This window comes from Pseudorasbora parva, chromosome 6 (genome assembly GCF_024679245.1).
Source record: "Pseudorasbora parva isolate DD20220531a chromosome 6, ASM2467924v1, whole genome shotgun sequence".
NCBI classification, from domain to species: Eukaryota; Metazoa; Chordata; class Actinopteri; order Cypriniformes; family Gobionidae; genus Pseudorasbora; species Pseudorasbora parva.
In genome coordinates this window covers 45,603,678-45,675,766 of record NC_090177.1, presented here as the reverse complement: position 1 = coordinate 45,675,766, position 72,089 = coordinate 45,603,678, and the positions used below count along the sequence as shown (strand labels likewise).

The 72,089-nt window shown below is 41.4% G+C and overlaps 1 protein-coding gene and 1 long non-coding RNA gene across 2 annotated transcripts; one reads left to right on the top strand and one right to left on the bottom strand.

Moving 5' to 3' along the window:
* Positions 1–12,575: 12,575 nt before the first annotated feature.
* Positions 12,576–17,748, bottom strand: LOC137079073 (uncharacterized). The gene is made up of 3 exons (XR_010905397.1): positions 17,375–17,748; positions 14,098–14,182; positions 12,576–12,735 (listed from the first exon to the last, which is right to left on the bottom strand). It is a non-coding gene; the product is annotated as an uncharacterized lncRNA (long non-coding RNA).
* A 211-nt stretch (positions 17,749–17,959) lies between these two features.
* slc6a1a (solute carrier family 6 member 1a) lies at positions 17,960–47,345 on the top strand. The gene is made up of 15 exons (XM_067447024.1): positions 17,960–18,152; positions 18,423–18,730; positions 18,835–18,966; positions 19,278–19,378; positions 19,490–19,599; positions 19,710–19,842; positions 20,070–20,204; positions 20,285–20,388; positions 20,708–20,832; positions 20,944–21,056; positions 21,741–21,872; positions 21,966–22,068; positions 40,083–40,183; positions 42,261–42,428; positions 45,179–47,345. The coding sequence occupies exons 2-15, from the start codon at positions 18,493–18,495 to the stop codon at positions 45,587–45,589; spliced, it is 2,106 nt and encodes a 701-aa protein (XP_067303125.1). The 5' UTR covers positions 17,960–18,152; positions 18,423–18,492; the 3' UTR covers positions 45,590–47,345.
* The last annotated feature ends 24,744 nt before the right edge of the window (positions 47,346–72,089 follow it).

Sequence of the window (72,089 nt, the reverse complement as noted above, 5' to 3'; positions counted from 1 at the left end):
GATAAAATGGTCTGATGCCAGGACACAAAATCAACTTGAACTTGAGTCATTAAATCCCTTTATCTCTCCTCAAGTGTAGAATCTGGTTGTGGAAATTGACAGCTGCTTAAATTTAATGAACAAATCAGCAGTGTTGTAGGTTCAAGTTTTTTTCTATTTTCGCTCTCTTTCTAAAATCAAACCTTTCTTTCTAAGGGCTCCTTAGAGGTTGCTATTCATACCTTCATCATGACTCAGCTGGACTACTGCAACTCCCTCTATTACAGCATTCCAAAGACCCAAATGTCCTGCCTACAAATAAAAATGCAACTAGATTTCTGAAGGGACATCAAAAATGTAATCATGTCATGCCCCTTCTGAGATCTCTACACTGGTTGCCTACTCATTATAGAATAGTGTATACAATCTTCCTGCTTGTTTATAAACCTTTTAAATGATCTAGCACCTTCTTATTTGACTCTACTCCACCACTACACCCCTGCGAGAGGACTAAGTCATGTCATCCTCATCGCGTCTCTGGCGCGATGACTCCGAACTTTCAAGTATTCATATTCTTGTGTAATCAACGCATCATCCTCAATAAACCCATCTCTTGCGTGATATCCAGAAATTTTGATTATTTCAATCCAATATGATTTCTGACCTGTAATGTTGCCAGAATAATAATCCTACACTGTGTGTTAATAGACCAGAGGAGAACTGGCACCCCGACTGAGTCTGGTTTCTCCAAGGTTTATTTTTCTCCATCATGCCCTGATGGAGTTTCGGTTCCTTTGGTCGCCTTTGGCTTGGCTTGCTCAGCTGGGGACACTAACATTATGATCCAAGTTATTCAACTAAATATACACATAAAATGAATTTATTTGGTCTTAATTAACTGCATAAACAATAATACTTATCTGCCAACATGGTCGCTTTATGATAATTGAAGTGAGCTGATAACATCACCGTTTTCTCCAGAACGACTGTACAGCCGAATCAAAATCTGTTGCATTTTTGTCCTGTTTAACACTGTGAAGCTGCTTTGAAACAATCGTTATCGTAAAAGCACTATATAAATAAAGTTGACTTGACTTGACTAAGGCCATGTCCACATGAAACCAGCCCTTTTAATGCGTTTTGGCCGTTCCTCACATGCAAACGCAGTATCCGGACCCTGAAACCCAACTTTTTTTAAATCTCCTGCCAGGGTGAAGATTTTTAGAAAATCTTGTTGTGGTGTTGTCGTGTGAACAGTGAAACTGCAGATTTTGGTATGTAACGTCAAAACCGGAACCGGCAATAACCTTTTTTCCAGGCTTCTTATTGGCCAACATGGCTTAAAGTTAGGGATATATTGCCACCAGTTGGTTTGTCATGTTTTTGAGAGCACTTTCATAGTGTGTTTTTGTGTTTTCATGTGGAAGCGATTATTTTATATATTTTTTAACGGTGGAAAAACTACGCCTCAGCTCGAACAGTGAATTCTGCCTTCAGATCCCCAGAACCCAACTAAATACAAGGGAAAAGTTGCTGGCCCCAACTCTTTGGAATAATCTTCCAAATCATCATCAGCAAACAGTGTGTGAGTATGATTCAGGCAGCATTACTGGTCAAAAATCAGATTGGGATCGGAAGTATTCAAATATTTAATCTAGTTCCTTTTGCTTAAAGATCTGATTCATCACGCCAGTATGGAGTTCATCTCCATAGGTCATAGGTCTTAATTTTAGCCATTATATCTATTCAGCATTACAGCAAAAACATTTGTTTAACATTTATTGGGCTTTAGAAAAATATAACAACTATTAATTTGAGTGAACTAATAAAGTGACTGGTTCAGACTTTAGCTTGCACAGTCAAAATGCACAAAATGCATTGCAGGTATTGTGAAGTTTTTAGAAGTCAATGGGGTTCAGGAAACATTTGACAATGAGGAGAATTGCACAGCTGCTGGACTTTTGCCTAGCTTTTTTATATACACATTGGAACAAGATAAATACCTTGCTGACATTACATCATCAAATATCCCACAAAATGCAAAGTACACTTCCAAACCGATCCAGAATGAAGTGATTGAAAATTTGGCACCCATGGTTCTGAATATGACATTGCTGATTCAGCTGCATTCTGCAAAAAGTGATATGGCACAAGGGATTGGTACAACATTGAAAATGTGTCTGTTGTAATTCGCTTTGTGTGCAGTGGTGTGCCTGAGGAACATCTCATTGGCTTTTTAGAACTCATTACTTATAGTTTATTGGAACAACGATTGGGCAGGCATATACCACTGCTTTAACCAACAGCTACACCTCTCAATCGTACATGCAATTCTAAGTAAACCTTGTACCAAAAGATTCTTTGACCCATATCTCAAGAGACTGTTGGAAAATCGACTTTAATTGAAGGATCTGTGTAGAGGCAATGTTCAAAGATTCAACCTTTTTGGGAAATTGTGTTGAAATATCTTGGAAGATGTTTAGGAGTGGAACTTCCATTTTCATCAAGGGTTTGTCTTTTAGGAGATAAATCTGAGATTCCTCAGATTAAAAATAAAGAGTTTTCGCTGGTTACTGTAGGGGTAGTCACGGCAGTACGACTGATACTTAGATTTTGGAAAGATATTCAATGTCCTTCACTTAAAATGTGGATTGAATCTATGATAGAGAATGTTTCATATGAAAAAATGTTAGCTGAAGTGAATGGAAATCATATGGATGTTGATATGTGGGAGAATTGTATTCAGATTATTACTTCATAAGGCATGGATCTAATATCAATCTCCCTTTGAAGTGTGACTTGCTTACCCTGTTGTGCATTTAAATGTCATTTCTATTATTATTTATTATAATTACTTTTATCCGTGTTGTTTTGTACACAATGTATTTATTTGTTTAACCTTGTACTGGTATGTTATATATATAAAAGGAAACCAATAAAAAAAACTTAATTTCCAAAGGATCTGTGTAGGGTTGCCAACTGTTCCATATAATACGCAATCGTCACGTATTTAAGCCATCAATGAAGCATTCCGTATGAAAGGCATACAGAGCTCAGTTTGTCCTGTATTTTCAGGCATATGTGCTAAATCAGTCATTCCTTTGAGATAAATCATTATGTCACGGTTCATGGATTCACCGGCTTATTTTGTATATGTGCGTTTGGTTGTGTTGGAGGCGTGGTCACTGATCCCTGCAATCATTCACCAGCTGCACCTCATCTCACCTGCCTATTCAATTGCCTCACCTGCAGTCTGTGTTTGTCGATTGTTGCAGTTGTCCCTGTGTGTTCCTCGTGTGCAGTCATCTTTCCTGTGTCCTGTGTCTGTGTGGATTCTTCCATCCTGGATTTCCCGTTGCCTGGTCTGTGCCCATTGCTTCCCTGTGTCACGTTGCTGCACCGTCTCCTAGAGCTTCCTGCATCTACCTGCCACGAACCACCAGAGACGGAACTTTTGCTGCCATTTACTGTCTTACCAGTATTAGTAATAAAGAGACCTTTTGTATTTTTGTATTTGTCTTCTCATTGCAGCTATGTACATTCACCACTGAGGAATCCAGAGTAGCATTGGATGCTCACTCTGGATTCCTCAGTGGTGAATGTACATAGCTCACCCTGCTCTCGGGACGCGCGGCTCTGTGGGGAACGGTGGTGTGGGAAAATAAAGATCCTTGCTGTTCCTCGTTCCTTACACAAAGAAATGAGACGGGACTTTGACCGCGCGGTTCGCGGGTCGCGAGGAGGCCCACAGGCTCGCGGATCTTCGTCAGAACAACCGATCCGTCTCAGACTATATGATCGACTTTCGGACCTTGGCGGCAGAGTGTAAGTGGGACATTTTCCTGCATGGGCTGGCTGACTGCGTGCAGAAGGAAATCTACACTCTAGAACCCCCCACTTGTCTCAATGCGCTGATAGACCTGGCTCTGCAGGTTGACGCGTGTTTACAACACAGAGACCGACGCTCTCAACCGGAACGGTTCGCTAAGAGCGCACGGTCAGCCCCACTGAGCCCATGCAGGTTGGTCGAGCTCGGCTTTCCCGGGAGGAGAGAGAGCGTCGCCGCGTAGAAGGGCTCTGTCTATACTGCGGTGGGATGGGGCATTTCCTCAACCGTTGTCCAGTAAAAGATCTAGCCCGACAGTAGTGCGGAGGATACTGTCGGGCGGTTCCAGGTTGGGGAAATCCCCATCCACCACTCTCCTCCTGGTAAGACTGCAATGGGCAGACAGGTACCACAGCTGCCAGGCGATGGTGGACAGTGGGGCGGAAGTTAACTTTTTAGACTGCTCGTTGGCTAAACAGCTTCAGCTCCCCACCAAGCCTTTCTGTCACCCCATCACTGTGCACGCGTTGAATGGACAAAGACTAGCTGCTATCATACACACCACTGAACTTCTCACACTGATCACATCTGGCAACCACACTGAGACACTTGACTTTTACATGACTGACTCACCCATGTTCCTGTTGTCCTCGGTCCTCCGAGGCTCGTTAAGCATAACCCCAGGGTTAACTGGGGTCGTAATTCTGTTTCTGCCTGGGACGATCAGTGCTATGCTTCTTGTCTTGTGTCTGCCCGTCCATCTGTGTCTAGTTCTGTATTACAGGATGAGTCGTTGGATCTGTCAAACGTGCCCACAGAGTATCTGGACCTGAAGGAAGTGTTCAGTAAGTCCAGGGCTGCTTCTCTACCTCCTCACCGTCCCTATGACTGTGCTATAAAGTTACAACCAGGTATGTCTTCGCCTAAGGGCAAATTATACTCACTATCTTCACCAGAGAGGGAGGCCATGGAGAAATACATTTCTGATTCTCTAGCTTCCGGGTTCATCCATCCTTTCTCTTCTCCAGCAGGGGCGGGGTTCTTTTTTGTGGGTAAGAAGGATGGATCTCTGCAACCTTGCATTAACTACCGAGGGCTGAATAACATCACGGTAAAGAATACTTATCCTTTGCCGCTGATATCTTCAGCCTTCGAGAGGTTACAGGGAGCATCCATCTTCACAAAATTGGACTTGCATTATGCATATCATTTGGTTCGCATCAGGAAGGGTGATTAATGGAAAACAGAATTTAATACTCTCAAAGGCCACTTTGAATACTTGGTCATGCCCTTCGGCCTCTCCAACTCGCCTGCTGTTTTCCAGGCACTCATCAATGACGTGCTGGGAGACATGGTAGATCAGTTCATATAGGTTACCCGGATGACATATTGATTTTTTCTTCGTCTCTCCAGCAACATGTCCAGCACGTCAGACGAGTGCTCCAGAGGTTGCTAGAGAATGGGCTTTTTGTTAAGGCGGAGAAATTCACGTTTCATGCACAGTCTGTTCCGTTTCTTGGGTATATCGTCTCATTCGAGGGAATGCGCATGGACCCCCACAAGGTTAAGGCTGTGATAGATTGGCCAAGCCCATATTCTCGTAATTTCCTGCAGAGGTTTCTGGGATTCGCCAATTTATATCGACGATTTATTTGCAACTTCAGCCAGCTAGCCACGCCTCTGACAGCCTTGACCTCCCCCAGAACTGCGTTCAGGTGGTCTAGTGTAGCCGAAGCTACATTTAGCAAACTGAAGAGCCGCTTTGATTAGGCTCCTATTCTCGTTGCCCCTGATCCATCACGTCAGTTCAGAGGTGAGGGTAGGAGCGGTTCTGTCCCTGCGTTCTTCCTCAGATGACAAGATGCACCCGTGCGTGTTTTATTCCCATCGTTTGTCGTCAGCCGAGCGTAATTACGACATTGGCAACAGAGAACTATTGGCAGTCAAACTAGCATTGGAAGAATAACGCCACTGGTTAAAGGGATGGATCACAATTCTTGTCTGGATGGATCACAAGAATTTTGAGTATATCAGATCCGCTAAAAGACTTTACTCTAGGCAGGCTCTTTTTTTCGGACGTTTTGACTTTTCACTCTCGTACCGCCCGGGCTCTAAGAACATCAAACCCGATGCTTTATCTTGTATTTTTGACCGATCCGAACGCCCGTCTACTCCTGAGTGCATTTTTCTGGAGAAACCTGGCCTTTTACATGGCCTTCCGATAGACGTGGTGTCCGACAAGTGGCGCCAATTTGTGTCAAAATTTTGGCGAGATTTTTGTAAATTACTGGGGGCGACGGTCAGTTTGTCCTCGGGTTTCCATCCCCAGAGCAATGGGCAAACCGAGCGAGCCAACCAGGACCTTGAGAGAATGTTACGATGTGTGGTGTCCAAGAATCCTTCTTCCTGGAGCCAACAGATCTCATGGGTTGAGTACGCTCATAACTCGTTGCCAGTGTCGTCTACGGGCCCCACTCCATTTGAAGGTAGTATAGGTTACCAGCCACCAAATTTTCATAGTCTGGAATCCGAGGTCGCGGTCCCCTCCGCTCACGCCTTTGTCGAGAGGTTTCATCACACATGGACCAGAGCCCGTGAGACTCTGCTCCAGGTGGGAGCGTGCACCAAGGCCCAAGCCGATCGCCACTGGTCTAAGCCTACTGTCTACATCGTAGGTCAAAAAGTGTGGCTTTCATCTAAGAATATTCCTTTGCGTTCCGTTTCCAATAAACTTGCTCCTAAATTCATTGGCCCGTTCCCTGTCACCAAAATCCTTAGTCTGGTGGCAGTCCACCTCAAACTACCTCCCGCGTACGGAATTCACCCCGTGTTCCATGTTTCTAAATTAAAACCGGTATTTCATGCCAAGATTAGTCAGGAGGTGCTCCTAGGGAAAGGGGTACTGTTACGGTTCATGGATTCACCGGCTCATTTGGTATATGTGTGTTTGGTTGTGTTGGAGGCGTGGTCACTGATCACTGCAATCATTCACCAGCTGCACCTCATCTCACCTGCCTATTTAATTGCCTCACCTGCAGTCTGTGTTTGTCGATCGCTGCAGTTGTCCCTGTGTGTTCCTCGTGTGCAGTCGTCTTCCCGGTGTCCTGTGTCTGTGTGGATTCTTCCGTACTGGATTCCCCTGGTCTGTGCCCATTGCTTCCCTGTGTCACGTTGCTGCACCGTCTCCTAGAGCTTCCTGCATCTACCTGCCATGAACCACCAGAGACGGAGCTTTTGCTGTCATTTACTGTCTTACTAGTATCAATAATAAAGAGACCTTTTGCATTCGCTATTTAATCCGCATCTGTCTTCATTCTCATTCCGCCGTGACATATTATGGTTCATGAGTCCACCATTCAGCCATGCAAAAATAGCATGTAGTCGATTTCCCTGAGGGAAGATGTGATTAAAAAAGGGAAGTTGTCTTTTACTATTGTAAGTTAATGCAGTTAAATAGAGAACCAAACATATTAGTAACGTGTAGCGTATTCAAACGTTTAATTGAAAAATATGCATTTTCATTTATTCATACATGGTTGCAACAACAACTTCAGTAGAAGCAAACACTCGTTTTCTGGGCCTGGTGTCTATAAAAGCTTTTCTTTGACTAACAAGGACGTTTTCAGCTCTAAACCTCAGAATTAATCATTCCTTTAAGACAAATAATTGTTTAATTTGCAGACATAGTCGTTCACTGAAGGCTTTAAAACCCATCAGAATCCTCTGCCAGTGCCGGCTGGTCTCTCCCGCTTCACAACGCGTGGCTTGCACACTAACGGCAAATCCCTTTCACTGTTCGCATTTTGATTTCGGTAAATCAGTTTCGCCAGATGCAAACAACGTGATTATTGTTCATGAGTCCACCATTCAGCCATGCAAAAAACATGTACTCGATCTCCCTGAGGGAAGATGTGATTAAAAAAGGGAAGTCGTCTTTCACTATTGTAAGTTAATGCAGTTAAATAGAGAAACAAACATATTATATTTAAGTAACTTGTAGCGTATTCAAACGTTTAATTTAAAAATATGCATTTTCATTTATTCATACATGGTTGCAACAACATTTAGTTAAAGCTGTCATGAACTGGCTTTTTTATTTTTTATACTGTTGTCTGAGGTCAACTAATGACGTTCGTGTGGTTTTTACATTCAAAAACATCATAACTAATAAGAAATATTAGAAATAATATTTTCTACACTGGTTTTGAGGCTCTCTCCTGAACGCTGGGTTTTGATGGGCATGCCGCACTGGAGACTTGGAAGTAAAGGCCCACAGCAAGGATTGGAGAAGATTTGCGTATTTAATGAGCTCAGCTCCGCTGTTATATCTAGCCCCTGTCAGTTCAGTTCACATGAGGGAGGGGTTACTTGAAAGCGGCAACCGGACTGATTCAAGTACATCTTTATCAAGCAGACACAATGAGCAGGTTCTCATCTACCCGCGATTGATTGGACTATTATTTTTGTATTACATGGCCTGCACGATCGGTCGATATAAGCGTGAACCGCGCGCCGTGTACACGCGTACACGTCCGCGAGCGTGCCCTTCAAATGTCACGTCAAGAGAGAGAGAACAGCAGAAGTCTGAGTCCAGCGTGCTAAAGGTAACTTATGCTCTGTTAGACACGTACACATAAGCAAAACGATCTATATCAATGCAATAGCTACTTTTACATATAAAAAAACACGTTTTACTCACATAAGTGTGTTGCAACATTCCTCCTGTTGGATCCAATATAGAAGAATAGCATCCCGCAGTGAAATAAGTGAACACCATGTCTCTCCACGTGAGCTAGAACTTCATTAAAAATAAAGTTCAACCACGCATTCCTAATATTAGGATCCAAAGGAAGCTTATGCAGCGACTGTGTTCTTCCACAACCAGGAATAGCGCAGTGTCTTGCAATAATCTTCAGCTTGTTTATTGCTGCTGCTTGCGTGATCCCATGAGTCGGTGGGCGGGGCTACCAAACTTAACACGCTTAACACTCGTTTTCTGGCCCTGGTGTCTATGAAAGCTTTTCTTTGACTAACAAGGACGTTTTCGGCTCTGAAACTTACAGGATAATCTTATATTACCATGACCTTTTATAAATAAATAGCTCAAGGGAAAGTTGATTTCTCAATTCATCACCCCTTTAAAAAAATGTAAGTGCCATTGTTTAAAAAAAAATTACTGCCTGAAATTTCAAAGATGTTCAGTAATATGCTTTAAAATTGTATACGATATTTATCTATCTTCCTGAAAAAAAAAAAAAAAAACGTACAAAAAAGACACAAAATAACTTTCACGTTTATCATTTTGAATAACGTCTCTGGTTACAAATGTAACCTTAGTTCCCTGAGAATAGGGAATGAGAGGCTGCGTCAGCTGACGATATGAGCCATGCCAATGCTTCCGCTTCCAGGGGAGCATCTGACCGAACCATCACAAAGCAAGAGTTTGCGAAGTGCAGCTCAACCCGAGCTCTGGTGGAGCAGAAAACACAGAGCAGAGGCAAATTATTAACAAATATGCTACCCAAACATCCTCCAGAAGGTGGCGGCCACCACAAGCTCTGGAAAGCAGGGTTTACACAAAACTAGCCTGCCTGCACGCAAGCGGGGTACGCTAAATCCCGGACTAAGTCGCTAATATTTTGCTTCACACCAACCTGCATTACTAAGAATCCCGAACGAGAAAGGGGGTGAGCCTTGGCCGGACGACTCTAACATAAGAGGAGACTGACTAGGGATGCAAAATAGCAAAACCCTGCAAAAAAACAGCCTAGGCCAACAGATGCGGTGGCATCTCAGAAATACCCTGTCCAAGCCCAGCGAGGCTGGACATAGATCTATAGTTAATGCGTTAGCCTAATGTACCCTCCCGTCTATAAGCTTCCACGAGGGGCAACGCTAACTGCTTTACCCTGGGGTGGCTAAGAACTTCCCTGTACAACTAGGAGAAACACATTCACCTAATACAACGCTACATTCCCGCAAGAATGAGGGGGAGCATGAAGTCTCACACAACATCAAGAATTAATGTTTCCCTCACAAGGGGGACTTACCAGCTCGCCTTCAGCGCGATGATATCCACACATACAGTAAGCTTTACCCACAGCATGCATGCTTAGGATCGCTACTGAGGGAGCACTTCTCACAGACCAGCCAGGCAGGACCTAGTGTATCATCGTCAGGGCCCCACCCCGGGCCGGATGTAAGAAGCGCCTGGGGAGACGATGAAGAAGATGAGTAAAGTAGTTGTAATTTTTAACTTACCCACAAGGGAAGGGCATTTCATCCACGCCAACCATATTGTGATACACCTTTCCTCCTCTGGGAGTCCGCCTCTTTGCGCCCCGTCCTTGACCGTGGGGAGCACGAAGGGTGATGTTGGCCCTCAGGCCTCCCGCTTGCCGGGACCCGCATCTTAGTGGTGTGCGGGTCCTCAGACACCGCCACCCACGCTTTCGTGACACTGGCCCTCAGGCCCTGCTTTCGCTGATATGGCGCATGTCTGCGCAGAGCGTCAGGGGTATTTTTCCTCATACCCCTGATTGAGATCCCTCAGCAGATCCTCCTAGTACACTTGTAACACCGACATGGCGTATAAAGTAGCACCAGGCTGACCCGCTGCCGTGTATGCCCCACCATCTAAATGAAACATTGTTGAAAAAAGCTCAGATGGCAGGGTTGGAGCTCTCAGTGTCCCTGCCTACCCGAATTGGAGATTACTCTTAACGACAATCCGTGGTGAGAACACATACCCATATCCACTCATCCTCCAAACATCAGCGTTTACTACCCGCTGATGTCAGTGAATACACTGAATATGGGTTCTTCCATGCCCTCACGAACTCACTAAGGAGATCAGGAAGGAATGGAAAGCTCAACTGCGGCGATGGTTTTATGGCCAGGGAGAAATCGATCTATATCACTAGTCTCAGATACAAAACACTCTTACCTCAGGAAGAGTGCCAGACGAGAGCGGAGTGATCTCGGATTGAAAAACCGCTCACATTGCACACAATCAAACAAAAAAACTCCATAAGAGCTTGATTGTGCATGCTCTTAATCCCAGGCTGAAAACAAATGAATTTGGATTACCTTATGACTTGAAGCATTCAGACAAATCAGTCCCTGAAGACGAAGAAGCTGGTGTCATGTTTGCAAGGCGCCCTTATATACTTCCTGGTTGCACCTTGATGACATCATAGGCTGTCGCCGGTCAATAGGATTGCCTTGATTTGAGCTGTGTCTCATTTCGAAAGGCTGCGTCCTCTGGAGGTCGCATTCGAATGCTGCATATGTCATAAGGCCGTCTCATTTCAAAATAGTGAGAAGGAGACTCTAAATGCAACCTTCAAATGCATCCTTCTTTCACAGGAATTCGGAGTGTGCATGAGGTGAATCCTTCACGGCTGGAGATAACCCACAAATCTTTGCGTCACCGTTAACAACCATCATGTTTTTTTATATTATATGAAAAAATGACACTACCACCAGATATAGATGCAAGCGTAGGAGTGGTGTTTAGATGTAAGTAGTTTATACTTGTTTTTGTTTTTTAAGCTCTATTACCCCTAACAGATAGTTGTGGTAAAAAACTGTTTAGTGTTTTTTCAAACGTTTAGAACAGTACATTGCTGTCAAGACAAGAAACATTTCATAGTCATTTTCAAGTTATAAATAATTTTCATTCATATAACTGACGTGAGAGCGCAAGGAGGTTGACCGTGTTGGCACAACAACGTGATACTTCCTGCCTTTGTGTCCTACGAAGGACGTCTCGTTTAATTCTGATTTAGGACGCTCCGTATACTGCATCCTTCACAGGATGTGTCCTCCCGAGGACACAGCCTTCGAAATGTAATGAAATTCCCCCATAGCGTCAGCAGGAAATTATATTTAATTTAGCTACCTTGGTGTAGAAAATAAATATTAAATAATTTGATCATGGAGCCACATTATATCTATGGGACCGAACCCATAAGGCCCATTTAAGGTCTTTAAAATTAAGGTTACAAAAGAAAAAAATATTAAGAATGAGAATATTGAAGGATATTGAGATATATTTAATACTTATACACAATATGGGAAATATAGTATTGATGGCACATTTAGACAGGAATATTCAATTGTGATGACAGAAAAAAAAGATACATTCCTAGTTTCAGCATTATTTGTTGTAGGTGAGACCATTGAAAATGTGTACCAATTTACTCATGGAACCACATTGAGATCCTGTATCTCTGGAAATGAATGGGCCTTAAAAGTTAAGGAACCAAAAGTAAAAAGTGTTTGAAGAATTAAAATGTATTAAGTTATTTCTGTTATTTCTAAGTCAGAAAATGTGTTGTGGAGAAGGAGACAGTCATTCTTGACATTCTTTCCAAGGTTTCCAATGATGACAACGTATCAGTTGACCTTGCAAAAGAAGCCTCTTGGCTTCTCGCTCAGCTAAAGTGAAGCCATTTTATTTCAATGGGCAAATTTCTGATACATCTTCTTGACATTTTGAAAAATGCCATCTTACAGTCTCAGTATGTTGATTTGTGCAATGCAGTTTAAGCTGTGCAGGGATGTCTTGTTGCACTGAAAAATCTCAGAGAAAATGACAATGAATAACAGCAGTACTGCACTGTCTACTGTTGAGTCTTTACCAAAAGGGCTGTTAATCCCTCCTATGTTGACTAAGGTGACAGATGTTGAACATACTAGATACAGCTGTATCAGAGATTCCACAAAAGTTTCAGAGTTTTCCACAAAATTTTTGTGGAGCTGATGCAAGCCCTCTCATATTTGATGCCAAATTCCAACCGCTTTCTTGACATTCAGCTGCTTGAGCCTCTCTGTAGTCTTGCAGGTGTTGCAAAAAAAGTTCTCTCAAATGAAATTCTTGTTGCCAGACTAATGTGGTCCAAAAAGCTTCCAACTGATGATGACTTCTAGTGGCAAAAAAGGAGAGAAAACCAAAACTGTTTTAGGGGATAACAGTTTAGGACCCCAAGAGCCAGGAGTGCAATTAAAGAAACATTTACTGAAGAATAGTTTGCAGTTTCATCAGCAGAAGCCTTCTAGTCTCTGGTTGAGCACCAGCTCTGAAAGTGTCCCAAAACATACTGATATCATGCTTTCTCTCTCTCTCACAACTTTTAGAAAAAAGTTGTGCCATCACTTTTTAACAGAATTCAAGACTAAACTGCACTGAAACACAATAAACAAAAAACCGAGGAACAAAATGACAAATAAAATGGAGAGACTTTTTAATGATGCTTAATGTTGGTGTTTAAAGGTTTGTGGTATGTTAGTGTTTTTGGAGGTTATCATTGTGGTGAAGTGTAGAGCATGAGCTCAGGGTGAGGACCTGCTAATAACTATTAAAGATGTTTTAATAATATAAAACAACTACTTTGAGCATGCTATGGATGTAACAAAACCATCTTCTGGCTAGCCAATAATATTTTGTAAAATGTATTCTTATTAGATAACATTTGTAAATTTGTAATTACACTGGATTACTTGTTACGGTTTTTGTTTGATAATCATTTTAGAATATTTGAACTTAATAGTTTTGAACAAAATCAAGAATGTTAACCTGATTTAACTAAATGCCATTGAAATAAACGTACGTAAAAAACTTAAGTTTACTGAAATTAAGAATGTTAATTAACTTCAACATAACTCAGTTACGTGGAACCAGTTGACATAAAAAAAATTAAGTAAATCCAACATATCATTTTTTTGAGTGTATAACTGACACTATATGATCATTGAAATGAGCTAATAACATCACTGCGCTCTCCAGAGCGGCTGTAAAGCAGAATTAAAATCTGTGGCTGGGGTCTCCAGCAATCATGTCCACCACTGAGTCGTCAGTCATCATGGTACCTGAAGCTACTGAGGCGTTCCCTAGGCCTTTAATAATAATAATAATAATAATAATAATAATAATAATAATAATAATAATATATTTTATTTATAATGCACTTTTCTTAAACCCAAAGCGCTACAGTAAAAATAGAGCAAAAAACAAAACAAAAGCAATACAACAATTAATTAGACTAAATAAATAAATAAATAAATGTGTCTTAATCAACTTGATCACTAAAATGACCCAACGTTGGTTCATTTCTGATGGGCAGAGGAAGCACATCCCATAGCTTGGGGGCTTTGTATGAAAACTATATTTTCAAACAGCAAGATGTTGCCACTTACTATAGCCATATGTACACAGAACAACGAGAGGTTCATATCCAAACCTTCAAATAATCACCAAAGAGAAGCTTGAGATCTAAAATTAGTTATACCTTCACAGGCTGTTTTGACTCAACCTCGACTGTTGGGATTTTCTGTCTGAGATGCCGGAGGAGAGAACGCAGCCCAGCGAAGCACCTAAGGCAGCAGGGAGTGCAATGATTAGTGCATTGACTGAAACGACTGATAGACATTTGGCAGAAATCCAGCCTTATAATGTAGAAGAATCCCTAATTACTAATCCCGAATCATGTGATGTTGGAAAGTGCCGCTGGCCTCTCTGTGGGCACAGATTCCACTCATCAGCCTAATTCAAATGCGAGGCACGCTCGTGGCGGTTTTATGAAAAGATCCAGGGTGACAGCAACATGCACAAAGAGGGAAGGATCATTTTCTCTTCAGATTTAGGATGCTTCCCTTGTGTTTTTACTCCACAAATCAGAATGCTGCCATTACACACGCATGCCATTTTATAACCAATCAGAATGATATATCAGCAGTCAATTATTAGCCCCCCCCCCCCCCCCCCGTGCTTTTTTGCATTCAGCATTTCGTTGCTTTCATGCATTACACTACATTCATGAATCAATATTATAAACACAACTACAGCAATGCTTTAATAAATACACACAGATGACGCTACAGCGAAACATGCGTGCTAAATCTCTGACAGGCGTCCTTTGCGCTCAAGAGGAAAATGCGTTATTTTTGTAAATGTTTTTTGGGAAGGGGAGGCGGTGTGCAGAATCAGAGCTGACATCATCAGCACGTGTAAATTTGCCTTATGTAAAAACTGAAAAAAAGGGAAGCCTGTCCCCTGAATGAGGACTGAGCTCAGAAACTTGAGCGCATTCTTAATGGGGCTGGAGGACTGCACTGTCAGAGCCTTTGAAGCAGATAAACCCTTTAAAACCATGAAGAGCATTTTCATACATTTTAGCCAGAGGCAGGTGGTTACATTAAAAGGGTTTCAATGTGTTATCTAAAGTACGCCTTTTGTCCAAACCTCTATATAATAAAAACAAAGCTCTTGCTGTTTTGTCTGTGGACTACAGTATCAGATTTGCTGTGTGGATCTGGTTTAGAATTTGCACAGAAATTTGAGAGTTTGTTTTACTCATGCTGGCTAGTGTGCTCAGTTCATGGCTTTTTAAAAATTATTATGACAATATATGAAATAACTCAGCTGTAAAATATGCAACACTACTGTACTGAATTATTTCTTGTACAATTTCCATTTTTATGCTGTTGTTTGAAGTCATGAAATGCTAATTTTGCCGTTGTCTACTGGAAACTCTGATTCAGACCTCCATGTAAACATGCGTCAGTGGACAATTGCTGACAGCATTTGCTGCATGTCTGTTTCAGTAGCGGCTGTGTGGCAAAAGTCAGTTTCCATAGTGATTGCGGTGAATGCAGTAGATTAGTAGCACAGTGTAGTGAGGAGAGAGTGCAGACATTGTGACATGCTCAATGTTACACAGTGCCCATTGTGTTCTGTGCATCATATATTTGGCTGTATATCTTTAAAAACAGAAGTCTGCATTTCAATGTTTCATTAAAAATGATTCCTAATATTAGCAAACACACCACATGTGACCCTAGAGCTCAACACCAGTCCTGCATCTCACAGGTATATCTGTGGCAATAGCCAACAATACACTGACCGGGTCAAAATTATCCATTTCTCATTTATGCCAAAAATCACCAGGATATTAAGATCATGTTCATTGAAGATATTTTGTACATTTCCTCTGTAAATATATAAAAATGTATTATTAGTAGTAATATGCATTGCTAAGGACTTCATTTGGACAACTTTAAAGCAGATTTTCTTAATTTTAGATATTTTTTGCATCCTCATATTTTCAAATATTGTCCTCATTTGTTCAGCTTTCAGATGATGTATAAAAAATGTACCTTTATTACTGGTTTCGTTGTCCAGGGTCATATATCTGTTTTGCTATGATGGTTTGTGTGCATAAATTTTATTACCAATGAAGGGGAAAGTATTAAAACAATTTTTTGAGGGAAAAGGCTTAAACATTTAGGCCGTTCTTTAACTCGAGTGCATTTCTGAAGCATAAAACAATATATATTTGTTTTTTTTGAAAGTTTAATATTTGCTAATGAAAGAAGACAAAAACCCTGAAGATATCAATGGGAGCAAACCCCAGCAGAAACACTAATATAACAAGGAGGCTGAGACCATTTTGCTGTTGCCTAGCAACACTTGAACAAAATTTTAAAGCGATTCCGATGCCCCGTACTGCTTTGAGGGATGTATATTTTTGTATAGCCCACCTAAATGGACACAGAACCTGGTTACCTAAGATCCCGCTGTACTTCTTACAGACAATATATTGTTCAAGATGGGCAAAGTCAAGTCGGAGACACTAAACACATGCCTTCTCAAATAATAATGACACTAGAAGGACTGATCACTCTTCTACAGCCGACAAGATTTGCATATTTCATTAGAGCAAAATCAAGCCCAAGTCACTATGGGGTAGATGAGAGAAATCGTTTATAAATATGCAGAATTATAACTTTTTTACTCAGATAATTTTGAACAATTGTTCGTCATCTTGGGCAGCCTATGAAGACTTCCTCAATTTACAGACTAAACTAATTAATCCACTTAAGATGGTCTATACAGAAGCCTGATAAACAATACATAGATATAATAGTTTTTCAGATCATACAATTCAAATGTATTGTTTGGTTCATAATTTACAGAAGAAATTAAGAAGATGCTTTTGCTGTTGCTGCGTATGTTGACATTAGGTCAAGTCAAAGGAAGTCAAATCAAGGGTCAATATAAATGTCAAATCATCAAAAACCAAGTAAGTTTCTCTCAAACACAAAACAACAGACTCCAAACTACAGCATAGTTCATTTTAAATAATGATTTCGATATCCTTGATGGAAAGCACTAAGCTGATTATACTCATATAAATGAGTCTGTCTGGGAATACCATGGGTGTCACCAGCAAGCCAAAGTACTCAAGCGTCCACAGCAGGTGCATAAATATGTCATGTTTTCTCAGCCCATAACCGAAGGGAGATGCAGCCAGATGGAGTGCAAATGCTAAATTTCATGTAGTATCATTAGTAGGTTAGTTCACCCCTCATTGGTTCACCATCTGCCTCCAATTGAGTTCTCCACTCTGAGCCAAGCTCCGAGAGAGGAGGTGAAATATACACCACTCTGACCCAAATCCCTCGCGGAGTTTAACCAGTGTTTACTGACATTCACAATTCTGTCATTCATGGTTTTAGAAGGAATCAAAAGTTCTGGATGGATTGAAAATATTGAAAAATGCTTACTACATATGCCTGGACTTCCAAGAGAAGGTCGCCGTCCAATTATGCGTCCGATAAAAGATAGTGTCCCAGACCCTTTCGTACTTCTCTCTCTTTCTCTGAAGTATCCTCAGATGATATACTGCTGCTCACACCTGACGCTGTGTCAATGGCTTCACCTGTTCTGCTCCTCATACACCATATTTATGGTGATATATTTTGGTTTGAAGTGGGCTGGGTTTGAGGATGCCAATTCTTTAGAATGAGTTCATTTCTACCTCATGGCAGCCCCAGATTTGTGTGTGTGTGTGTGTGAGAGAGAGAGAGAGAAAATGAATGAAACATGAATTTCAAATCAAAGGGAATAACATAACTTGTGAATAGCTCATAGTCTCTATATTGCATTTAAATTCCAAAATGTTGTTAATATTCTACTGAGGTCAGAATAATTAACCATATGCACATTAAGGTAAAGACTTGCGTGCCTGACCTGAAATTGTGTGTATGTGTGTGTGTGTGTATGTGCGTGTCCGTTGGGGGCTGTTGGTGGGGGGTGTTGACTTTCACATGACATTGACGCTCTGGAAATGTTGAGTAGCTGCTGATCTCAGACAGTCGTAGCTCGGCGGATCCAGCACCGCGCGCCCGTGGACAGCTCCCGCAGGACCGCTTTACATGGACACAACACTTCTGTTTATGTGCCAAGTCATTCTGGAAGTTTACAACTTAAGAGAGGAATCCACGGACACGTCCCTGCATGACACACGGACATATTCCCTCTGGAAAAGAATCCAAATTCACTGTAAGTAGATGCCAATGATTTGAAAATGTTCAAATAAATGTGAGTGTGTGAGTTTATATGCATTAATTTTAAAAGGGATAACAGTAGTAATCAAAACATTTACGAAAAGCATAATTGAGAAGCTCAAAGATCGTTCGATCGAAAAAAAAAAAATTTGGGACTGTCAGACGACAGAGCTCGTAGTGTGTGTGTGTGTGTGTGTGTGTCGCCTTCGTATTCAAACAGCGGACTGAAAAACCCCAATGGTTTCGTGTGATTCGGTGTCTTCAGGTTAACCGAAACCGTGTCGAGTTCGATCGGGGGTTTGTGTGGATCTCTACCGACGTCTGAAATCTGAGACATGGCGACAAACAACACCAAAAACACCGACGGACAAGTTGTGACGGAACTCAACGAGATCACAACTAACGACAAACCCAAGTCGGAGGACGCCAAACCAGAGAAGAAGAAGAAGAAGGACATTCCAGCCAGAGAAACTTGGGGTGGGAGATTTGATTTTCTCCTGTCATGTGTGGGCTACGCCATCGGTCTGGGAAACGTGTGGAGATTTCCTTATCTGTGCGGGAAAAACGGCGGAGGTAAGAGCCATCACCTTCTCCAAGAGTCTGAGATGTTGTGCTGTGTGCTTTGTGTTGCTGTGCACAGCCCCACTTGGTGCTTTCATGTATTTCTGTGATTCCAGGGGCTTTCTTGATTCCTTATTTTTTGACGCTATTTTTTGCGGGAGTTCCTCTGTTTTTTCTTGAATGCGCTCTTGGACAATACACATCCATTGGCGGCCTTGGGGTTTGGAAACTAGCTCCAATGTTCAAAGGTATATCATTTCTATTCAGCACCTTTCTTTCTCATCTGCCCCATGACTTAATACGAGCTGGTTTCTAAAAGTGTCGGTGGTGTGTGAGACCTTCAGCAAACGAGTAGACGCGTAGATTTAAACGCATGGGTTATGTGTTTCTAAGCTTGTTATGACTGAGATCTGTTGTTCTGAAGATGCTAGTGCTCACAGATCTTCCAAATTAAAGACAAATGATCTAATAAGGCTCCGTCTGCAATGCTGCATAAAAGCCGTATTTGATATGCTGGCTTTGACCATTTAAGTTATAACACAATATGTCATAACTACAGGTGTTGGTCTTGCGGCTGCTGTTCTCTCATTCTGGCTGAACATTTACTACATTGTCATCATTGCCTGGGCCCTGTACTACTTATACAACTCCTTTACCACTGTAAGCATTCCTTGTCAAGTGTGCTTGCATGCGAAATGGCATGTTTAGGTAAACATTCTGGGGTATTTATTAAATATAAAGAAATGTAAAGCATTGTTCTACTCTTTGTAGGAGCTTCCATGGAAAACTTGTAATAATCCATGGAATACAGACAGATGTTATACAAACTACAGCATAATAGACACCACCAATCTCACCAGTGCTGTCATGGAGTTTTGGGAGTAAGATTTGATGACATTTTGATCGTTGTACATTAAAATACACAATACATGTGCCCAGTATAAGTGTCTTGTTGTCAAGTGTAACTGTGTTGCATGATGTGCTTATACAGACGCAATGTGCATCAAATGACTGATGGCTTAGAAAAACCTGGTGAAATTCGTGTTCCCCTCGCAATAACACTGGCCATTGCCTGGGTCCTCGTGTACTTCTGTATCTGGAAAGGTGTTAGCTGGACTGGAAAGGTGAGACGTCTTTGTTGGTCTGTCTTCAGGGATTCGGTCTGGAATTTGAGCGAGATTGTAATAATTTCACCACATCGAACGCAAAGCACACATGGTTGCAATAAACTGTGGCTCTATGCGTTTCTTGTCCCGTGAAAGCAATGCGCAATATTTCCTGCTGTTTGCTTTTACACATGCTGAACAAACACATGCGGGGAATACTTTAAAGAGAACTCAATGTTTTGCAGGTTGTTTACTTCTCTGCCACCTACCCGTACTTCATGCTGTTCATTTTGTTTATCCGTGGAGTGACCCTGCCTGGGGCTAAAGAGGGAATAAAGTTCTATATCACTCCTGATTTCGAGAAGCTGAAGGAGTCTGAGGTAATTTCAAACGTTTAATCATTCAAACAGGATCGTACAAACCAAGTCTAGCTGCTAAATAGTTTGATTTTCCATCTCAGGTTTGGCTGGATGCTGCAACACAGATTTTCTTCTCCTATGGTTTGGGTCTCGGCTCCCTTATTGCTCTGGGCAGCTACAACCCTTTCAATAACAATGTGTACAGGTAGGAATGACAGTGGCATAATCTTTTAAAATCAGTTGGCATAACTCGACCCTTATTCAGGCCGCTGAACTTTGATTTTAACCTTATGACCCGTGAATAATGTGTGCTTGAAAATGTGAACAAGTCAGCCTTATAACTGTGACTGACTGTCATGACATCTTTGAATAGCGAGACTTACTATCAAATCTAATAGTTGATTCTGCGCTTACATAATCCATCTTCTCCTTAAATGCCAAATGGATGTGCAGCTTCCAGGTCGCTTAGGAGAAAGTTTAATCGATGCTCGTAGCACGTTTAAAGACTTTTTTTTCTTCTGCAGGGATTCTATCATCGTGTGCTGTATAAATTCCTTCACTAGTATGTTTGCTGGATTTGTGATTTTCTCTATTGTGGGCTTCATGTCACATGTGACAAAGAGACCGATAGCTGATGTAGCTGCATCCGGTAATTTATTCAATTTACATAATTATAATTTATAATATTGTCAAAAAGTTGTAAAATCCAGGCATTTCTTTCAGATAACTGAAATGCTTTATTTTTCCATGGCTTGCGCAGGTCCTGGTTTGGCATTTTTAGCTTATCCAGAAGCTGTGACGCAGTTGCCCGTCTCACCGTTGTGGGCTATTCTCTTCTTCTCCATGCTGCTGATGCTGGGAATCGACAGTCAGGTGAGAATATCACATACTCAAGCTCTGACCTAGAAACAGACAGGAACGAGATCTGCTAGGTACTCCAGCATCAGTGGCGCTGTCCCTGGTGGCCGCACGAGGGAACATAAGGAGCATTAAACAACTTGATTAGCCTTGAGCCCAATAAAATCTTTTGATGCTGATTTCTGCCTTTAAGGGTACATGATTTTAAGTTGATGTTCTTTATCCCTTAAGCTGGCTTTGTTTAGTGGCAATGTTCAAATAAAACCAAACTGAATCCCACAAATATAAAATGCAGGAGTTTTGTTGGTTTTTATTGTTGTAGTTTGTTTTTGGAAAGCCATATAAAAGCAAAATAAAAAAGCTAAATTCTGATTGGATGAGCCATGTTCAAAGCCACTATGTAGTAGCTGACACACACACACACACACACACACACACACACACACACACACACACACACACACACACACACACACACACACACACACACACACACACACACGCGCACACACACACACACACACACACACACACACACACACACACACACACACACACACACACACACACACACACACACACACACACACGCTTATTGAATGCAACATCAAACAGCTGTGAAAAACATTGAAACAACCTTTCAACATTCCTGCCATATGAATGCAGTCTTACTCCAGCATTGTTGACGTTGTTTTGCAGTTCTGCACAGTGGAGGGCTTCATCACTGCTCTGGTGGATGAGTTCCCACGGGTGCTCAGGAAGAGGAGAGAGATTTTCATTGCATGTGTTTGCGTTGTGTCCTACGCCATTGGGCTGTCCAATATCACACAGGTAAATCAGACTGGAATTAAAGCAGATCAGGTGATGATGATTGCAGGCTAGAGACTTATATTACTGTACATGTTTGTGTTTTTCTTGTGTTAGGGTGGCCTGTATGTGTTTAAACTCTTCGACTATTACTCAGCCAGTGGGATGTGCCTGCTCTTCCTGGTGTTCTTTGAGTGTATCTCCATCTCCTGGTGCTATGGTGAGTCTTTTTTACATGATGTTACATGCTGTCTTTATGTTGCATTGTGCTTGCCCTTTTCACTTTACAGCATTATAAAAATGGAAAAAAATCTATATTATATCTGTATGTTTATCTTTGTTGATTGCATGTATATGTAAGCAAATGAGTGTGTACGTATGTATGAGCATTTTTTTTGGGTAGTTGTTAACCATCATAAATTAAAAGTTGTGTCCTTAGGAGACAAAAATACTACTTAGGATTGTTATTTTCATTGATATCGATAATGTAATTCATTTATATTGACATGCCATTCATTCATTCATTTAATACCTTCAGCACTATGTGGGTCTTGGTTTGCCTATAGTTCTATTTCTCAAGTTCTGCTTTCCTGTTCATGGTACATGATTTGCTACCTGTTTATTTGGTATTGCTTCATCACCTCTGCCTTTTTTATGCCAGTTTCTGGGCATTACTCTTGATGACTTGGTTATTAATTTAGTGTTTGATGCTGCTGCCTGCAGGTACTGCATATTCTCATGAGCTCTCCTCTAGAGTCTCTGTACCTTGAGTACTTGACATTGTTAACTCTGTATATGTCCCCTGATATGTTTATTGCCACCATTAGTGCTTCTGTTTTCCCTCTGTCCTCAACTAAGGCGATTGGTAGGATTTCTCAGTGTTTACCACCTTTGCTGTCTGCTAGTGTTGCATTCTAGGGAGGAGGCTGTTTTTTCCAAAGATCTTCCTGGCTTAATCAAATCTATAAATCAGGAAATTGTATTAGCTGCTCATCTTGGAGGGTCATGTGTCTGATATGCAATGGAGCCTTCACAATTTTGAATCCAGTTCAACCCTTTCTGTCCTTATCATATTTACCCTCTTCACAACCATCCTATCACATGCTTTTTTTGGAGATTAGATCTCTAGATCAGGAGTACTCAAATGTAAATCTTTGTGGTCGATTTAACAAGTTTTCATCAAGACGAAGGTTAACAGACTCCACAGGGCTATAATACGTCTTGATACTTAATATGATTCTCTCATCTCATTAAGTTTTTATCATCTCCATGTTCTATGGGTAATTTTGCTCAAAATACATTTGTGATGTGATCCACTTTATGAAAACCTATCATATGGTGTAATTTTACCTCTTACAGATACCATCTGTAATTTTACTTCTGATACCATATGAAAGCTGCTGTCAAGCCCTTTGCAAATACATTTGTATTTTTTTCATGGCTTGAAACAAAAGTTACGGTTATCTGAAGTCGGCTGATCGCTATGATTTGTAGGAACAGAATTTTGAGAAAACAGGTTTAAATAACTGTCCACCTGACCACCCCCACTTTTCACATAGACATGAAAATGCACTATCCAAACTTAAATGTCTGTTATTCAAGAATGCTTTGGAATATAGACATAAGGTTGGTCTTGGTTTAAAGACACCCAAGCTCCATTACTGAGCATATAAGGCTGCCTCTATTTACATACGGTGGGTACAGAAAGAATTCAGACCCCCTTACATTTTTTCACTATTTGCTATTTTGCAGCCATTTGCTAAAATGGCATTTTGTTTTCATTAATGTATACATAGCACCCCCATATTGACAGAAAAAGAGAATTGTTGAAATTTTTGCAGATTAATTAAAAAAGAAAAAACAATGTGAACCATGTAAAATATCACATGGTCTGTGTATTCAGACCCTTTGCTGTGACACTCATATATTTAGCTCAGGTGCTGTCCGTTTCTTCTGCTCATCCTTGAGATGGTTCTACACCTTCATTTGAGTCCAGCTGTGTTTGATTATACTGATTGGAGTTGATTAGGAAAGCCACACACCTGTCTATATAAGACCTTACAGCTCACCAACAGAGCAAATGAGAATCATGAGGTCAAAGGAACTTCCTGAAGAGCTTAGAAGCCAAATTGTGGCAAGGCACAGATCTGGCCGATATTACAAAAACAATTCTGTCGCACTTAGGGTACCTATGAGCACAGTGGCCTCCATAATCCTTAAATGGAAGACGTTTGGGTTGACCAGAACCCTTCCTAGAGCAAACTGAGCAATCGGGCGAGAAGAGCCTTGGTGAGAGAGGTAAAGAAGAACCCAAAGATCACTGTGGCTGAGCTCCAGAGATGCAGTCAGGAGATGGGAGAAAGTTGTAGAAAGTCAACCATCACTGCAGCCCTCCACCAGTTTTATGGCAAAGTGGCCCGATGGAAGCCTCTCCTCAGTGCAAGACACATAAAAGTTTGCTAAAAAAAACAAAAACCTGGACTCCAAGATGGTGAGAAATAAGATTCTCTGGTCTGATGAGAACAAGATAGAACTTTTTGGCCTTAATTCTAAGCGGTATGTGTGGAGAAAAATATCACCTGTCCAATACAGTCAACAGTGAAAAATGGTAGTGGCAGCATCATGCTGTGGGGGTGTTTTTCAGCTGCAGGGACTGGAGGACTGGTTGCAATCGAGGGAAATATGAATACAGGGATATCCTGGACGGAAACCTTCTCCAGAGTGCTCAAGACCTTAGACTGGGCCAAAGGGCCAACAAGACAATGACCCGAAGCACACAGCTAAAATAAAGAAGGAATGGCTTCACAACAACTCTTTGGAGAACTCAACAACTCTCCATTCTTGTATGGCCCAGCCAGAGCCAAGACTTAAACCCAATTGAGCATCTCTGGAGAGACCTGAAAATGGCTGTCCACCAATGTTTACCATCCAACCTGACAGAACTAGAAAGGATCTGCAGGAGGAATGGCAGAGGATCCCCAAATCCAGGTGTGAAAAATCAAGATCAAAGATGTTGCATCTTTCTCAAAAAGACTCATGGCTGTATTAGATCAAAAGGGTGCTTCTACTAAATACTGAGCAAACGGTCTGAATACTTAGGATCATGTGCTATTTCAGTTTTTCTGTTTTAATAAATCTGCAAAAATGTCAACAATTCTGTGTTTTATGGGGTGATGTGTGGACATTAATGAGAAAAAATAGAACTTAAATGATTTTAGCAAATGGCTGCAATATAACAGAGTGAAAAATGTAAGGGGTCTGACTACTTTCTGTACCCACTGTATGGTTTGAGTGATCTGAACCATACATTTTATGAAGTAAACATTCTATTCAGAAGTAGTATAGGAAGTTTGCCAGTATTTGATTTGAATTCAAACAATGTGCATTATAGCTCACTGCTGCATCAAAAGGCAAATCTTTTTTTTTTCACTTTATATTTAAAACATTTCCAGAACTTTTTTATCTCAAACAAATGACTAGATGTTATATTTTGAACTCTTGGCATGAAAACAAATTCGTTGTCTAGCAATCTTTATTTTATGTTTCTGTGTTCATTGCTATTTTAAAATAAAGGCCTGAACTTAATATTAAAATATTAAAACTAACATTTTTAAGCTGCATAACTACACAAGGGGACTAGCTAACATTACCCTGAAGAGGACAGAAACTTATACGTTTAAAGATATTTTTTTATAAGTGAAATACTTTTTCCATTGTTTATCATTGGCAGTCTGTGAACTTTACTTTATTGTTTATTTTTACAGGGACAATGCACAATTAATAGTAATTGCACCAGAGTTAGCTAAAAGCTAATTTACATCTGCTGTCCCTGGGCAGGTAAACACATACAACAAGTTACAATAAAATACACCATATACAACATCACATTAGCCTACATATCCATAATGTAATGTATAGAAAAAGGATTTTACAACAGTCATGAATGGTTGCACATGTGTTTCTAATACAATGGTTTAAATCACACAACTGTACAAGAATAGCAAGCACAGCCCACCTTGCAGCATAGCTAAACTAACTCCTCTTCATTACTTCTCCGTCATCCGATCCCTAATGTGGATGTGAAATAATCCATTATAACATGGTTTAGGGCACTGACATCACCAAGATTAAGCAGATTGAGGCGAGCGAGATCATTTAAGCGAGCAGCTACTTCAGACTGCGTTGTTCTTTTGTGCTTCGCCATCTTACAATATGATAACGTTGTATTTAAAAAAAATCTTTGCATGCTGTAGTTTACAGGTGCTAGTCAATAGAATATCATCAAAAAGTTGATTTATTTCACTAATTGCATTCAAAAAGTGAAACTTGTATATTATATTAATTCATTTCACACAGACTGATATATTTCAAATGTTTATTTATTTTAGTGTTGAAGATTATAACTGAAAACTAAGGAAAATCCCAAAATCAGCATCTCAGAAAATGAAAAATATTTCTTAAGACCAATAAAATGGACTGCATTTATATAGCGCTTTCAACAGACCCTATGGCCATCCAAAGCGCTTTTACATTTTGGCTCACATTCACCCATTCACACACCTACGGCGGTGTCAGCCATCTAAGGCGCCATCCAGCTCATCGGCAGCAGCTGGGGTTAGGTGTCTTGCTCATGGACACCTCGACACTTACACCTCGACATTTGGTCAGGTGGAACCGGGGATTGAACCACCAACCTTCCGGTTTGTAGACAACCTACATGAACCACTGAGCCACTGCCGCCCCAATACAATACCAATACAAAGAAATGATTTTTTGAATTCTTGGCCAACTGAAAAGTATGAACATGAAAAGAGCATGTACAGCACTCAATACTTAGTTGGGGCTCCTTTTGCCTGAATTACTGCAGCAATGCGGCGTGGCGTGGAGGCGATCAGTCTGTGGCTCTGCTCAGGTGATATGAGAGCAGAGGTTACTCTGGGCCTTCAGCTCTTCTGCATTGTTGGGTCTGGCATATCGCATCTTCCTCTTCACAATAGCCCATAGATTTTCTGTGGGGTTAAGGTCAGGTGAGTTTGCTGGCCAATTAAGAACAGGGATACCATGGTGCTTAAACCAGGTACTAGTTGCTTTGGCACTGTGTGCAGTTGCCAAGTCCTGTTGGAAAATTAAATCTGAATCTCTATAAAGTTGGTCAGCAGCAGGAAGCATGAAGTGCTCTAAAACTTCCTGGTATACGGCTGCGTTGACCTTTGACCTCAGAAAACACAGTGGACCAACACTAGCAGATGACATGGAACCCCAAACCATCACTGACTATGGTAACTTTACACTGGACCTCAAGCAATGTGGATTGTGTGCCTCTCCTCTCTTCCTCCAGACTATGGGACCCTGATTTCCAAAGGAAATGCTAAATTAACTTTCATCAGAGAACATAACTTTGAAACACTCAGCAGCAGTCCAGTCCTTTTGTCTTCAGCCCAGGTGAAACGCTTCTGATGCTGTCTGTTGTTCAAGAGTGGCTTGACACAAGGAATGCGACAGCTGAAACCCATATCTGAGATACTGATATTCTGAGATACTGAATTTGGGATTTTCCTTAGTTGTCAGTAATAATCATCAAAATGAAAAGAAATAAACATTTAAAATATATCGGTATGTGTGTAATGAATGAATATAATATACAAGTTTCACTTTTTAAGTGGAATTAGTAAAAGAAATCAACATTTTGATGATATTCTAATTATGACCAGCACCGGTACTTAGGAATGGCAGGAAATGTCCATTGATACACCTTTATTCTACAAGTAATGGGTTTATTTTGATGGGTGAACTGTCTTTGTAGTGTTAAGAGAGCAAAAACTATGGCCGATGTATTTGATTTTTTACCACCTCCAACGGACCTGTTTTAAAACATTAGAGAAAGACAGTTTTTTCAGCTTGCTGCAATAAATCAATATTTTTCTGCACTAAATAATTGAATTTTGCCATGATATTTTTTAGAGATGATAGACAAGATGTTATAGAATAATAGTTTAAGGAAAACCCAATTTTGACAAAAAAAAAGACATTCAACCTATTCTTCGACCTTCCTGAAAACGTTTCAGCACGACATCTGATGGTTTTTCCCAAATCACATAATGTTTGCTTTGATGATTTATAGTGGTGCTTACTGTTACCACTCTTAAACTGTACAGGGTCGGGAATGACATTGTCATGTATATACTTTATATTTTAAATGTCTGTGGAGGAGCTCTGACCTCATATGTGGTACAATTTGAAAGCTTAGAGTCTCTACTTTCTGGAGATATGCATCACTTTGGCATTTGTTTTACACAAAGTAATGTATTTACACTAAATTACTCTGGTACCCAAATTGAAAAGCCTCCCATACACACATACAGTGGTCTAGGTTCAAAATGTTGGTTTCGTTTTACAGGAAACCCTTTGAAGTTACATAAAACACTGCTAAAAGTCATAAACATGTAAGTCTGCAACATGACATCATGACTTTGCGTAAACATACACGCCACTTTCTAAAGCCAAGTGTGTAACTCAGGCCCTGTGTGCTCAAGCACCCTGCAGACACGTTGGGCTGCTTCCAGCATGTATAATCAGGGACGTGCACAGACATTTTGAGGGGCAGTGGCCCAAACCAAAAGAGGGGCACTATAAGGGGATTGTGTATTATCTTAATATAGAAAAAGAATAACAAACCTTTTACAATCATACTGTAAATACAATTGTTAGTGCTAATTCAATTTATGTTATTCTAATTATTCTTTCAAAAAGTTGATTCTGGGCTAATTTGATATCTTTTCTATTTAAACTTTTTATTGGAGATTTAAGTAGCAAATGAGAATCACAAAAATTATTGAATATGTTTTGAGACAAAGGTCTTGTTTATGATTTATATAAATCATATGCAACAGATTTTTAATAACAGAATATGAAAAAGTATGGTATTTGGGGTAAAAGGCATATTTAACATGATGATAAACAGCTGACTGACTTCCATTTGCTGGCATGACATGGTTAAGATTCAGCTGGTAAATATCTTAAGTTGGGTGTCCATCTTAGAGGCAACATCATATTTATAATATAAAATATGAAAATAATCATATAATACAAATATATTTCGTTGTTACAACGATAACACTATTAAATTATTATGGAATCTCATTTATTAAATGTTTTCAGATCATTTTTATATTAACATTTTAATATTTACTGAACAATAATAAAATATTTTATTAATCAAAATAAACAGATAATACTGCAAACGTTGCTAGAGATTTTTTGCACAAGTATGAACTTTTTTGAAAAATGAGCATTGCAGGCTACCCTGATACAACTCATTTATATTTATAATAGCCTGTATTACCTTTTTTAAAATTGTGTATACGATAAATATGGTCTAAATAAAATATCATAAATATGAAGTATGTTATAGATACTAGTATTACCTCGTAAAATTGATCATAATCGGAAATCTATTTTACAGGAGTGGCATGCTGGAGCTTTGAATCCATGTTTGCACTGCTGAAACAAACAAACTACTAATTCCGCGGATCAACCACTGTCTGTAATGTCGATTGTAGTTTGTAATATACCTGTTAATGAGACGACATTCTGGAACAGCCGTCTCCACAGAGAGCGGACACAGCCACACATGCTGCGCAGAGCGAGCGGGAAAACACGGAAAGGATTAGCAGAATTAGTGGATTTTTAGCGGAACCGAATGCTTTTATGGGAATCCTCTGAGAGTGAGGGAGGGAAGGGGGCAAGAGGGGCACCTCAGCCGATGAGGGCAAAGGGGCAGTGGCTCTAGCCACCGGGCCACCCCCCTGTGCACGGCCCTGTGTATAATTAATTTAATGGCACTGGGATATTGCATTTATGTCACTGTATATGGTGGTGGGAGGTAGGGGTTGCAACGACTAGTTGACCTAAATGCTCTGTCATGACGCTTTAAGCTTGACTAATCACTGGCCTATAGAGGGCGCAACAGGATAAAAAATTTCCTGACACGCAGGCTCTGTTTTTAACATCTGGATGCTCAAAATTGATCGGGAGAATGCACGCTTATTGTACACGTAAGTTAATTATCGTGCTAAACTAATGCGTGCTTGCATTGCAACGCACACACATAGCCGATCGCACATCATGCGGTGACGCAGTCCCTGACACTGTCAGGTAGAATTAATTCACACGCAATCACTCACTAATGCATTTATATACATGTTATCTTTATTGTGCTACTTATCTGTATCTTATTCAGAATGAGCAGAAATCTGTGAGAAATATAACGACCATAAGACAAAAGAACTGATACAGAAGCTATGTAGGAACAATGACCTTATGGGCAGTGTATAAGCTGTCATATGCCATAGCTGTCCTGCATGTGCATGTGGCATCCCTTCAGACCCATTTTAATAAATATTGCATACAACATGACACAGACAAACTTCTTTTTTCCACTATTTTCTAGAATTTAGTGGAAACAGCCCAAACTGTCTGCAGGTTCCTAGAGCACACAGAGCCTGAGTTACACACTTTCAAATATGCTAAAAGAATTTATTAAAAAAAAAATCAAAAAGTTCCTACTTTTTTGCGGGGTTATTACAGCTTAGACAACATATACTTACATGTTTATCACTTTTAGCAGTGTTTTATGTAACTTCAATGGGTTTCCCATAAAATGACACTAAAATCTTGAACTTAAGCCCCGTTTCCACCAAAATTACCCGGAACAATTTGTACCAGGAACTTTTTTACAGGAACTTTTCTCCCCCCCCAGACCTGCAGCTGTCTGCGTTTCGACCGTGATAAAGTTCCGAGAAGATTAGGCAAATTAGTCCGGTGATGTTGGACTGCGCGCGACTGCTCCTCCAAATCAGTGAAGGATAGTAATCATTTTTAAGTGTACCGATTGAAAGATTTAGTGGACTGTTTACATGAGACGTTATCTAAACCGATCTGGTGTTTACATGTGATGACTTTCAATCGCAATCATTTTGTCACATGCAGTTTGTCTGCCGCACCAAAAATGTCAACGCTGTTTTCTCCAGCAGCTGGAGTGTGTTAACTGTAGCCATAGCAACTCTTAACGGCCACCAGGACTAATACAGTATTATTTATAGCTATTTGTTGTAAAGTGTAATAATCATCTCAGAAAAAAAAATCTTCTGTCAGGCGCAGTTAAAGTAAAAACTGCCTGGGGCAATATACGCTGTGTCATTACTCCAACATTATCTTCATAACTCACGAAATAAAAAGTTTACCCCTCAGAAAAATGTACTTTCCTCTCTTGTCAACATGAGCGCGGCGCGCGCCGTCACGTCATGTAAGGACGGACACTTAAAAGTAATCGGTCAGGTCGTTTACATGGTGAAAAAAAAATAATAACGAGTATGGAAGAGATTCAAGCTGTGCTGCTTTTGCTGGTTATGTATAGGTTTACTAAAGAGGTAATTAACAACGACAGAAAAGAGCAATAATATGCAGATTCAGCAGCATGCAGCATATTCAGAAAGCTTGTAAAGCTAGATTTAAAATGACAATGTATATTATTATCAGCTATTACGGACATTGAACGTGAGATGGCTGAGACGACCGCGCGCCACCAGACAGAGAGCAAGACTGATATTTACTGAACGCAGAACGAACCTCGCAAAAGACTTTTAAAGATGCCGGTTGAACTAAAATGCTGCCTGAGCTCAACCAATCAGCATGTTCAGCGCCCAAGTCCCGCCCTCGAAAGTTCCTGAACTTTGAAAAAGTACTACCTCGCGAGCAGGGCCGTTTGGAGGGGGAAATATTTACCCGGAACTTCATTTATACCCTGGTTCCTGCGGTCTAAACACACGAAGTACCACCCAAAGTTCCTAGTTCCTGGGTAAAGTTCCTGTGGTGGAAACGGGGCTTTAGACCACTTTATCTGTGTATGGGAAGCTTTTCAATTTGGGTAGGCCAAATCCAGGCAGAAATCCCAAAAAATGGTCTTGGAGTGGTGGTCTAAGTAGTTAACGGTCTAAGTTAACTTTCTAAATAGTTATTGGTCTAAGTAGCTAACAATCACCAAATCTCTGTGCAAATTAAGCATACAAAATAAGAATAAATGCATAGTTGTCTGTCAGTCTTTTGCAAATGCACAATTTTCCCAAAGTTTACTATTTCGCTAATGGGACTCGACAAAACAAATGAACTGTGAGAGTGTTGTCATAGTTTTTGATGTTATGCTGCTATGATTGGGCATTGTGAAAAGTCTTATTACTTTTTCTTTTAAAAATCTTACAAAAGCTGTCACTAGAGTGTTACCCTTTCAGAAGGTACTAACATGTACCATTAAGGAACTAATAGGAAAGTAATATAATTAAATATTTAGTGTCCCCAACTGAGCAAGCCAAAAGCCTAAGGCAACAAGGGCGACGGTGGCAAGAAACCCAAACTCCGTCAGGTGACAAATGGAGAAAAAAACCTTGGGAGAAACCAGGCTCAGTCAGGGTGCCAGTTCTTCTCTGGCCAAATACAAACAGTGTATAATTATGATTCAGGCAACATTACAAATCAGAAGTCATATTAAAGTGTTCCCGGTTCCAGCTGACCTAGTTAATGCAGCCTAACTGATCTGAATAATATACATTTATAATGTTTCATGTGTATGCCATGGTAAAGAGATGTGTTTTTAGTCTAGATTTAAACTGACAGAGTGTGTCTGCTTCCCGAACAATGCTAAGAAGACTGTTCCAGAGTTTAGGTGCTTAATAGGAAAAGGATCGACCGCCTGCAGTTGATTTAGATATTCTAGGTATTATCAACTGGCCAGAGTTTTGAGACCGCAATAGATGTGATGGAGTATAATGTGTTAAGAGCTCGCTCAAGTACTGGGGAGCTAAACCATTTAGTGCTTTGTAAGTAATAAGCAAGATTTTAAAATGTATGCAATGTTTAATTGAGGGTCAAGGTCAACAAAGGTCAAGCCGAAGAGCCAGGGTTACGCTGAAGGCCTGGAGGGCCACGGTGGAGCTGCAGGTGTGCATGACTAAGGTGGAAGCTTGGGCTTGTTAGACTTGATGCTGGGTTCAACCAGCAATCACCTAGAGCTGGGCTTAACCAATGACAAATTGTTAATTTGTTTAAATTCACAGATATAATCAAATCTTGCGGTCTTGTTTTCTGTAACAGAGTTGTTGTACATTAATTCACAAGGAAGATAACTCAAACACAACAATCCATAAATCCATAAAATACAAGACAAAGAACAATGGAATCAGGGACCATGGCAACTAATAAATGACTAAACAGACAACGGATGACAAGGAAAACTAAGACTACAACTAAACAATACTGAGTAACAGAACATGACTGTGGCACCCCCACAGAGGAAGGTAATTAACAGTACAGGGAACAGGTGTGGACTAATTAAGGACCATGTTAGACTAACTAATAAATGACTAAACTCAGACAAAGGAACAAGGAAACACAAGAAAAACTAAGACTAAAACTAAACAAGACAGAGAAACCATGAAAGGTACTGCCCCAGTGACTGCTTTGTATTTTTTCTGAAAATGTTTGTCACCAGCTCCATTCATCATGCCTCTCTCCTCAGCACTACACTTCTCATTATCCTCTCTGGCTCACGCCTGCTCACACTCCCCAACCACCCATGCCTGCAAGCTATTGCCCACCTTATCTCATTTACTATATTAAGAAGTCACTTTCCTCACCACAGTTGTTTGGTCTCATCCTTACCAATGGACACATACCTGACTACTTTTATGCTACCGCCATCATCCAGTTCCTGTCTCCATGCATCTGATCATCTTGAGTCTCGTCCTGCCATTAGACCTCTGAAACATACAAAGCTTCCTGTTATCATCAAGCAAAGTCATCATCAAAATGACTGAAAACTGAAAAAGTTATACTCACCATTCTTTCTCTTCTGCTACTCCTTCTGACTCCTGCAAAAAAAAACAAAAAAAAAACAGTAATTCGCTACTTACCTGTATTGCCTCCTTCTGTGTTATGACAGAGGACCAGACCACTTAACAAGAAGCAATCATCGATCTACTGCAATGGAATCTGTGCAAGACATTCTGTGCTCCATTGATCAAAATGGCAGCAGTATGGAGATGTATGTGGAGGAATTTGTCCAGTACTGTCATTTAGTACCCTGGGATGACCAATCTCTCATTGACTTGTTTTGGGTTGGATTAGATCATCACATAGCACAACTGATACCACCAGGCAGTCCTACACTCTGAGACAATATTTAGACTGGGTGTTGTTGATTAGTGGGTCTCATATTTTTGAAGAAGTCAACAAGGAGAAGATCAGTGAATCACTTAATCAGAGTTCAATGTCATCCCAGATTTCCGTCACCAGTCTGTTCCTGTAAGTGAACTTTTTCAGTACGTTCCAGTGACAGAAATTCATGAGTCTGTTCAAATGAGACAAATTCCTGAATCTACTGCGTGGGAGAAATTAATGAGTCCTTTCCAGTGAGAGAAACTCCTGAATCCATTTTGTGAGAGAAATTCCTGCGTCCGTTCCAGTGAAAGAAACTCCTGAATCCATTTTGTGAGAGAAATTTCTCACTCCCTTCTGGTGAGAGAAACTCCTGAATCCATTATGTGAGAGAAATTCCTGAGTTCGTTCCAGTGAGAGAATTTCCTGAATCCATTATGTGAGAGAAATTCCTGAGTCTGTTACCATGAGAGAAATTCCCGAGTCCATTCCAGTAAGAGAAATTCCTGAATCCATTACGTGAGAGAAATTCCCTGAATCCGCTCCAGTGAGAGAAATTTCTGAATCCAACATGTGAGAAAAATTCCTGAGTCTGTTACCATGAGAGAAATTCCCGAGTCCATTCCAGCGAGAGAAATTCCTGAATCCATTACGTGAGAGAAATTCCCTGAATCAACTTCATTGAGAGGAATTCCAGAGTCTATTCCATCGAGTAAAATGTTCTATTTCGCCCAAGCCTTGCACAGTCTGTTATGGCTCTCACCTTTATGTGTGTTTGGGCCACACATACATTGGCTCCAATCTCTGCCAAAATCCAGAGATGGTGATTCTTACGTGTGTGGCCTTCCTCTGTGTTATGACAGAATGATTCTGTTGCAGACATTTGACACATGCTGGTAGTTAGTATTTTAAAGAACCATCCACCCCAAGCTTTTTCATATGCTTACACACTTACACTGCGTCCAAAATATTCGGACGTACTACATCCGCCATGTTGTCACTGTCATCATTTCGCTCCCATTTACAACTCCTCTCCCGTGGGCTCATGAGGATGTAAAGTGTATATTGAATGCACCCTTATGATTCTCAGCAGAAGTAGTACTTTATCTGGGGATTTTTTGCCTACTGATTTTCGAAATACTACTTTTTTGCATACTGTTTTTCTCAAAATATATATGCTTAATATTTTAAGCTTATTATTTTTTAGTTTATTACTTATTCCTTTTAAAAGTCATATTATTACTTTACTTGGTTCTTCCTAGCAACAGTAATTCCTTACACTACTTGCTATATTACTTTTAAGTTACACCCCACAGAATTGGAAATTGCATATTTTCAAAATTCAAAATTTTATATATGTGTTCCTTATTGTGAATGTTAGGGTATATTTAAATTATTTAGTTTGTATTTCTTTAGACAGATCCATCATTTCTATTCATGTGAACTGGTGAGCATATTCGCTTACAGTGATGTTGCGATTGTTGTTATCACTCAGAGGAAGATCATTTGCTGATCATATGTCACTCATATCACGTGTTCATCATAACCCCATAATGCACATGATTTCAAATCAGTAGTGGTTGAGGCAACAAAAATAACATCTCGGTTATGTATATAACTCTTGTTCCCTGAGAGGGAACGAGCACTGCGTCATAACGACGAATTTGGGGATGCTCCCTAAGCATCTGAAGTATGAATGAAACTAGTCCAATCCTGATTGGTGCTACGTCATGATGTAGATGTGACGGCATACCCGGAAGCTATAAAGGGGAGCCTTGCGCATAGTAGCGTTAATTATCGCGATGAAGCAAGCGCTCTCAGCCAATACGCATTGTGGCGACGAGACGCAGTCCTCATTCCCTCTCAGGGAACCAGGGTTATATACATAACCCAAGACGTTCCCTATATCGAGGGAACTTCGCACTGCGTCGGAACAACGAATTTGGAGAACAAGTACCCACTAGGCCACACCAAGGGTACGCCTGCCCCCTTGTGAAGCTGGAGACCAGGCACAATTAGGACTGAAGCACCCTGCCACCGGGTGTCGCAGGGAGGTGTAGGCTGTAAAATCTTATAAACGTGTGCTAAGTAGCCCAACCGGCCGCTTCACAGATGTCATGCCCCTGGTGGAATGGGCCCTCAAGGCTATAGGTGAAGGCAGATTGGGCACCTGATATGCCAAGGCTATAGCCTGCACAATCCAATTACTAATAGTAGGGGTTAAGGCAGACAACCCTTTCTTTGGTGAGCAACAAACACACTAATAGCTGGTCTGATTTCCTCCACTGAGCTGACCTTTCCAGATATACCCTCAGGGCCCTAACCGGGCAGAAGAGGAACAGTCTCCCATCTTCGGCTGTCACATGGGGCGGTGGATGAAATGCCTGAAGGACCAAGGACCTGACCACACTGGATGGTACCTTAGTCACGTAGCCAGGTCTAGGGTGCAAGATGGCTTTAACTCTTCCAGGGGCAAACTCCAGGCAGGTTGGCGTGACTGCCAAGGCCTGGAGATCCCCCACTCTCCTCAGAGAGGTAATAGCCAAGAGGAATGACACTTTTAATGTCAGATTCTTAGGTTCTGCCAATTCCAGTGGCTCGAAGGGGGTCTCAGCCAATCCCTTGAGCACCACTGCCAGATCCCATGTAGGAACTTGGGTACAGACTACAGGCCTCATCCTCTGAGCCTCGCGGAGGCAACGTACAACTAAATGGTGCCTACCCAAAGGCCCATCACTCAGCGGAGCGTGGAAAGCTCCAATAGCTGCCACGTACACCTTAAGTGTGGACGTGATAAGCCCTGCAGAGAAACGATCTTGGAGAAACTCCAGTACTGAAGCCACTGGGCAGTTACCTGGGTCTACCTCACGCTCTCTACGCCAAGTAGCAAAAACATTCCACTTGAGGCTGTACAATCTCCTCATAGATGGAGCCCTGGAACTGAGTAGGGTCTCTATAACATCTGCTGATAGTCCAGCCTCTTGGTACCTGGCCCCCTCAGGGGCCAGACCCAAAGGTTCCATATTTCTGGGCGGGGGTGAACTATTGCACCCCCCACCTGCGATAGGAGGTCCCTCCTCAGAGGGACCTGCCACGGGGGACCCACCAGCAGAGCTTATATATCTGAGAACCAAACTTGAGTCGGCCAACATGGAGCCAATAAAAGAAGACTGACTCCTTGTTGCCGGACTTTCTCCAGGACCCCTAGGAGCAGAGCGATCGGGGGAAATGCATACAGACTTAGCCTTGGTCACGTCTGTACCATGGCATCCAACCCCAGCAGGGCTGGATGCGTGAGGGAGAACCACAGTGGGCAGTGGGATCTCTCTCTCGAGTGAATATGCACCAGAACGACATCTCGATGTTGAACTGCCATCTCGTACGACTGTGCCAGTATTAACCAGTTGTCAATATAATTTAGCGCACAAATGCCCTGAAGTCTCAGTGGAGCCAGAGCTGCATCCATGCATTTGGTAAATGTGCGAGGGAAAAGAATTATGTGCTTCGCCCCCGTAAGCGAACCTCAGAAACTTCCTGTGGCATGGAAAGATGGAGACATAAAAAAGGCGTCTTTTAAATCTATCGTGACGAACCAGTCCTTGGTCTGGATCTGACTCATGATGGTGGGAATAGTCAACATCCTGAACCTGAATCTCAGAGACCGGTACAGATACCTTAGATCTAAAATCAGGCGAAGCCCTCCAACCTTTTTTGGAACTATAAAGTAGTCTCCGACGGCGGAACCCATTCTAGGCTTCCTTTGTCAGCAAGGATTTTACTTCTTAGACCATTACCCGAACCCGCTCTGGCACCACTGCAGTCCAAGTCACCCCATTGAATTTGGGGGGATGGGTGACCGAACTGCAATCTGTACCCTACTTCTACAGTATGCAGGACCCATGTCAATATGCCGAGATAATCTACTAAGGGAATCGGGTCTCGGGTGTTAACTGAGCTTCCTTCCTCACCCCCTGAAGCGGATGCCCGGCAGGGAGCTGAAGACAATTTTCAGTATGTGGACATAGGTGCTGCCCAGTCGCAGATCTTTCTCGAGGCGACTGGAGCACCACCTGTCCATGGGAAAACGATAGCGTCTGTGACGGCTGGATTACCACATCGTTTTCCCATCGAGAGCGCTGTGCGAGAGGCAACCTCGATTGAGATCCTGCCGCAGCTAGGATTTATTCCCAGCATCCTTCTTCGCCACGTTCCTGAGAAAGCCCTTCGGCGCCGTAGCCTACTGTTGAGAGCGCCTCCTCTCTTGCCAGGCTCCCAGAGGAGGGGCTCTAGAGGTGCCGCTCTCTTTTTGCACCTGACAGTGCGAGGAGCTGGCTGACGGCTGAGGCTGCCTACTATTGGCAGCCTTCCCAGATTTCGGCCGACGAGGGAGGAACTGTCGGAAGGCCGCTGATTGTTTCTTCGCCTCCTGGAACCTGTCGATGACCAAATTAACGGCGTCGCCGAACAGGCCAGAAGGCGAGATCGGGGAGTCTAGGAGAAAAGTTTTATCTTTCTCCTTCATCCCCGATAGATTGAGCCATAGGTGTCTCTCCACCGGCACCATTGAGGCCATGGAGCGGCCGATGGCACAAGCCGTCTTCTTGGTGACGCAGAGAGACAAATCAGCAGCCTTCCAAAGCTCGAGGATATCCTCCAGAGAGGGACCCTCGCCCTTGTCGTGCTCTTTTAGGAGGTCGGCCTGGTATGCCTGCAAGATAGACAACGTGCGCAGGGAACTACCAGCCCGACCCGCCGCCATATATGCCCTGCCCACCAAAGCTGATGTGTTCCGGCATGGTTTGGTGGGCCGGGGCTTTGAGGGACGATGCCGATTCGGGTGACAGATAGCCTTCGAGAGCATCTTCCACCCACGGCATCGTCCCATAGCCGGCCCCAGAACATTCGAATAATCTAGCATGGGGGGATTGTAAATACGCGCAGAGTAAGGCCTGTTCCAAGACCTACACAACTCATTGTGTAGGTCCAGGAAAAATGGCAAGCCCCGGCGGGGTGTCTGAGCCTAGCGTGAGAGAAATCGATCATCCAGCCTGCTTGATGGCTGGATCTCGTGTCTCTTTTGTGGCCAATCCATATTTAATTTAGCCACAGCACGGGTCAGCACCTCAATAAGCTCCTCTTGGGCGGGTGGATGAGGTGGCAACATATATCACGCACCGCCTCGATGCTGATCTCATCCGGTTCCTCAGAACCGGAGAGAACCAGCATCGGGTTCTTCACCTCGGGGGAAGAGGCCGCAGCGCGGGCTTCCACGCGGGGAGGGAGAACCTCTGAACTGTTAGAGGATGATTGAGAAAGTGCGATGACAGAGCGCTATGCTGAACAGCGATAACTGACGCTCCCCTTTATAGCTTCCGGGTATGCCGTCACATCTACGTCATGACGTAGCACCAATCAGGATTGGACTAGTTTCAATCATACTTCAGATGCGCTAATGCTTAGGGAGCATCCCCAAATTTGTCGTTCCAACGCAGTGCGAAGTTCCCTCGATATAGGGAACAATGTAACAAGCTATTTTCTGGATTGTAACTACTATTATTTCCGAAATCTTATTAGTAGCTGTTACTACTACAGTAATCTTATTATTGTAACATGTTGATAGTAGTACATTACTGCCCAACAATGAATGTTTTTCGAGTATTCGATTTCGGACAGCACCCCTTTATAGCTTCCGGGTATGCCGTCACATCTACGTCATGATGTAGCACCAATCAGGATTGGACTAGTTTCATTCATACTTCAGATGCGCTAATGCTTAGGGAGCATCCCCAAATTTGTCGTTCCGACGCAGTCCAAATTTCCCTCGATATATGTAACGGTATAATGTTTTTCGAGTATTCGATTTCGGACACAACAAATGTCTCGGTTCGGATTGAATCTAGTACCCCTGAATCCTCAGTACTGCTACAGATATAAAGATGAATGGATTGATAGATGGATGTATTTCAGTCTGTCAATCCAATTGTTGCAACACTGGTCTAATCTATATTACGTTTTATGTTATTTCAGGTGTGAACAAGTTTTATGATAACATCCAGGAAATGATTGGATACAAGCCTTGTATATGGTGGAAACTGTGCTGGGTTTTCTTCACCCCTCTAGTTGTTGCTGTAAGTAACCTACTTTATTCTTTTTTGTGTTACATTACATGAAGAATAAAACAGCTACATGAAGCAAAAAAAAAAACTATACTGTAAATATTGCAAAGTGCATCAATTATGAAAGTTTAATTTAGTTCAAAAGCAGATGTACTGAAGGCAATAGTGTCATTATTCAGCTCAAGTCAGTTCTATGTTGATGCAATTCAGTACAATATCAGTGCAGATGTTGCAAAGTTAGTGTCATTATCCATCTTAATTCAGTTCAAATTTAGTTGTCTTGCAATAGTTTTAGTGCCAGTTAATCAGCTAATTATTATAAAAGTCTATATATCCACAATGGTTTTTTTTAGTCAGGGCACTTCTTAATAGACTTTTTGCTAATTTCCTCCACTTCTGCAGTCATTTTTCTCTAATTGCATTTAATCATTTCTCAAAGTCATCTTGAATTTTGAATTGTCAATACAACTGAACATTTTGAGAAATCATCACATAAGCTGACTTTGTATGATCGTTGATTCATATTGATGTTGATTTTCCTAATGTTTTTGTTTGAACTCAGCATTATGGTGATCAGTTTTCCCTTTGGTTGGGCACTTGAACTTCACTTATATTACTGTAATTCTCTACATATTGATGCAGCGATGGAACAAAAAATCTATTGAATGCTTTTAAAAGGTGACCTATCTATAGTTAACTATAGATTCATAATTAACATGTATAAAGCATAATGTATAATTAAATAAAGGTCATAGTAACCCTTTAGTAATGACTCAAGTAGAACTTAATCCTTCAGAATGAATTAGTAATTATTTGAATCAGTTTTTAATTAGTAATTATTTGAATTTCTAAAGTGAAGATTATGATAAACCATTAGTAATTACTTGTGTTACTAAACCTGTCAGAAGCCATTACTATCCAAAACCTTACAGAAACATCCAAAGTTTACAATGACTTCAGTCATTACTAGAGATTTATCATGCTTTTCACTATAGAATACTGAAACAAATAATAAGTAATTATTTTGGAAGGATGTAGTCAAGTCAAGTTACCTATATTTACAGTATATAGCACTTTTACAATGCAGATTGTTTCAAAGCAGCTTCAGCTTCAGCTTAACAGGATAATAATGCAACAGAATTTGATTCAGCTGTACAGCCGCTCTGGAGAAAACGGTGATGTTATCCAGCTAATTTCAATTATCATATAGTGTCAATGTGGGCAGATCAGTTTTTTATTTGAAATAGTTAATTTAGTTTAGTAATTCAATTTATTTGGATATTTAATTGAAAATTGTGTTTAACAGTATTTACACCTATTGTAAATACTACAACAACTATTTAGTATAATTTTAGTAGTAACACCTGAGTAATTAATATTAGATTTCTATGACCATCACTTTAGAATTAATTATATACTAAGCATTATTAATTATAGTAGTTCTCTGGGAGGGGATACAAAAATAGTTGCTATTGATTAACTTATAGTGAACTACCATCTTCAGCTAAACAGTATTGCTTACTAATTCAGTAATTAGAGTTTTGTTAGTTATTAGTAGTTAGAATGTTAAAAATGCATTACCCATTTCTTCCTGTGTAGTTATTCATTAATGACGGAACAGTTTTCTAAAAAGGATTCTTATTAATGTTTTTGGTCCCACTTTATATCAGGCGCCTTTAATTTACTAAAATTTAAATTAATAATTCGATACAACGCACAATGCATGTTTTACATGTTACATATTACGTACTTCTAAAAATACCTACATGTAATTACATCTGTAATACATTTCTGACTGCGTCTATAATTACACTGGTGACCTTCCCTTACACCTCAACCCACCCTTAAACCTAATAATACCAGCAAACCTGTCTAACCCTAGCAGTATCCACCTCAATAGCAAGTGTGTGCAATACAATCAAAACACAATAAGTGTTGTACTTGTTTTTTATGTTAAGGACATCTTTTATAAAGTGGCACCGTGTTTCTAAAATCTTTCAGTCTTCACTATAAAAGTAAGAATCGTTACAGATTGTGGTACAGTAATTATGTGAAAACTGCAGTATTTTTAAACAGAGCTTCCCTGCAGGGTGTGTTCCTCTTCAGTGCGGTGCAAATGGTTCCTCTCACAATGAACAACTATGTGTTCCCTAAATGGGGGCAAGGAGTGGGCTGGCTCATGGCTTTATCCTCTATGGTTCTCATTCCTGGTTATATGGGCTACATGTTCCTCACCCTGAAGGGGACATATAAGGAGGTAATGTTTTTCATTTACAGTGGGTACGGAAAGTATTCAGACCCCATTAAATTTGTCACTGTTAAATTGCAGCTATTTGCTAAAATCATTGAAGTTAATTTTTTTTCTCATTAATGTACACACAGCAACCCATATTGACTTGTTCACATTTTTGCAGATTTGTTAAAAAAGACAAACTGAAATATTACATGATCCTAAGTATTCAGACCCTTTGCTGAGTATTTAGTAGAAGCACCTTTTTGATCTAATACCGTTTTTCACTCCTGGATTTGGGGATCCTCTGCCATTCCTCCTGCAGATCCTCTCCAGTTCTGTCAGGTTTGATGGTAAACGTTGGTGGGCAGCCATTTTCAGGTCTCTCCAGAGATGCTCAATTGTGTTTAAGTCAGAGCTTTGGCTGGGCCATACAAGAATAGTCAGGGAGTTGTTGTTGTGAAGCCACTCCTTCGTTATTTTAGCTGTGTGCTTAGGGTCATTGTCTGGTTGGGAGGTGAAGCTTCGGCCCAGTCTGAGGTCTTGAGCACTCTGGAGAAGGTTTTCGTCCAGGATATCCCTGTACTTGACCACATTCATCTTTCTCTCGTTTTCAACCAGTCGTCCTGTCCCTGCAGCTGAAAAACACCCCACAGCATGATGCTGCCACCACCATGAAGAATTAAGAATTAAGGCCAAAAAGTTCTATATCGGCCTCATCAGACCAGAGAATCTTATTTTTCTCACCATTTTGGAGATCTTTAGGTGTTTTTTTAGCAAACTTTCATGTGTCTTGCACTGAGGAGAGGCTTCCGTCGGGCCACTCTGCCACAAAGCCCCGACTGGTGGAGGGCTGCAGTGATGGTTGACTTTCTACAACTTTCTCCTATTTCCTGACTGCATCTCTGGAGCTCAACCACAGTGATCTTTGGGTTCTTCTTTACCTCTCTCACCAAGGATCTTCTTGCCCGATTGCTCAGTTTGGTTGTCCCAAACGTCTTTCATTTAAGGATTATGGAGGCCACTGTTTTTTTATGTGCAGGAGATTTTTTTTTTTTTTTTTTGTATCCTTGGCCAGATCTTTGCCGTGCCACAAATCAGTCTCTGAGCTCTTCAGGAAGTTCCTTTGACCTCATGATTCTCATTTGCTCTGACATGCACTGTGAGCTGTAAGGTCTTATATAGACAGGTGTGTGGCTTTCCTAATCAAGTCCAATCAGTATAATCAAACACAGCTGGACTCAAATGAAGGTGTAGAACCATCTCAAGGATGAGCAGAAGAAATGGACAGCACCTGAGGTAAATATATGAGTGTCACAGCAAAGGGTCTGAATACGTAGGACCATGTTATATTTCAGTGTTTCTTTTTTAATAAATTAGCAAAAATGTCAACAATTCTGGGTTTGTTTGTCAATATGATGTGCTGTGTATACATTAAAGATCCCATGGCATGAACATTTTATTTTATGAGGTTTTTAAACATTAATATGAGTTCCCCTAGCCTGAATATTGTCCCCAAGTGGCTAGAAATTTTGATCGTTGTAAACTGAGTTCTGGCTGTCTTTCTCTGTCTTTGAGAAACTGAGAGCTCAGATGAGCTGATCTTGAATTCTCCTGTTATGACGTCATACCAGGAAAGGTCTCCTCCCCTTTCTCTGCTCTGCCCGCCCAATAAATTAGTAGAAAAATTATTCAATTTATCAGTCGCAATGTCAGCAGCACAGGCTTTACCATATGGATTCAACAGCACCGCCACAAACAGTGAGTAACAGTGTTCATTAATGCCTGATCTGGGATCAGTGAGTTCTGATGTGTAGCTAATCATTCAAGTTTACACAGACTTTCTTTCTAAATATTTTAATACTGTCAGTCCTGCCGCTGGCCGTCTTTATGGATCAGTGAATCGAGCCAGTGACTAAAACGATCAACTCACATCGTTTCTGTTAGTAGCATGAAACAAATCTGTTATTTAAATGATTCAACTACAGAGAGCGATCAAAAAATACTCTTTATATAAAAATAATTTTGGATCGGTCGATCACATGTATATCTGTAATTCACACAATGACACTGCTCTAGTAATTATGCTCAATAGAAGCTCTTACTGTATTCATGTCGTGTTTGTTGTTAGCTGTGGTGAAAGCATTTTGTGAGAGAAATAACGTTGCAAAGTTCACTCGAGTTTATTCAGAGCTCTCAGATACAAACAAAATAAACTTGCGTTCTCCACAACTCGGTACAATAACACTTCCTCAGCAATCTTTCCCCAGCTCCGTCTCTCTCTCTCTCTCCCTCGACTGGCAGTGAGTGCTTCTGCTGCTGCTCGTGCCCTCGCGCCTGACTTAATCACGCCCCCTCCGCACGCGATCTAATTTCAAATGCAAAGATGTCAGCCAATCACAACAGTGGGTGTTTTCACTGCTGTCTCACAGCAGACACGCCTCTTGAAACAGAGCATTCCAGGCAGAGGGCTAATATCAGTATAGAGAAAATGCCTTTTATTTCTAAATTATGACATTTTTTTTATGTAAAAACCATACTAACAATATAAGTACACCTCAGGAAACCTTATAAAATAATACAAAAATCCATGCCATGGGACCTTTAATGAGAAAATATTAACTTATATGATTTTAGCAAATGGCTGCAATATAACAAAAAGTGAAACATTTAAGGGAGTCCTTTCCATACCCACTGTACATATACAATAATGACCAATGTTAACACAGGCATTAGATGGTATATCTGTGCTGACTGGTTCTGGGGCATCATTTCAGCGGCTCAGGATAATGCTGCAGCCTCCAGCAGTGAGGCGTGCTCAGGAGAATGGGCCAGAGCAACAGCAGCTGCCGGAGCAGTCACCACAGCCACCACAATCACCACAAGAACCGCAGCAACCAGACCAGGCACCACAACAACAACCACAATCACCACAAGAACCGCAGCAACCAGACCAGGCACCACAACAACAACCACAATCACCACAACAACCGCAGCAACCGGATCAAGCACCACAGCAAGCACAATCGCAACAGCCACCTCAACCACAGTCGCAACAGCCACCCCAGCCACCTCAGCCACCCCAGCCGCAGCCGCAGCCGCAGTCTCAGTCTCAACTGCTGTCTCAGCCACAGCCACAGGCTGATAGTCCATCTCCAACTAATCCTGGCAGCGATGCCAACGTCTAAAAAAGCAGTAGAGGTGATCCCCAGCAGAGAGCAATCAAAGATTAACAACACAGAAGACTTCCATGTTTATACAGTAATAGAATCATCTACCTCCAGGGGTCATAAATAATCAAACTAAACATAAAATGTGATTAAAAAAAGAAAAAAAAGAAACAAACAAAAAAACAAAAAAACACAAAAAACACTTGCATTTGAAAACCTTACACACACACACACAAACTCTGTAAGCTTTCCAAATGTGAAGCAAAGAGTGTCCATGTTAAAAAAATTACTTATGTATTATGTGAATTTGTCTCTACTAAGGTTATACTGTGAGTTAGATTAAGGACAGTGCATTGTTTTGCAATGCATAAGCTATTTATGTGAGGTATAAACTGTTTCTATGTTGCACTGGGACAGAGTCCTTGGGAGTCTGTGAGTATCAAAGAAAAACTGATTACGATTATGTTACATTGTGGGTCATCTGGAAAAACTAAGGTGCATGAACCAAGCCCTGTGTCTGAAGCACAATTCATTTTTATTCGATGACCCATTATATGTTGTTGAATATTTTTGTTGAGAGAGACTGTTACTATCTGTCACTTCTTTTTCTTTTCTGAGCAAAAAAAAAGAAAGAGAGAGAGAAAATACTTGTGTTTTTAGAATTTTTTTTTTTTTTTTTTGAATGCTTTGTACTTTAATGTTGAGACCAAGGACCAAAATCATAGACTAAAGCAAAAACAAATCTATGCCTGGCAGTGTGTAGTTTGTAAAGCACAGGGTACAAAAATACAGAACACCGCTAAACACAGGGTGAACATTTTTGCTGATTATTCTACAGATTACAGATGAGTGCTGTCAATTCAGTGTCCTGTTTACATGTCCCCTCAGGAATATCCAAAAAAGAAGAAGAAGAAGAAAAAACAAAAAACTCAGATATGTCTCTGACCTCTGAGTGCATATCAGCTCCTTAAGCCTGTGATTTATGTAGTCGCAATTTGCATGACCATTAGTTACTTCATGTGCCAAAATGTTGAATCGTTAAAACAAAGCAGAAACGCACACACAAACGGGCCAGTGGATCGATAACAATGGTTTACACTACATTGTGCCATACCTTTTTGAAAAAGGATACAAAATATTTCTTAATAGTTAATAGCATATTTGAGTAAGTACCATATACTAAAATAGAATTAGGGCTTTTCTGCCCCCTTTCATCCCCCAAAAGAATAAAAGCACAAAACCTAGAATACAGAGATTTCTCCGACGACAGGGCAATGATGTGCTGACAGTTTCCGTCAAAGGCAGCTACACGTGAAAAGCATTCATGTTAAACATGTTTACTAAGAGGAGATACGTACCTACACAAAATGTGAAATGGCTATGTCCTGTGAGTTTTGTACAAAGATACTTTATTGCAGTTTTATCTGGAACTTTATTGTAAAATTGTATTGTGTAAAATATGTAACCGTGAATGTCTGTACTCCATTAAGTTTTTTGTCTAAATGTTGAAATATTTGAAAAACAATTTCTGTTTTCTGCAATAATATTTTGATCTCTGAAGCACATACCTTATGGAAATTATGAGTGATGATTATTAAAAGGATTATAAAACAAATAGGATATGTCTCGTAAGAAAAAATATTGTTTTGTATATTTTTAACTGTTACACTGCCTAAAATTATAACATAGGACATGTATTTAAATGGTGTCATATGAAAAAGCACGATTGTTATGTAAAATGTATGAATAAAGAGAAAATATTCGTAGTCTATAATCTGTGCATTGATTCTCAGTCTACACTAAAGCCATTCATTAGGAGCCTGTATGACAACATAATTATTACAAACAGCATCCCTTTAAAAATGCTACTGATAAAGACATCAAAGAATACACCACTGTCAGTTACCAATAAGCAGTAATTAACTGGGCTGAAAAAATGAACATGTAAAAAATACAGAGGCCCTAATGAATGGACATGACCATAAACTCTAGCTCTTTCCGTGGAGTAATTCTCAAAGGACAGAAACAACAAGCAGAATACAGAGCAGTGTTTGCATTTAGCAAATGCATTGATCGTGCCAGTTATCACGCTTAACCAGAAGCAAATGAACCAACTAGTGAATTTAACATTGCTTTTTAAATTTTCTTACCATACATGTGTGTGTGTTTGTGTGTGTGTGTTTGTGTGTGTGTGTGTGTGTGTGTGTGTGTGTGTGTGTGTGTGTGTGTACAGTTAATGCCCAGACTCCCCCCCCACACACACACAAAGGGTGTCTTTGTGCCTCTTAACAGACACAAAATGCAATTAAAATGTCTGTTCAACATGAGCAGGTCCCTTACATGACAACGAGATGAGTTTAGCCACTTAGCCATTGTTTAAATCAATCTAAACAGTGTGTTAGAAGGCTAGCTGTATCTCGCGCTGAAGTCCAGTGGGAACACAGCGGTAGCCGGAAAAAAGGCAGTCCAGTGGGGAGGAGTATCATGTGTGTAAAGCACTTATTTTATTTTATTAGGCTACTGCACATCTTTCCCCAAGCCGTGTGTGCCCAAATGGAAGGATAAATAAAGTTTACATTACCTCCACAGTGGTTGCACCCGTCTTTAACCACGGAATGGCATTTTTCTTCAATCGGCCCGGCTGTGTTGTGTCTGTGTAAGTTAGTCTAGTGTTCACTGCAAATTTTCACAATTCTGAAAGGCACACACGCAAACCATTTCTTCTTCACTTTTGAGCCCGATCGGATCATCACTCTAGTGATGTTATTACATTAATTGTAATAACTGCGTTGCAAGCACCAATCTGGTTCGTTTTTTTTTTTTCTATAGACTGTACTCACAAAGATATAACGATCAAGATAAACTTATAAAATTCGCCAGAGTTGTCCTTTAACGACTTGGGATCCAGGCCAATGAACAAACAATCACTTTATGGCTTTGCAAGATTGGGGCAAATCAAGATAAGGAAAGAGGCTGTTTGATCTCCCCAGGACAGAGGAAGAGACAAACAGATCATTTTCCCCCCAGGTCTCATCAACCTTTGAATGATCTCTTACTGACAGAGGTGCAATCTGTCACATGCCTGTCCTGTCTTGTGTGTACATGTGGGTTTTTTTATGTTGAGCATGGGCTCGTGTCTGTTAGATCCCTCCCCCATTGTTATCTTGTTATTGGTTTCATTTGTCCCACCTGTTCCCTCTTGATTTCTTCCCTTCTTAAGCTCCTTGTGTTTGTCAGTCTTTGTGGTATCGTTGTCTTGTCTACGTCTCTTGGTTCCCTGTGATCTCTTTGTTGGTTTGTTTAAGTTTGTATTTTTGTCCCTAGTGGAGTGTCTGGTAGCCGCTCCTTAAGGAGGGGGTAATGTCACATGCCTGTCCTGTCTTGTGTGCACATGTGGGTTTTGTTATGATGAGCATCTGTTAGATCCCTCCCCCCTTGTTATCTCGTTATTGGTTTCATTTGTCCCACCTGTTCCCTCTTGATTTCTTCCCTTCTTAAGCTCCTTGTGTTTGTCAGTCCTGGTTGGATCGTTGTACTGTTTACGTGTCCCGTTTTCTCTGTGACCCTTCCTGGTATGTATTTTGTATGTTATTATTCTGTTTATGTATTTTTTTTCCCCCTCGTGGGTTTTTGCTTTAAGTTTGTTTTATTTGTTAATAAATATCTCCTTTTTGCAATTGGATCCTCGCACCAGTTTATCTTTTTATCACCCGTAGCATAATGATCCGACCATAGAGGATTCAGCAAGAGTTTTTTTTGTTTATTGTTTTGTTTGTTTGTTTGCTTTTTGGACTATGGAGCTTACCAGGCTCGTACAGGTGATGCAGCAGGTGAACTCAAAATACATCCGCCAACAGGGGGCGGGTGTAAGAGAATTCGCCTGCCAAATCCTCATTGAGGTGCATCACCTGTACCTCAATGACTACGTTTACATGGACAGCAGTAATCTAATTATTGACCTTATTCTAAATAAGACAATATTCTGATTAAGGTGTTTACATGAGTTGCTTTTAGAGTACTCCGTTCATGTTCCCGTTTTACATGTGATAGAACATAGATCGATTATGGCACGTCATTACGTCCCCATGCCACGCTATGTTCTCCAACATCCAATCATAGTGTGACTTTGGCAGGTGTGTTAATTTTATGGGCTCAGTAAACCCGCTAACTTCACCTGCGGGTGTCGCTGTTGGACAGTGTTACTTTACATTAAGAAGTATAACAAAACAGGCGTTTTTATAATGTTTTATATCTACATTTACGTTGATTTATTTTTTTAATATTATGTATTGCCTCTTTTTGTTTTTTTTTGAAGAGACACTGGGCAGTCTTTCCTCCTTATTGACAGCCTACATTTAGAATAATAGCTTTGATTAATTATGAAAAAGGTTTAAAAATCATGACTCTGGATTGTTTTTCCTGCCGTCGAGCCACAGGCGTTCACTGAATGACCCATCTGGTTTGCGATACAGATACAAACTTATTGTATTTTACTTTTACCGTAATTACAACAAAAATAAAAATAGAGAGAGAGGACGCAGTGTTCACAATGAACAGTCAAGTAAAACACACACCGCCCATAGCAACGACGTTTATGGCAACGACTTTTCAGACTGACAGATCCGTAAAAGATAAACGCGACTTTTCCACCATTTGTTACTGTTGTTATATTAAGTATAATTCCAATTTTGTTTTATTGGCCACAATATTATCGATGATTGTTGAAAGGGGCACTTTTGATTAATTTTCAAAAAGGGCAGAGGCTCCAACCCACAAAGCCTCCCCTCTGCACTCCCCTGTTGTGCATAACGTTATGTGTCCTGTCACAAAATGCGGTGAAATCTCCGACATGACATTAATAGTTAGATTAAGGTGTGTACATGTCTCTGATAATGCGACTAAAATAGGCATACTCCACATGTCTTAATCCGATTTATGTGTAGTTAGATTATGACTTTAATCAGATAAAGGTAATTAGAAATCGCTGTCTACATGGTAGCCTCTTAATCAGAGTATTGTCTTAATCAGATTAATATCGGAGTATTGTTGTCCATGTAAACGTAGTCAGTGAGACAGAGAAAGCAGAGGTGTTTAACCTCTGCCTGGACATGCCTCTCAGCCCCACGGAGGTTGAGAGAATGGGAACCCTGGACTTTTGGGAGTTTGTGGAATGGCTGGACTCCAGTCCCTCTAGGACCAGGAGCCGGATAGCTCTGGTGGTTCCTGTTCCGGTGGTCCCAGTACCGGTGGATCATATGCCGGTGGTCCCAGCGCCGGTGGTCTCTGTGCCGGTGGACCGTGGTCCGGTGGATCGTATTCCGGGGGTCCCAGTTCCAGTGGCCCAAGCTCCGGTGGTCTCTAAGAGGAGGAGGAAAAGGAAGGCTCCATCTGTGCCTGTTTCAGTGGCCCCTGTACCGGTGGTCTCAGTACCGGTGGACTGTGTTTTCCGGTGGATTGTGTGCCGGTGGTCCCAGTGCATCGTGTTCCGGTGGTCCCAGTTCCAGTGGACTCCGTTCCGGTGGTCCCTACTCCGGTGGTCCCGAGTCCGGAAACAGCCTGGAGGGCTGTGATGGGATGCTTCGTGGTGGCAGTCCTACATGCTTGGAAGGAGCACAGGGCTTTATCCGAAGCCCCGGAGGCAGTACCAGTGGATCGTGTTCCAGTGGTCCCAGTTCCGGAGGATCGTGTGCCGGTGGTCCCAGTTCCGGTGGATCGTGTGCCGGTGATCCCAGTTCCGGTGGATCGTTTCCGGTGGTCCCAGTGCCGGTGGATCATGTGCCGGGGCTCCCAGTTCTGGTGGACTCCATGCTGGACGTGCTACTTAGGTGTCCTGCTCTGCCTGCGCCCTGGGCCCACCCTGGTCTGTGCCTCCCGTCCCACCCTGGTCTGTGCCTCCCGTCCCGCCCTGGTCAGTCCCTCCTGTCCCGCCCTGGTCAGTCCCTCCTGTCCCGCCCTGATCTGTTTCTCCCATCCCTGTCCCTAGTGGAGCGTCTTGTAGCCGCTCCTTAAGGAGGGGGTAATGTCACATGCCTGTCCTGTCTTGTGTGTACATGTGGGTTTTGTTATGTTGAGCATGGGCTCGTGTCTGTTAGATCCCTCCCCCCTTGTTATCTCGTTATTGGTTTCATTTGTCCCACCTGTTCCCTCTTGATTTCTTCCCTTCTTAAGCTCCTTGTGTTTGTCAGTCCTGGTCGGATCGTTGTACTATTTACGTGTCCCGTTTTCCCTCGTGACCCTTCCTGGAATGTGTTTTGTATGTTATTATTCTTTTTATGTGTTTTTTCCCCCTTGTGGGTTTTTGCTTTAAGTTTGTTGTATTTGTTAATAAATATCTCCTTTTTGCACTTGGATCCTCGCACCAGTTTTTCTTTGTATCACCCATAAAACAATCCACAGGACAAATCCACAGAAACTGTTATCACACACAAACTGCACATTGATTGTTGGACTTACAAATAAAACATCCTGCTACTGCATATTTCTATATCAAGTATTTAACTAATACATGTGACCAATATGCTTAGAAGCCCTTACAATTCCTGTAATTATGTAACTATTGAATAAGCGAATGGAAGCACACCTTTCTTGGTATTGTTTTGTTCCTTAGTTTATATTTCAAAAGATGGTTTGATTGAATTTGTCACGTTCTTATAATAAGAAATGTCTAGAATTTCTCTTTTAGCTCATTTTAGCTTCACCACCCTCCTGGATCATAATATTTTAGGAGCGTCTGGAAGCTGCTCCTTGGAGGGGGGCTCTGTCATGTATATTAGTCTTACCCTTGCCTTGTGTTTTGATCCTAGCCAGGTTTCCTATGTTCTGCCTACTCTCTGCCTGCCCTTGACTCTTGCTCGCCTCGGATTAAATCTTTGGTCTTGCCCTGTCCGGACACTGTTTGCCTCATGACATTCTGAATGGCTCTACTGGATGACGTTCTCCATTTGATGACCCTCGCCTGTTCATGGAATGCTGTTGATAAGTTGTTAAATATTAATTCTGAATCATTTATAGATAAACGTGGCATTGGTATTGTCCTCCAGGCTTAAGGCACAAGGGAACAATGAACATAAACACAGAAACAACAGGAAGCAAAGAATGTCAAGATAAGAGTCTCAAAGATACTTGACATTCCGGACATGTACATATAAAGTTAATCAAAGAGGTAATGATAAACCTGTCAGGGATATAAAGAATGGATCTAAGAGCAGAGGTAGACAGGAAAACAACAGTCTTTAATGAGAATGAAATCAAGGAAGTCTGTCGTAGAGGCACACAGAACTGGTGAAGCAAACTCAGAAAACAGCGGGGCTGATCCGGTCTTGAAGAGCTGAGAGGACCGGACACCCGTAGAGGGAGATGCAGTGCTATGGAGAAGCTTGTGATCACAGCCAGGTATAGGACCACGAACGTCTACTTGCAGAAAATGCAGGACTCAGGCAAAACCTAGGCGCAAGGATGTAACAGACAATCAAGACAACTTCCAAACTTATTAGACATGAAGGAAGCAGCAGTCGTAATGCAAGACATGAAATAATGATCCAACAAGGGCCAGCATGAACAAACACCAGATAAAGGGTAAGCACTCACACCAAAGTGGGAACAGAGCCTGAGTTTAACAGCAACTGGACTGAGAACCTTTACCACGGGAAAGGGCCCGATAAACTGAGGCATGAGCTTACGAGACGTCTCTTGAATAGGCAAGTTGCAGGTGGAAAGCCACACCTTCTGACCACAGACATATCTTGGCGACTTAACACGGTGATGATTAGCGGCTCGACGGGTATGTGCCCTGGAATGACATAATGCAGATCTCACTCTCCTCCAGGTTCGCTTACATCTCTGAATGAAAGCCTCGATGGACGGGACCGAGGCCAGAGCCTTCTGCGCCGGAAAAATGGGAGGTTGGTAACCGAGACAACTCTCAAACGGAGACAACCCAGTAGCGTACGACGGAAGGGAATTGTGATTATATTCGGCCCACGGCAGCTGATCGCACCAAGAAGCCGGATTCTGTGACGTGAGACTGCGTAGCATGCGACCAATTTGATTGGTCCTCTCGGCCTGCCCATTAGTCTGTGGATGGAATCCTGACGACAGACTGGGGGAAGCCCCTATCTGACAACAGAATTCCCTCCAGACCTGGGAGGTAAATTGGGGTCCCATGTCAGACACAACGTCCGAAGGAAGACCATTGATCTTGAACACGTGATTAACCATAATCTGGGTAGTCTCAAGAGCAGACGGTAATTTAGGAAGCGGGATAAAGTGCGCAGCCTTAGAAAAACGTTCTACGATGGTGAGAATGACCGTATTACCAGCCGACGAAGGCAACCCGGTTACAAAATCCAACGCAATGTGAGAACAGGGAAGAGAAGGAATAGAAAGAGGTCTAAGAAGACCCGCCGGAGGACTATTGCTAGATTTAGTCTGGGCGCAAATAGAACAAGCTGCTACAAACTGCCGGATATCGTGCTCACGAGTGGGCCACCAAAATCTCTGACGAATGGCCGCTAAAGTTCCTCTAACCCTGGGAAGCGTGACCAATTTCGACAAAAGCCCCCAACAAAGAACCATAGGATGAGCGTCTTCAAGTACGAATAATGTTCTATCCGGAGCGCACGGTGGTCTGGGAATCTGCGAGAGAGAACGCTTAACCACCTGTTCCACTCCCCAGATGGCTCCCCCGACCACACATCGCTGAGGTAAAATCTCCTCTATGGTCGAGGCAACCTCTGATGAGTTGAACTGCCAAGAAAGGGCGTCGGGTTTGAGGTTCTTAGAACCAGGTCTAAACGAAATAGAGAGGTCAAAGAGATGGAAAAACAATGCCCAGCGGGCTTGACAAACGTTAAGGCGTTTCGCTGAGCGGATATACTCTAGATTGCGATGATCTGTCCAGACTATGAATGGTACACTGGCTCCTTCAAGCCAGTGTCACCACTCACCCAGTGCCAGACGGATCGCTAAGAGTTCTCGGTTGCCCACGTCGTAGTTACGCTCTGCGGGTGAGAGGCGTTGCGAATAGAACGCACACGGGTGTACCTTGTCATCCTGGGTTGAGCGCTGTGACAAGATAGCTCCCACCCCAATGTCGGAGGCATCGACCTCGACGATGAACTGACGCCTCGGGTCGGGAGTGATCAAAATGGCCGTGGAGGTAAAAAGGTTCTTAGGACGGTTAAATGCACCCTCAGCAGCCTCCGACCAAGCAAACCTGGCCTTGGAGGAGGTGATGGTGGTAAGGGGGGCGACAACCTGGCTAAAACCTCGAATAAAGCGCCTATAAAAATTGGCAAATCCCTGAAACCATTGAAGGGTGACACGAGAATCTGGGACTGGCCAATCGAGAACCACACAGACCTTGTTAGGGTCCATGCTGATCCCCTCCGTAGAGATCACCGAACCGAGAAACGTGACCGATTGGGCGTGAAAGACGCACTTTTCTGCCTTAACGAATAGGCGGTTCTCTAATAAACGCTGCATGACACAACAAACTTGTTGAACGTGAACCTGGAGGGATGGAGAGAAAATCAGAATGTCATCCATGTATACAAATACAAAAACGTTGAGCGTGTCACGCAAGACATCATTAACCAGGGCTTGAAAATCCGCGGGAGCATTGACCAGCCCGAAAGGAAGGACGCGATACTCAAAGTGCCCAACAGGAGTGTTGAACACGGTCCTTCCAATTGTGCCCCTCCTTGATCCGCACCAAATGGTAGGCGTTACGCAAGTCTAATTTAGTGAATATCTTTGCGCCCTGTAGGATCTCGAAGGCCGACGACATGAGAGGCAAGGGATATCGGTTCTTGACTGTTATGTCATTCAGCCCTCGATAGTCGATACAGGGACATAAAGAACCATCCTTCTTCTTTACAAAGAAAAACCCTGCACCGGCAGGCGACAAAGAAGGAACAATTATCCCTTCGTCAAGGGACTCTGAGAGATACTTCTCCAGAGCCTCCCGCTCGGGCGCCGAAAGGGAGTACAATCTACCACGAGGGTGCGCTGTACTAGGGAGAAGCTCGATCCCACAGTCATAAGGACGGTGAGGCGGCAAGGAAACTGCCCGGGAACGACTGAACACTGCCCGCAGATCATGGTACTCCTCCGGGACTCCAGACAGGTCATCAGGCTCCTCCTGGAAAACAGAAACAGAAGACACGGCAGAAACAGCAGAGACCAAACAATTCACATGACAAGACAAATTCCAACTATGAATAGACCCCTTAACCCAGTCAATCTGAGGATTATGATGGATAAGCCAGGGATGCCCTAAAACAATGAGGGTATAGGGAGACTTAAAAACATAAAAATAAATAGTCTCTTGGTGGTTGCCGGAGACGGTGAGACTCACCGGAACGGTGACGTGGCGAACCGAAGCGAGCTCTCTGCCGTCCAGGGCAAATACAGTAGTGAACTCAGTTAAGTTGACCAAGGGAATCTTGTGCTCACACGCCCATCCCTCATCAATAAAGTTGCCCTCGCCCCCCGAGTCGAGGAGGGCAGGTGCAGTAGCTGAAGAACCCGCCCACCGGAGAACAGCAGATATCGTGGTACGATAGAATACAGTTTGTGATTATTTCCACGGAACCATGATCCTCTTACGAAAATTAAGCATGGTTTTATGTAGGGATGTCACAAGTACCGGTACTTCGGTACCAAGTAACGTTACATACTGAAATTTAAAAAATGTGACGATAGCCTATCTGTATAACATCAAAACACAAGACTATATTCGGTCCCGCAGCTGCGTTCAGTTGCGTCACGTGTCTGTGAATATTAAATACTATTTATTACTCTTCCATGTTTTGCGTCTCTGTGTGAATGACGGGGGCGCGCTCACACACACGCTGTCTTTTTAGCCTCTACCATGTCAGTATTTGAGGACATGAACGCATAAAACGTCACTTGGTGAGAATGTACCGTTTCATTTGAGAACACAGGCACTCAAAGGTCACAGCAACCCATTAAAATAAAAGTTTGATTTAAACGTGAATAAACTGACAGAATATATTAGGTTTGTCATTGTTGCCAATTTTAACACATTTGAGTGTTGTACTATTTGACAAGCAATAAAAATTATTGTTTTAACAGTCTAAACATGCATTCTTCATTTGTTCTTTCATGATTGTCTAGTTTTACATTAGGCTAATGCACAGGAGAAATTTTAAGAACAACCCAGCAAGAATAACCCAGAATAGTAAATTCAATAATTGTAAAAATTGACTACATTTTGGGTTTTCTCAACAGCCCAGCCTGCTGGGTTAAAATGCCACTGGGTTAATTTAACCCAGCATGTGTTCTGTCCAAAATTTACCCAGCGCTGAGTTGCCAATTGGGATGTTTTTAACCCAGCCAGTATTCCTATCTCAGATGAATAATTGAAAAGCAGTGTTAATGAAAGCAATATAAAATACATGATTAAGATTTTTGTCTCGTTACATTAAGTTAATAGATTGGAAAGGATAATGTATTGTAGGGTGAATTGCTGGTATCTCACTGTAACGCATCATAGATCAGTAGTTTGCTCTTGCTGTGCCCTCTCCTCCAGTCTCACTGCGGGCACTTCTCCATTTTAAAAATAGGGTCTCTACCAAACCAAGAATATGCTAAATACCAAACCATGTCCTCTATTTTTATTTTCAAATACCTTTGCTCCTGGCAGATTCTTTGGCATTATGCAATAGATGAAACTCAAGGGATTTATGGCTTATTATAATTTGCACTTTTAATGTGATTATTTGCTGTCCAAATGACTTTAATGTGCATTGTTTTTATTATATTTTTTTAAAACAAAAAAACATTGATTGATTTGAATGAATTAAAGAACAAGTATAAAGAGAAGGATTTCCTTTTGAGTAGTTTTTTGTTGTTGTTGTTGTTGCTTAAAGTATATAGTAAAAGGAAGTACAGAAGTACAGTGGCAAGAATGAGTTTGTGAATATTTAAAAATATTCAATTCAATATACATTTATTTGTATAGTGTTTTTACACAATACATATTGTTTCGTAGCGTCTTTACACAAAAATGCAGATTTCTACATTAGACTGTGACTAGAGTCGCATCCCAATGTGAAGGATGTACATTTCAAAGGCCAGGTCTACACAACAAACCCAGTCCAATTGATCAAAAGTTAAGGAATCATGGCCCAAACACGGTGGGAGAGTGGGAGAATTATTGGTAAACTAAAACTTAAACTCGTGGACTATAGGCTACAAACAACTCACAGCAACAGTGTAAAAGTAGCTCAGTTCCAGACTTGGCAACACTGCATCGAGCGTTGTTCAATGGCCTAGCAGCTGTGTGACAACTGACATCGGACGTTTGCGAGGAGATTTTGAAAACAGAAATAGAGGCTTTTATGGCTTTTTTATGTTAAATTTAACAGCAACAATATATTTCACATTTATACATTTACTCTGTATTTAAGTACCTATTTGTATTCAACTCTAAACCATCTCAGAGGCATATATTGTACTTTGTATGACCTGGCAGCTGTCGACTAAGTCAGCCCTGCAAACCTGTTAGACAATACAGTGGACAGTGGACATTGGACATTTATACTGATCCCAGATGATGTCCCACTGCAGAGGCCTAACCAGGTTTGTGGTCGGGTTTTGGAAGAGACTGGGACCATCGGCAGTGAGCAACATTCATTCATCCATATAAAAGACTTAATTTTACATTATAGCTAGTAAGCCAACAATTTTTGTTAATTTGTATTTTGGCTTATAAGTTTGTGTGACAGAGGTCATATTTGATTTATGCCTATGACAAAATAATTAGGCAAAATATTTTTTCCAATGACAAAATAAATAAAATTATTATATAGCCAACATTTTACATTTGTTATCTCTTTTTCTGATGGGGAAATTTAAATGTGTTATTCCGGAAATGAGATAAAGTTAGCAGTAGCAGTTAGCAGGTGAACATGGAGTGAATTTTGAGCAGGAGCGGGTGGGCGCGGAATAGAACCTATAATGGGAGTAGGACGAATAAAACAGTCTTGCGCATAACTCTAATTTGAATTTAAAGAAAATACAGACAAAAGAAAGATAAAAAAAGAAAGAAATAGCAGGAAGAGAATGGACAGACTGTTTCCACTTCTTGAGAGAATGTTTGAGAAATAAAATATATGCAAGTTAAAATTGTTAAATGGGACCCACTTTATATTAGGTGGCCTTAACTACTATGTACTAACATTTAAGTTACTCATTTCATACAAAGCACTTATTGTTTACATACATGTTTTACATTGTACTTACATTTTTTTAATTAACTGAATTTAACTACATCTGTAATTAATTTCTGTAGTTACATTTATAATTACACCGTTGACCCAGCCTTTACGCCTAACCCTACCCTTACGCCCTAACGTACCCATACCACCCCAGTTGTCCCTAACTTTACACGTATCCACCTCATATCAGCAGAAGTGTGTGGAATACAATATGAACAAAATAGTACATTGTTCTAATTTTTTGATGTTAATACATAGTAGTTAAAGCCACCTAATATAAAGTGGGCTGTTAAATTAAACATTATAAGCTATTGCCAGGTTGCTCAGGGCAGGAAACTAGGAATTGTGTCAATGCCACCAAAAAGTTTTGTTTAAATCAAGTGCAAGAGCAGCTGTGCTATTGTGTTGGGTGTGGCTGTGCTGTCGGCTGTGTTGGCTGCACCTGCTCCCGTCCAATGTGCACCAGTTACTGATCACCGTCTTTCACTGGGAAATGTAATCCTGCACCACAAGAAATCTGATCGGGTGCCACCGGATTGCAGACCAGTCTATATAAATCCTGTTGTTAAATGAATTCTGGGATAGGTAGGCTGCAAAGAGTGCTTCTGTTGTATCCTTTATTTGCCTAAAAAATAGAGGGTCTACAAAATACATTAGTGGTCTATCATCAGTGGTCAGGTGGTGACACTATTACAAACCCGATTACAAAAAAGTTGGGACGCTGCACAAATTGTGAATAAAAAAGGAATGCAATAATTAACAAATCTGAAAGTGAGACATTTTGAAATGACATGCCAAATATTGGCTCATTTTGGATTTCATGAGAGCTACACAATCCAAAAAAATTGGGACAGGTAGCAATAAGAGGCCGGAAAACTTAAGTGTACATATAAGGAACAGTTGGAGGACCAATTTGCAACTTATTAGGTCAATTGGCAACATGATTGGGTATAAAAAGAGCCTCTCAGAGTGGCAGTGCCTCTCAGAAGTCAAGATGGGCAGAGGATCACCAATTCCTTCAATGCTGCGGAGAACAATAATGGAGCAATATCAGAAAGGAGTTTCTCAGAGAAAACTTGCAAAGTGTTTGAAGCTATCATCATCTACAGTGCAGAATATCATCCAAAGATTCAGAGAATCTGAAACAATTTCTGTGTGTAAGGGTCAAGGCCGGAAAACCAAACTGGATGCCCGTGATCTTCGGGCCCTTAGATGGCACTGTATCAGTTACAGGAATGCTCCTGTAATGGAGATCACAACATGGGCTCAGGAAAACTTCCAGAAAACTCTATAGGTCAAAAACAAACCCATATCTAAACATGATCCAGAAGTGCAGGTGTTTTTCTGGGCCAAGGCTTATTTAAAATGGACTGTGGCAAAGTGGAAAACTGTTCTGTGGTCAGACGAATCAAAATTTTAAGTTCTTTTTGGAAAACTGGGACACCATGTCATCTGGACTAAAGAGGACAAGGTCAATCCAAGTTGTTATCAGCGCTTATTTAAGAAGCCTGCAACTTGTCTCCTCGGTCCTCAGACGTTTGCAGACTGTTATAAAAAGAAGAGGGAATACCACATAGTGGTAAACATGGCCTTGTCCCAACTTTTTTGAGATGTGTTAATGCCATGAAATTTAAAACAACTTATTTTCCCCTTAAAATTATACATTTTCTCAGTTTAAACATTTGATATGTCATCTATGTTGTATTGTGAATAAAATATTGAAATTTGAAACTTCACATCACTGCATTCTGTTTTTATTCACAATTTGTATTTTGGAATCGGGTTTGTACTATTACTCAAGCCACAGCCCCCTCTACAAGAAGGTTGTATGCTTTGAAGTGACATCTGTTCATGAACTGGTGTTCTTCCCGAGGTGAAGGTCCACAGAGATGCACAGCTGGGTGATGCATTGCTTTCCTTTCTGCAGAAGAGGTTGGACTACAGGTGGCTGTACCTCTTCGCCTTAAAAATGTACAGGTCCTTCTCAAAAAATTAGCATATTGTGATAAAGTTCATTATTTTCCATAATGTAATGATAAAAATGAATCTTTCATATATTTTAGATTCACTGCACACCAACTGAAATATTTCAGGTCTTTTATTGTTTTAATACTGATGATTTTGGCATACAGCCTATGAAAACCCAAAATCTCAAAAAATTAGCATATCATGAAAAGGTTCTCTAAACGAGCTATTAACCTAATCATCTGAATCAACTAATTAAGGCGAGACAGTACAGGTGAACAGGTAAATTTTAAATTACAAGATATCTCTATGAAACGTATCCAGATGATTACTGGGATACACAGAAGAAAAAAATGTATTACAAGTTTTGTATAAAATAATGTTTTAAAATGCAAATGAGGCATTGTATACTTAAATATATGCTCATTTGCATATATTTCCATAAGCTAAATCTGGAAATTGGAAAGGACCAGGCTCAAAATTCTTGATTCTATTAGTTAACATATTAGATGAGAGGGCTTTTACAGAGGGAATTCTGGATATCTTATTGTGTGCTTTAGTTAATTGTAGAATACTGACAATAGCCTTGATCCATTTTCGCCATATTTTTTGGAGTAAAAAGACCTATAACTCAAGATAGGAATTATATATCAACAAATTCATCTGTAAAAGCCTTCAAAACATAGTTAAGTATAAGACTGGAAAAGTTGGTGCTATAAGACTGGAAAAGTGGAAATATCTAACTCTGAGTGTGAAAAAAAACTCATTTTGAGAAAACGGCCTTTAAAGTTTTGTATTGTATAATTGCATACATTTCCCCCAACCTAAAAACCAAATATATATTCACTTAATTTATATCAGCGGTGTATAACATTTAAAACATGTGAATTAATAAATTTATAAATTATTAATAGCAAAAGCCTTATGCTGAAGAGATCTTCCTTAACAAACACACATCATAACATTCACAAAAACTGTCTCTATTTGCTGTATGTCCATATATAACTATTTGAATCTAATTCTGGCAGGGTTTTGTCATCTTATCTGTTGTTGTTTACTTTCTTTTTATCATCTCTTGCTACTTTGTTTATTTCAGCATTGTCTGCATTTTCTCTCAAGCGGAGAATACACAAGGCAGCAGCAGCCGGCAACACGTATGACGTAGTGTGAAATTCACATTGGCCAATCAGATGTGATTTTTGGCTGCAAACTTTCCCGGTTGGTTAGTTTAACAAAGGAAATGCCCATATTTGGATTAGATTTTTTTTTAGCTTTATAATGATACTAGGCATGACATGTTTCTGTGAATGGAGACGGCACAGAAGCTCGCGTTAGAATATCTTTTGATGATTTCGGGTAGAACTCTAAAGGCGCAAGTTGACAAAATATAGTGAATTAACCACATTAATGTGTAATGTCGACATATTTTTTTTAAATTTTGACATGAAAGCTTACATGTTAAGGGAGCAAACTGGCCCAAAATCTCAAAATTGACCACTACATGAAAAAACAATGTTTTCACCTGCCGTGTCTCGCTTTAACTCTAAACACCTGCAAAAGATTCCTGAGGCTTCTAAAAACTCCCAGCCTGGTTCATTACTCAAAACCGCAACCATGGGTAAGACTGCCGACCTGACTGCTGTCCAGAAGGCCATCATTGACACCCTCAAGCGAGAGGGTAAGACACAAAAATACATTTCTGAACGAAGAGGCTGTTCCCAGAGTGCTGTATTAAGGCACCTCAGTGGAAAGTCTGTGGGAAGGAAAAAGTGTGGGAAAAACGCTGCACAACGAGAAGAGGTGAGCGGACCCTGAGGAAGATTGTGGAGAAGGACCGATTCCAGACCTTGGGGGACCTGCGGAAGCAGTAGACTGAGTCTGGAGTAGAAACATCCAGAGCCACCGTGCACAGGCGTGTGCAGGAAATGAGATACAGGTGCCGCATTCCCCAGGTCAAGGCACTTTTGGGCTACAGAGAAGCAGCACTGGACTGTTGCTCAGTGGTCCAAAATACTTTTTTCGGATGAAAGCAAATTTTGCATGTCATTCGGAAATCAAGGTGCCAGAGTCTGGAGGAACACTGGGGAGAAGGAAATGCCAAAATACCTGAAGTCCAGTGTCAAGTCCACACAGTCAGTGATGGTCTGGGGTGCCATGTCAGCTGCTGGTGTTGGTCCACTGTGTTTTATCAAGGGCAGTGTCAATGCAGCTCAGGGTCAGTGGGGGGATTGTTGGAGCATCTGGAGGATCTTCGAAGTTTAGGGCCCTGAAGCCCCCTGTTTAGTGGTGAACAATTTTTTATTTTGTGCAGTTAAGGTTTCTTAACCGAGTTCTGCAATTTTTAATTTTGTGCAGTTATGGTTTCTTAACCGAGTTCAGCTGTGTGTGTTGGTGAGAATGCGGCTGGCTTTCCTGAGGAAATTACAGGTCTAGCCCCTGCTGAGGCAGCGTTAGGCTTCCTGTACTGCGTAGAGTGGTTCTTGGCATTCTCCTGGTTCACTTTGTGAATGTTGGCTGTTTGGCTTGCCACTTCAGGGTTTTCAGTGGTTGGTTTCCTCTCATTCTAAAGTGTTTTTTGATAGTTTTGTATTGCAGAGACTAATGCTGTCACTTCAGTTAGATCTAATTTCCAGCTGATTGGCTGTAGACATTGCATCACATGAGTGCCGTTATGGGAATCTTTCCCTTCAGGCATATGCTGTGTGAGCCTCAGGTTAGATCTATACTTGTGGCTGGCCCTGACCAGGGCCGCCTTCATAGCTGGCCTAGGCCTTCTAGGGATGTGGAGGCCCTTCTATTGAAGCTTATCGGCCCTCTGGCCCTTCACTATGTGAAGTGTGGCTCAACATCCCTAATGTGTGCCTCCTCTATTTAGAGTAGTCTGGCCAAAGCCAGCCCCCCCCCCCACCCCCTTTTTCTGCATTCTGGGGTGGAATGAGTAATGCAGGCAGGTGTAGAGCAGAATTGGTAGCAATGTGGTGGTCGTGGGGCGGTGTTAGGCCGTCTTTCCTCCTATAAAGTGAAGAGACTGTAGCCCGCCGGCCGCAGAGCTGGCTTCAGGCTCCAGGTTCTGGAAGGCCTTCACCCTGTTGATGCTAGGGTTATGCGGTGGGTCTCCCCTGATGAGTCGGTTTGAGCACCCTGCTTACAGCTATGTGTCATTCTGCCTCCACCTCATGGCTAGAGTTGAGCGGAGATTTCATACCTCATTTCACAATGGTTCTGGAATACGCTCACTTGAAGCCAGAGCATTGCCATGGCTGATGCCCTTGCAAGACTTATGGTAGGCCACCGAGTAGCAGGGTGGCGCAAGTTATACTCCCTTCACTCCACAGGGTTTCTGAATTTTTGCTGAGTACACTGCCAATGGCAATGTAATTATGTATCAGGTTGTAGGCAACTGTGTTAACAGCTATCTGTCTAAGACTGCCAAAGCCTCCATGTTGGCCGGCCAAGTGGGCAGCTGGCTTTGGCAGTCAAGGCAGTAGACTCCTTGTCAGTAGTAGCCCTTAGCGGGCCTTCTGGAAGGGTAGTCCCAACACATGGGGGTATGCATAGCAGTGGCTATACTGGGTAGTTAGCCTTTAGAGGCCACTTGTGGTTGGCTCCATTGTCTCTTGAAATGTGATATGCTCCCCAGCAATGTCGGTCCTTTCCTGTAGCAGTAGGCTGCCTAGTTCTACAGTCAGCAAGAATGTTGTTAGGTAGTAGGCCCCACCGGGCCTCCCTATAGGTGAGTTTTGGGCCTATGGTTGCTGGTGCAGTCTTCAACAACAGCTTGACAGGTAGTAGTCCTCTCCAGGCCTCCCTATGACTCATGTTTGGGTAGCAGGCCTCAGTAGGCCTCCCTGGGCCTCAGTAGGCCCCCCAACATCAGGTGGCCCCTAGCAAGTAGTAGGCCACTTTGGGCCTCCTTGTAGGTGAGTCCGCGACCTCGGATACTCACAAATAGCAGGCCCCATCGGGCCACTGCATGGGCATCATTTCAGGTGGTTGGACTTACTAGGCCTCCCTAAGGACCATTCCCCGACTCCACATACTGGCAAGGCAAGTTTGACCCTAGCTTCGACGAAGGATCATCTCCCTGCTACCGGTTACCTTTCAGGAAGGGAAACTATGGGTTAGCCTACAACCTGATTTCCTACCAGGACAGGCTCGGTGCTCCCCTCCTTTAAGGGTTGCCTATGAACAAGCAGCCGCCTGGGACTGATCGTAGGTTGCAGCCCTCTACAAGGCCTCCCAGCTAGATCAGTGTTTTAGGCCTCCTTGGTCTCCTTAGCCCCCTAAAAGAGAGGTGCTTTGTAGATCCATGGATCGAGCAGAGAGACTCCCCTCGTTGGTAAGGGTTGTAAAGAGCTATGTTAAGTGCTGCTCTCCAGGATACCCATCTTCGAGATCTGGTCTAAGTTCGCTGCCAGTTCACAGTCCCTCTGTCTGGATGCCCCTCCTATAGAAGAGGCATGTGTATACTGGTGACTCTGTTCATGGAACAGAGTAGGCCAAACGATAGGGTCTGGTATGAGAGACACCAGGTTGAGCCTCCCTGGTGGCATTCGGTGGGACTTTCCTGAATAAGTGACTGGCTGGGGCGTCCTCGGGCCCCCTAGCCACATTCCCTTAAAGGGACCCCTTCGGTTGAAGTAGCTGGTCCCAGGCCTTTGAGCAGCCTGGGTTAAGAGACCTCATTTGAATATTAAGGTCCACTCTTAGATATAGCTTGGACTATGACCATAGGGTATGCTGTCACCTGTCAATAGTGCGTGAGCATGAGCACCGCACCTGCTGACGGTTCGTACTAGTCATTACAGGAACATGCACAGAATAATGGCTGAGCTCAGTGTTTTAACTGAATAATAGTTTATTTCTCGCAAAACCTCATAGCATGCCTCCTGGACACTTACAATATATGGCGCGCTTCTCACTGCATCATTGCTTCATACTTTTGTATCATTTTTCTAATGTTTTAACCTGGTTGATATCCACTGCCATTATACGAAGGAGCGCATGCAGGACTATTTTTAAAGTTTCGGTAAAACTTTTTAATAACTCACACTATGAAGCATTAATTAAGCATTAGTAAATAGTTAGTTCATCATTTATAAAGCATTAAATGGTTACCTCAGCGATTAGCATATGGCTTTGTATCAGTAGAAACCCTGGAGTATATTCAAACATGGGCGTAGGTTTAGGGGGGGACGCTAGGTACTAGTCCCAATCAATATTTTAAGATGGCAAAATTGTCCCCACCAATATTTTAGCAAACTCCTTCGTGCTGCTATATGGATCGATTCCTTATCGTTCCATTTACAAGCAAAATGACGCGTCCCGCCGTATCAAACCAATAACGGGACGCGATCAGGACGCGATGCACAAGTTTGCGTTTGAGCAGCTTTGCTGCCATAGCGACGGAGTCTAGAGAACATGAGCTGTAAACTTGCGCGCTTTTTTAAAAACATGTCAATCTCGCGTCCACCGTTTAAACGCAAGAGGATTTCCAGATATAGGGCTGAATAGAAAAAAAAGGTATCAGTGGGTCTGTCCAGTAACTTACGATGAACCTAAGACAAACTGCAACCTTTGCAGAAGCATTTCAGTGTCTCAGACTGTCTGACTGAAAGCAGCAGCGATGACAGACACATCCGTGCTTCTAGGTAAGTTAGGCCTATTCTTTTTTTAATGGATAATATATTAATATAATATTCCATACATTATCAAAGCTTGGCAGACTTATTTTTCTAGACATTAGACCGGTATAGCCTAATTAATGTTATTAATTCATCATTTAGCTATAGGCTATATTAATAATAAATAATCCTGTCATATAAAGTTTGACATTTAAAAAAATATTTAGATAAAAATGGGACAAATAATTGCATAATAATATAGTCATAATAGTAAATTAATATAGAAAATTTAATTAAATTGTTGAATTTCAGAACATTTTTGTCAGTAAAGTGGTTACTGGTTCAAAATGACTGCTTAAAGAGACAGTGCACCCAAAAAGTAAAAATCTGTCAATTTCCTTTTTAAACCTGTATACATTTCTTTGTTATGTTGAATTCCTACCATGGAAGTAAATGGTGCCCCCAAAGCAGCCTGGTTACAAACTTTCTTCAAAATATCTTCTTTTGTTTTCAGCAGAACAAAGAAACTCATACAGGTTTGGAACATCATGAGGGCGAGTAAATGATGACAGGATTTTTATTCTTGGGTGAGCCATCCCTTTAAAGTGCACCAATATAGGCTATTAAAGAATTCTTTAGAAATAAATAAAATAATCAAATGTAAATTAATATAAAATGTGTTCTGTTGCAAGCTTGCATCGGCCTACTTGATTCCATGTTTATTGTTGAGCTGTTGTCCTTGATTAATTGTCACTCTTATCACTACTATCACTCTTTAAATGCCAAGTTCATAAATGATTTTCAAAAACTGATTCAAATCTGATTTTGAAAAAAAAAACGTACACACAAAATAACTTATTTTCAATATAAAAAGTGATTGTGCATGATTATATACATTATGGCTTTAAAATAAAAAAATGTGGTTATAATGGAAGTCAATGGGGCAAAAACAGCCACGAACAGTAAATGAGGGAGAAACAAAAACTGATCCTGTACAAACACTAACAATGCATCAAATCTAAAGTTGTTACTAATCTTTGACATGCTCAACAATGTGATAAGAGGTAAAAAATAAAAATAAAATAAAAAATCCAGTCCACAATCATTTTTTATATTGAAAATAAGTAATTTTGTGTGCATGTTGGGTTTTTTTCCAAATCAGTTTTGAAAATCATTTATGAACTTGACAATTAAAGAGTATTTTGTCTTTTATTATTATTATGGTACTGGTTTGGGCTGAAAAGCCTCATAAATTAATAATCGTATTCATTCCTAAACTATGGTGCAATTCCATACGCAGTAATAAATAATAGACTATATAATCTGGGCAAACCTGGTGGGATGTCCCCATCAAAGCTGAGACCAAACCTACGCCCTTGTATTCAAATAAATGTGCTTTCCTCCCTCATATCCCCCTGAGACAAGAGATTTATGCATTTTGTTTCTGGAAAAATTCCTCCTATGATGCAAATATCATCAATTTGCATCATAGGAGGAATTTTTCCAGAAACAAAATGCATAAATCTCTTGTCTCAGGGGGATATGAGGGGGGAAAGCACATTTATTTGAATATACTATTTGGCCAAAGGCTAAAGACTACAGCCAGCAGAGGGAGCCATTTCTGCATGTTTTGAACCCGTGCATGGGGGATGGAGATCACACTCAGAGCTCAGCTCGCAGTTACAGGCACTCATTTAAACGGAGCTATGGAGAGAAATGTAAGTCTTTTAACTTCTCAAATTAATTTCTATGAAAGTTAAGCTTGCAAAGGCATGAACTGAAACGCACCAGACTGAACTCGTGTTGTGAATGTATGCCGCGAGTGTAGTCGTGATTACCTCAGCTCTCATCACGAGAGCTCAGCTCATTTATCTCACTCTTGCAGTTAGTGCTCAGTGATGTGAGACTGTTCAGTGTTCAATGTTCAGTTTTTAATTGTAGTGTCTTCTCCAACTCAGTCACAGTAATCAAGTAGATGGCTTTGGTCATCCCCATGAGACAAAAATACATTTTCTGTCTTTTCTCAGTCTAGAAGGCACCAAATTCAAAAATAATTTCACATTTCTACTACATTGATGACCCAGTTTAAATACAGATTCATCTTCCCAGTGCTGAAGTACCCATTTAATATACATTAATAGGCAGTTTATAAATACAACTAAAAATGCTTTATTCTTGATTTATAATTATATCTATAATGTGTAAGTGGTGAACTCCTCACTTCTGTATGGGACTTTTCCAAACTCCCTTAAAACTGCAATAGTTAAGCCTCTCCTGAAAAAGAGAAATCTGGATAACTCCATATCGAGCAACTACAGACCAATCTCAAATCTCCCCTTTCATGGGCAAGATCATTGAAAAAGTTTTTTTCAATCAGCTGAACAAATTCTAAAGCTCAAATGGATACTTTGACAATTTTCAATCTGGTTTCCTTCCGCATCACAGCACAGAGACAGCGCTCATAAAGATTATAAATGATATTCGCTTAAATACTGATACAGGCAAAACATCAATTCTGGTACAACTGGACCTCAGTGCTGCATTAGAACACTGTTGACCACACCATACTTCTAGACAGGCTGGAAAACTGGGTCGGGCTTTCTGGAATGGTCCTCAAATTATTCAGGTCATACTTAGAAGGGAGAGGTTATTATGTGAGTATAGGAGACCATAAGTCTGAGTGGACATCCATGATATGCGGAGTCCCACAAGATTCAATTCTAGTACCACTCCTGTTTAACCTGTATATGCTGCCACTGAGCCAAATAATGAAAAATAACAATATCACTTACCACAGCTATGCTGACGATACCCAGCTCTACTTAGCACTATCACCTAATGACTACAGCCCCATTGACTCCCTGTGCAAATGCATTGATTAAGTTAACAACTGGATGTGCCAAAACTATCTTCAATTAAACAAAGACAAAACTGAAATCACTACATTTGGAAACAAAGATGAAATTCTCAAGGTGAACGCGTATCTTGAGGCTAAAGGCCTGATAACAAAAAATCAAGTCAGGAATCTTGGAGTGATTTTGGAGTCACACCTGAGTTTCAGTAGTCATGTCAAAGCTAAATCAGCTTACTATCATCTGAAAAATATTGCAAGGATTAGATGTTTTGTCTCCAGGCAAGACTTAGAGAAACTGGTTCATGCTTTCATCACCAGTAGGGTGGACTATTGTAATGGCCTTCTCACCGGCCTTCCCAAAAAGACCATTAGACAGCTGCAGCTCATACAGAACCCTGCTGCCAGGATTGTGAGCAGAACCAGAAAATATGACCATATCACACCAGTCCTCAGGTCTTTACACTGGCTTCCAGTTACATTTAGAATCGATTTTAAAGAACTATTACTTGTTTATAAATCTCTCAATGAGCTAGGACCTCAATACATCGCAGATATGCTGATTAAATACAAACCCAACAGATCACTCAGATCAGCAGGATCAAGTCAGTTAGAAATACCAAGAGTTCACTCAAAGCAAGGAGAGTCTGCTTTTAGCTATTATGCCAACCGTAGTTGGAACCAGCTTCCTGAACAGATCAGATTTGCTCCAACAGTAGCCACATTCAAATCCAGACTCAAAACGCATCTGTTTAGCTGTGCATTTACTGAATGAGCTCTGAGCACTGTATGTCCGACTGATTGCACCCTATCTTATCTCTTTACTCTTTTTATAATTGTTTTAGTTTACCTTTGTTCTTATCTTTGGTTATTGTTTATTTTATATGTTCTTTTGAGTTAAATATGATGAGTGAAAACTGGGTTTGATGGAAATAGTAAGTTTGACAATAAGGTTTGAGTATGTGTAAATCTGTGGAGGGTATGATGAGTGAGAATGGGTTTAACAAGAAGGTTCCTGAGTAAAAATCTGGGAATAGTGATCAAAATGGATGTTATGAATGTGTTTGAGAAAGAAATTAATGAGAGGTGTTCTAATAAAGATGGTACATGTATGTAGGCTGTAAACTGAAGAATGTTTTATATTTAAATCAGATCACTATTGTGGATCTGACCATTTTATTTTATTTTATTATTTTTTATTATTATTATTATCTTAACAACTGTGATCTCTTAACTCTTAACTATGCTTGTTTTTTAATTTTTAATTCGTCCACATGGTATTCTTTTTTCTCATGCATATTTTACCACTATTTTAATTAATTTCTATGTAAAGCACGTTGAATTGCCATTGGGTATGAAATGTGCTATACACATAAACTTGCTTTGCCTTGCCTTTTTCGTCAGGGTAAGAGAGAAACTACTAGTTCATAAGCCCTTACGCTTCCGCACGCTGGCATGCATGAGCGGATGGAATGAATCTGCCCTCATCACCGCCTTTCGCCACGGCCTCCTCAGTGACGTGAAACAACTTATCGTAGTTTATGAGGATGCCATGGGCCTGGATGCCATGGGCCTGCCATAGGCTTGTGGAATCACCGCACCCGCTGTTAATCCTCTGCCCGTCCAACCAACTGTCATGCAAATCGATTCACACACTCTCTCACCGCCACCAAACGCCAACGCTGAATTGTGCAACAGTTGTGCTTGTATTGTGGGGGAGATGGACATGGGATTTCCACCTGCTCAGTGCGACCTTCTCGGCCTTGTCCAACTCACCCTCAGTCGTCCAGAACTACATAAATGAGGTATTCCAAGAATTCCTGAATAAATTAGTCATCGTCTATATTGATGATATCCTCATATACTCGTGTGACCTGAGAAAGCATGAAGGACATGTGCTTCAAGTCCTCCAAGAGCTCAGAAACCATCATCTCTCTCTCAAGTTGGAGAAGTGTGAGTTTCATACCACCTCTGTCCAGTTTCTTTGGTACATCATCGACAACCAAGGAGTCAAGATGGACCAGAGGAAGGTGGACACCATCACACACTGGCGATTACCCAGCACCATCAAGGAGCTGCAACGCTTCCTGGGATTCGCCGACTTCTAGGAGACTGCCTGAGGGGAAGCTGGTACCTCTCCCGATCCCAGAACGTCCATGGACCCACAACTGGATACATTTTTTGACGGATCTTCCTCCTTCTCAAGGGTTCACCTGTGTATTAGTGGTCGTGGGCCACTTTTCTAAATCCTAGGAGTCTCCAAGGAGTATCCGTCAGCCTGTCTTCCGGTTACCATCCTCAGACCAATGGCCAGACTGAACGGAAGATCCAGGAAATCGGGAGATTCCTGAGAGTCTACTGCCACCGGAACCAGGAGAGCTGGAGCCGGTATCTGCCCTGGTCTGAATACGCACAGAATTCCCTCCGGCAGTCCACCACAGGGCTCACCCTGTTCTAATGCGTCCTCGGATACCAACTGCCTTTCTTCCCGTGGTTGGGTGAGCCCTCGGAGATCCCAGCGGTGGATTACTGGTTCCGCCAGCGTGAGAGGGTCTGGGACTCAGCACACATGCAACTCCGGCAGGCAGTCTGGAGGCACAAGCACCAGGCTGATGTCCGGAGAGGACCCACGCCGCAGTACCAGCCGTACCAGTACAATGCAAAAGTATTATTTTATTATAATAATTGAATTTGTTGTATTTGCCACTCCTGTAATCCAGTGTAATCCACTGGTACATTTTTATCCAGCAATGTTTACTCTTTACATAAATGTATTTTTATATCAGATTGCAGAGGCTTAGTTTCATTTGACTGCAGTTATGGTTTCTACACGA

Excerpts from the sequence above, each read along its gene's own strand:
- slc6a1a (XM_067447024.1), top strand. The coding sequence starts at position 18,493 with ATGGCGACAAACAACACCAAAAACACCGACGGACAAGTTGTGACGGAA. Across the intron at positions 20,833-20,943 it reads AGCTGATGTAGCTGCATCCG|GTCCTGGTTTGGCATTTTTA; the intron begins GTAATTTATTCA and ends TGGCTTGCGCAG. Across the intron at positions 21,057-21,740 it reads TGCTGGGAATCGACAGTCAG|TTCTGCACAGTGGAGGGCTT; the intron begins GTGAGAATATCA and ends GTTGTTTTGCAG.